This window comes from Solenopsis invicta, chromosome 14 (assembly GCF_016802725.1).
Source record: "Solenopsis invicta isolate M01_SB chromosome 14, UNIL_Sinv_3.0, whole genome shotgun sequence".
NCBI lineage: Eukaryota > Metazoa > Arthropoda > Insecta > Hymenoptera > Formicidae > Solenopsis > Solenopsis invicta.
This window is the reverse complement of record NC_052677.1, coordinates 8,312,164-8,375,680: the sequence shown is the minus strand read 5'-3', so window position 1 is coordinate 8,375,680 and position 63,517 is coordinate 8,312,164. Positions and strand designations below refer to the sequence as shown.

At 30.5% G+C, this 63,517-nt stretch overlaps 4 protein-coding genes across 8 annotated transcripts; 3 read left to right on the top strand and 1 right to left on the bottom strand.

Annotated features, from left to right (window-relative positions):
- The first annotated feature begins 8,776 nt into the window (after positions 1-8,776).
- On the top strand, positions 8,777-12,123 carry LOC105192847 (protein Abitram). 2 transcript variants are annotated; one of them, XM_039457240.1, is made up of 5 exons: positions 8,778-9,047; positions 9,122-9,193; positions 9,263-9,608; positions 10,531-10,958; positions 11,055-12,123. In XM_039457240.1, the coding sequence occupies exons 3-5, from the start codon at positions 9,505-9,507 to the stop codon at positions 11,237-11,239; spliced, it is 717 nt and encodes a 238-aa protein (XP_039313174.1). In that variant the 5' UTR covers positions 8,778-9,047; positions 9,122-9,193; positions 9,263-9,504; the 3' UTR covers positions 11,240-12,123. The 2 variants fall into 2 exon arrangements, with proteins under 2 accessions (XP_039313173.1, XP_039313174.1); XM_039457239.1 differs by having other exon boundaries at positions 8,777-9,047; positions 10,531-12,123.
- Positions 12,124-17,286: 5,163 nt separating this feature from the next.
- On the bottom strand, positions 17,287-26,829 carry LOC105192895 (4-hydroxybenzoate polyprenyltransferase, mitochondrial). Of its 3 annotated transcripts, none has more exons than XM_039457225.1 (7): positions 26,610-26,829; positions 25,225-25,594; positions 24,413-24,579; positions 24,194-24,341; positions 19,841-20,034; positions 18,727-18,915; positions 17,287-17,577 (listed from the first exon to the last, which is right to left on the bottom strand). In XM_039457225.1, exons 2-7 carry the CDS (start codon positions 25,580-25,582, stop codon positions 17,404-17,406), a joined length of 1,230 nt encoding a protein of 409 aa, XP_039313159.1. In that variant the 5' UTR covers positions 25,583-25,594; positions 26,610-26,829; the 3' UTR covers positions 17,287-17,403. The 3 variants fall into 3 exon arrangements, with proteins under 3 accessions (XP_039313159.1, XP_039313158.1, XP_039313160.1); XM_039457224.1 differs by having other exon boundaries at positions 17,404-17,577; positions 26,552-26,823; XM_039457226.1 differs by having other exon boundaries at positions 17,425-17,590.
- Positions 26,830-31,789: 4,960 nt separating this feature from the next.
- Positions 31,790-33,786, top strand: LOC105206550 (putative mediator of RNA polymerase II transcription subunit 26). 2 transcript variants are annotated; one of them, XM_026136629.2, is made up of 3 exons: positions 31,790-32,051; positions 32,125-33,058; positions 33,504-33,786. In XM_026136629.2, exon 2 carries the CDS (start codon positions 32,147-32,149, stop codon positions 32,984-32,986), a length of 840 nt encoding a protein of 279 aa, XP_025992414.1. In that variant the 5' UTR covers positions 31,790-32,051; positions 32,125-32,146; the 3' UTR covers positions 32,987-33,058; positions 33,504-33,786. The 2 variants fall into 2 exon arrangements, with proteins under 2 accessions (XP_025992414.1, XP_025992415.1); XM_026136630.2 differs by having other exon boundaries at positions 31,799-32,036.
- A 4,199-nt stretch (positions 33,787-37,985) lies between these two features.
- Positions 37,986-56,243, top strand: LOC105192860 (UMP-CMP kinase). Its single transcript, XM_011157140.3, has 3 exons — positions 37,986-38,462; positions 55,379-55,612; positions 55,857-56,243. The coding sequence occupies exons 1-3, from the start codon at positions 38,091-38,093 to the stop codon at positions 55,905-55,907; spliced, it is 657 nt and encodes a 218-aa protein (XP_011155442.1). The 5' UTR covers positions 37,986-38,090; the 3' UTR covers positions 55,908-56,243.
- The last annotated feature ends 7,274 nt before the right edge of the window (positions 56,244-63,517 follow it).

Below are 63,517 nucleotides of genomic sequence, written 5' to 3'. Positions count from 1 at the left end.
TAACTTTTACAGAAAGTGTTAAATGTAAAGGAAAAATTTTATTTATGTATGTCACTCAAGTCGCTCGTTTATCTATCTTCATGTGCCGGTATTGCAAAACTTTCTAACGTGACTGTACTGACAAAGAGAGGCGGCCCTTCGAAATGGCTCTCTCTCGTCACGTTTTCTGGCGGCTAGTGCCCATTCCAGTTAGAGTATAGTTCAATGACTGTGGCCAAAGCGAACGGCAGTGATGCTTAAGATGCTCATAAGCGCTTAATTAGCTTATAAGCGTAAGCGTCCATCGTAAATGCACCGACAATATTGCCGAATAATCGTAGTTTGCCGCCCACCAGGGGCGTTCCAACACGGGTGTGCAAAGAGTGCAGGGCACACGGGCGCCACGTTTAAGGGGGCGGCACACTCATGAAAATTTTTTCAAAAACAAGTCCTACCTCTTAGAAAATTGTTTATTTAAAAAACTTTTTTATTGAGTCCTTGTAAACATTTAACTAAAATTATTGTTGCCAATACTATCATCTTACGAGGAGAATCAACAGACAGATATCAACAGACAGATAAATATAGTCTGTCTTTACTGTATAATTTGATACAATTTAATATAATTTATATATAATTTCGATACAGACGTGTAGTTAGTAAATGTATTTCTCTCTCTTTCTTTCTCTATCTAAAAATAAGGTATTCAAAAAGAACAGACGAAGAATTAGCTTTCAATTGTTTAAGATACTTGGAGGGGCAAACAGTTGAAAGTTAGTCTCTCCGTGCATTCTTCTATTGTTTGTGGTCTCGTCTCGTCCAAAGAGCAAATTCTAAGAACGCATCTGTGCGTATACGTAAACAAAGTGAACTACTAATATTATATATATATATATCCAAATTTTGTGCAGTGAGTAAACTTTGAAAGTGAACGATATATTTATTTTCATATAGTTTTTCGCAGTAATTTTTCACTTGTCTAACAATCCAATCCAAGGTAAATTGTTTAAACTTTTTTTATTATTTAATTACTTATTATAGATTATTTTAAATTTTTTAAGCTTACAAAACTTCGCATTTTATTTTTATATGTAAATATTGTCAAAAAATTTTAATAATTACATTAGTCTACAGGGTGATTCAAAATAACCTATTGGTCCCGAAGCTGGCATATTCGTAATCGAATTCTGAAACGATTCTTCCTTTTGCAAAAATTTGTCCGGAGCTTAGTTTTCAAGTTACAATAAAAATTAGTTAGCGTATGACGGGTCAGGTACAAGTGGTAGACAGGGGCGGCGCGACTCACTGTTACACGTGGGTGTTTCCGTGGGGCACCTCCTGCGCTCAAATGACTGACAAAAGTACATGGACAGCACATACCTATTTAAACTTTCTCTCTCTCTCTCTCTCTCTCTCTGTCACTTTAATTATGCTACATTTAACTTGTCAAATTTCGATCTGTCATCCGGCCGTCAAATATCGGGATAACCGTGAAATCTTCAAGTAAGTTTACATTATTATAATAAATGTACGCCCGCGAATAATAAAATTTAATGCAAATTAGATTACTTAAATGTGCAATTGCAAGTTAAAAGTAGCACTTTTAAAACGCACAAAAAGGGATAGAAAGAAGAGAGAGAGAGAGAGAGAGAGAGAGAGAGAGAGAGAGAGAGAGACGGGGGGGGGGCTTTGAACAAGTTTAAGCACGTTTACTTACGCACACGGCGATCAGCTTATTGTTTCCACGATGCGACAGTTCAATTTAAATTTGTCCTTTATCCAGATCTATCCCTCGAAGTTGTTTCACCACATTTACACTACCCTGCCGCAAATTTACTTTAGAACACTATAGAAATGTCTATAGTTCTGAATGTGTTTTTTGAAACAGGTATTGCATATACGGAATGGAGTTCTCCTTATACAACTTTTATAATTTTTAATAAGGTAATACGTATGTTCATTACCTTATTAAAAATTATAAAAGTCATATAAGGAGAACCCAATTCCGTATATGCAATGCCTGTTTCAAAAAACACATTTAGAACTATAGATATTTTTTCTATAGAAAAACATACAGAATGGGGTTCTCCTTACATGACTTTTATAATTTTTAATAAGGTAATGAACATACGTATTACCTTATTAAAAATTATAAAAGTTGTATAAGGAGAATCCCATTCCGTATATGCAATACCTGTTTCAAAAAACACATTCAGAACTATAGACATTTCTATAGTGTTCTAAAGTAAATTTGCGGCAGGGTATTTACTCTGCATTTGATTGATAAACGCGGAACTACGCGACGAACCGATCGATCAACTTTATTAATTACTATTAATCACTACTGTAAACACTACAATCATTTGATGCGTTAAAATTACTCGAAGAAACACATATTTACAATCACACAACACGTGTTCACTCGACGATATGAAGCAGTCGACTGAATGTTATTGGTTATGTCGTTATAAGAGTGTCGAACGATTGGTTAAAGCCATAAGTCAAAACGCGGTAATTCAAAATGAAAATATTGATTAATACGATTTACATCGATACAATTTATTAGAAAAATGTGGCAAATGCATGTTTATTATTACTTGTTAAAAATTGTAAGTGACTTTATCAAGATAATTATTTAGAATATTTATTATAAAAAAACTTCAAGGATATAATTCTTGAAATCTTCTTGCAGCAACGGATAATCTGCCCTTTTCAGGGCAACCAAATATTTTATTTCGAGAAATATTTTCACAGTTTTCGCAAATATTCAAAAATAAGAAATAAAAAAAAATATTTAGAAAAAATTGATTTTGATAAAATTATTTTTTGAATATTTAGAATGAATAATAATTATCTTGATAAAGTCACTATCATACAATTTTTAACAAATATTGATAAACATGCATTTGCAACATTTTTCTAATAAATTGTATTGATGTAAATTGTATTAACCAATATTTTGATTTTAAATTGCCGCGTTTTGACTTATGGCTTTAACCAATCGTTCGACACTCTTATAACAACATAACCAATAACATCCAGTCGGCTGCTTCATATCGTCGAGTGAACACGTGTTGTGTGATTGTAACGTAAACACGTGTTTCTTCGAGTAATTTTAACGCATTGAATGATTGTAGTGATTAGAGTAGTAATTAATAAAGTTGATCGATCGGTTCGTCGCGTAGTTCCGCGTTTATCGATCAAGTGCAGAATAAATAGTGGGTGTTTACGATAACTAATCGGATCTCGGATTGGATTGAACAATGGTACTCAACGTAGGTATAGAAAATTTCCCTAGGCTAATCGGATTGACGATTGCTGTCTCAAATGTAATCCGATTGATGACGAAAGCGTGGAGACCGAGAAGCATGCTTGAAAAGTAAGTCTCTTTATTTTTTTAAATAATAACACAAAAAATCAAAGATAAAATTAAAAAGAATGATTTGAATTTAGATTTATTGTAATTTTTTTGGTCTAAACACTGGATTTTGTTTAAATTTCTGTTTGTAAAAATTAATTAATCTATTCTAAAGTTTGTAGTTATATCGGAAACAAATCAAAATTAATAAAACAATTATTTATTATTAGGTACCTATTAAAGCATATAATATTTCAAGCATATCATATAGAAATCCTGTTTATTATAAACTTAGTAAAAATAACTTTGAAATTATTCAACTACATTATACATTAATCAATATTAATTTATATGTTAAAAATCAATAATGTTTCTAAAAATGTTCTTTTTATTCTTTTTCAGATCGTAAATAAACTTCAACTCCAAGAATAAATAAAAATTATTGGAAAATGGATTGACATGAAAAGGGCATTATTGAACAATATCAATTTGTGCTAACTTAAAATTTGTAAAATCTGCTATTCTTTGTTAGGTGTTCATTAGAGAGTAATAATATAAGAACGGAATATACGCAATGTAATGTAGTTGAATGATTTCAAAGTTATTTTTGCTAAGTTTATAATAAACAAGAATTTTATATGATATACTTAAAATATTATATGCTTTAATTTGTACCTAACAATTAATAATTGTTTTATTAATTTTGATTTGTTTCCGATATAACCACAAACTTTAGAATAGATTAATTAATATTTATAAATAGAAATTTAAACGAAATTTAGTGTTTAGACAAAAAATATTACAATAAATCTAAATTCAAATCATTCTTTTTAACTTTATCTTTGATTTTTTGTGTGATTATTTAAAAAAATAAAGAGACTTTTCAAGCATGCTTCTGCGTCTCCACGCTTTCGTCATCAATCGGATTATATTTGAGACAGAGATCGTCAATCCGATTAGCCTAGGGAAATTTTCTATACTTACGTTGAGTACCATTGTTCAATCCAATCCGAGATCCGATTAGTTATCGTAAACACCCAGTGTAAATGTGGTAAAATATGAAACAACTTCGAGGGATAGATATGGATAAAGGACAAATTTAAATTGAACTGTCGCATCGTGGAAACAATAAGCTGATTGCCGTGTGCGTGAGTGAACGTGCTGCGGGGAGAAGGGGGCTTTAAACTTGTTTAAAGCCCCCTTCTCCCCCGTCTCTCTCTCTCTCTCTCTTTCTCTCTCTCTCTCTCTCTCTCTCTCTCTCCTTTCCTTTTTATGCGTTTTAAAAGTGCTACTTTTAACTTGCAATTTCACATTTAAGTAATCTAATTTGCATTAAATTTTATTATTCTCGGGCGTACATTTATTATAATAATGTAAACTTACTTGAAGATTTTACGGTCATCCCGATATTTGACGGTCGGATGACAGATCGAAATTTGACAAGTTGTAGCACAAAATGTAGCATAATTAAAGTGACAGAGAGAGAGAGAGAGAGAGAGAGAGAGAGAGAGAGAGAAAGAGAGAGAAAGAGAAAGAGAGAGAGAAAGAAAGTTTAAATAGAAATGTGCTGTCCATGTACTTTTGTCAGTCATTTGAGCACAGGAGGTGCCCCACGGAAACACCCGCGTGTAACAGTGAGTCGCGCCGCCTCTGTCTACCACTTGTACCTGACCCGTCATACGCTAACTAATTCTTATTGTAACTTGAAAACTAAACTCCGGACATTTTTGCAAAAGGAAAAATCGTCTCAGAATTCGATTACGAATATGCCAGCTTCGGGATCAATAGGTTATTTTGAATCACCCTGTATGTCTATATTATACGATTATGTTAAATATTGATTAAATACTGTAGATGTCTGATAGTCGGAAAAAATTATCTGGAGCCCAATATCGGAAAAGAAAATTAGAAAAAGGCGAAAATATAAGAAAAACAACAAGTTCTTTAAAACTTTTTTTTCAATCAACACCTTCGACATCAACCAATTTGATCCCTGACATGGAACCAGAAGAAAGAAAAGAAACTGATATTACTAGCAAACTAGGTTCATCGTCATCATTAGCTGAGAAAAAAAATTTTTTTTTAGAACTGCATGAAAAGGTGTCAAATGACCTTACTGTCGTTGTTGAATCTGGATTTGACCAAGAAGACAAATTGAAAGATCCCGGTCTTTAGCCTACAATATTAATAGACAAAATTAAAATGAGTCTAATTGAAATAGGACCAGTGCAACTTATAGATTTTAATTTTCCATTAGATAATAATAATAGATCTTTTTCCGCAAAATATTTTAGAAAAAAACTTAGTAATAATGAAATAATTCCTAGAACGTGGTTACTGTATTCAAAATCCAAGAATTCGGTATACTGTTATTGCTGTAAACTATTTAATAATAATATAAATGCTTTTAACGAAGCTAACGGTTACAACGACTGGAGACATTTGTCCCAGACTATAGAAAGACATGAAAAAAGTAAAAGTCACTTTAGCAGTTTAAAATCATTAGTTGATTTAAAAAAATCAATTGAAAGTGGAAGAACCATGGATGCCAAAAATGAAAAGTTAATTAAGTTAGAAAGAAAGCGTTGGACTTCTGTAATTGAAAGAATTATTTATGCGATTCAGTTTTTAGTAGGACAAAATTTAGCATTAAGAGGACACAATAATACATTGTTCCAAGAAGGTAACTTTCTTAAATTAATTGAAAATATCCCAATTTGATAGCATTATGGCCGAACACATTAATCGTATCGAAAATAACAATAAAATTATGCCTCATTATTTAGGAATCCACATTCAAAATAAAATAATTTTCTTATTAGGCGAAAAAATAAAAAAAACTATTATACACTCTTTAAAGTCTTGCAAATATTATGCTATTATTTTAGACTGTACACCTGACATAAGCCATGAAGAACAAATAACAATAGTTGTTCGATTTGTTTCTTTAAACGAAAAAACAAAATTAGTAGAAATAAGAGAACATTTTTTAGGATTTTGTCCAGTTACTGACACAACTGGCAAAGGATTAACGACGTTTATAATCAATTTTTTAAAGAATCACGATATTGAAATAAATGATATGCGAGGTCAAGGATACGATAACAGTGCCAATATGAAGGGGAAGCATAATGGCCTTCAAAAACAAATTTTAGACTTAAATCCTAGAGCTTTTTTTGTGCCTTGCGCAGCACATAGTCTGAATTTAGTTGTTAATGATGCTGCAAAAAGTTCTTTTGAAATTGTAAATTTTTTTTCTATTGTTCAAGAGATATATGTATTTTTCTCGGCTTCAACACATCGATGGCAAGTTTTAAAAAACGAACATCCAGTTTAACAGTAAAACCATTATTTGAAACAAGATGGGAGAGTAGAATAGATGCCATTAAAGTATTGAGATATAATTTGGAAAATATCTATGATGCATTATATAAGTTGTATATCGATTCTACAAGAGATAATGGTACAAGAAATGTTGCAAATACATTGTTAATGAAAATAAGCTCATATAAGTTCATATGTTCCATAGTAATTTGGTATAATGTTTTAACAAAAATTAATGTTGTAAGTAAAATGATGCAAAAGAAGGATGTGGCTTTACCTAATATCGTAAATATGTTAAAAAATGTTGACACTTATTTTAAAGAATGTAGGTCTGAAAATGGGTTTAAAATGATGTTACAGGAAGCTAAAAAAATAGCCGAGGAAATAGATAGCGAAACAACATTTCCCACTATTGCTAATGTTCGACCTCGAAAGAAAAAGAGAATGTTTGATTATGAAAGTAAAGATGAAAATATTGAATCACCGGAAAAGCATTTTAAAGCAAATTTTTATTTTAGTTTACTAGACATAACAATATCTAAGATATAAGAAAGATTTGAACAATTAAATTCTCTTAATGACACTTTTAACTTTTTAAACGATATTAATTCCTTTTTAAAATTAGAGAATGACACAAAATTAAAATATTGTATAGACTTACAAAATAAATTATCTGTTTCTAATGTAGAATCTGATATAAACGCTATTGATTTATATGAAGAAATTGAAAATTTGTCAGTTTATGTTGCATCTGATATGAATGCATTAGATATTTTACAATACTTATTATCAAATGATTTAATAAATATTTTTCCGAATTTATCCATTTCTTTGAGAATTTTATTAACAATGCCTGTTACTGTAGCTACCGGAGAAAGATCGTTCTCAAAATTAAAAATTATTAAGAATTATTTACGTTCTACAATGAAACAAGAACGTCTTACAAATTTATCTATTATAAGTATAGAGTGAGAAATTTTAAGAAATTTAGATATAACAGACATTGTTAATGAATTTTCAATTAAAAAGTCAAGGAAAGTGCAATTTAATTAAAATAGAATAAATAGAATCTATAAAAAATATATGTACATATATAATGTTAATATATATTATATAATGAATAAGTTTTATTCTGTTAGTATAATATATTTAGATTTTCTATTTGTTTTATAAAATTATTTTTAAAGTTTGTTCGAATTTTATTTTGTCACGTTTGTTCGATGCAATAAATTATAATAACCTAAATACGCTGTTTTCATTGTTCTCTAGAAACAACTACATATTATTTTTTAAATTGAAATATAAAAGAATATAAAAAGATATAAGTAAAGGCGGCAAATTTAGTGTGGCACCCCGGTGCCAAGTACCCTAGGAACGCCCCTGCCGCCCACCTCGCGATTTTATTTTGTTGCGTGCTATATTTGATGAAACAAAGTTTATCGTCTTGCCCCACATCTCGGGAAAAATTAGTCAAAATTAATTCTCCACGTGTTCAAGCCCACGCTTTTAAAAATTACGTGTTGTGTAGCATCTCCTTATAATTAGATCTCTCCACAAAGATTCACGCTTTTGAATGCTATAAACCCCATTTTTGTGGAATTTTTATTTCACGCCATGGATTCGAGCTTTGCAAAGTTCGTAAAGAAAATCCGACAATGTCAAAATCTTATAAAAATTTTGCCAAGTTGTAGAGCGTTAAATAAAAAGCGCACACAAATGCAGTTATTGAAAGCGTGAATCTTATTTATCTTTAATTTGCGTATTTGTTGAGCATTGTACGATTTTTCTTCACTGAGTTATTCAGCAATGGAGCAAAAATGGTTCCTTTTTTTAATGTTGAATAAATCGGTGAATAAAAATCGTACAATGCTCAACAAGTACGCAAATTAAAAATAACGATTCACCTTTTCGAACGCTGTATACTACATTTGTGTGCGATTTTTAATTCATGTTAAATAAACTTGCAAAATTTGTAATACATTTTGTCGCATCGTTATTTTTATATTTTTTATCCGTATAGCTCCGTAAAAAAATCAGTGTATGTTTTCAAAGTCGATATTAAAATTGTATGTAAAAACATTAAGCTATAAAATGCGTTTTGAAACATTTGATTTATTTCTGTCATCAGCCAATGAAAACGTCCAGGCGTGTGACGTTTATGTTACCCCCTGCTTGCACTAGTGCAAAAAGTTCAGCTAAAAAGAACAATCCTAATCAAGCAGATCAAGCCTAATTTCAGTAAATTTCCTGCACGATTGCGTAATGACAATACAAATAATTTTGCGAACGACCTCGTTAGAACAAAGATATGCATTATAGATCATTGGCCGCGCATAATGCCGCTTGTAATGAGATATTTCGTCGATTTCAGGATTGTGAAAACGAGGTAGTACCTTGGTAATAACCTCTTTGCCGCGTGCTTTTTAATACATTTTAATATGTGTTTCTTCGTATTTGCAGCATCCATACCGAAGATTTTTGGGTTATTGCGACCATATCCAGCGAGAGATGAATAAATGTATAAAGGAACAAGTAAGTCGGTTCCGACTTTCGTTTTGTGTGATAAAATTCCGTGATTTAATCTTACAGTGTTTGTTACAGAGAGAAATTCGCAGAACAGAAAGCGCGCAGCTCCAACGTAAGAGGTTAGGGACGAGAGAACCGGCACAGCAGGGAAACTAGCAATTTTGTCCATTAGTCGTACATCGAATAATTCAACTGATAATTCGATCATTCGAAGATTATTGGATTCTATTTTTGTGTTATGTGTTACTTATGATAATTGTAGGTTAAAGCTTACTAGTTTGTATATAAAAGTGCTACTCTAGAACTTTCAAATAAAGATGAATTTGATATCGGAAGCTGATGAGCCAGAAATCAAACGACTGAAATCTGAAAACGATCATGAAAAGAAATCGTGCGATCAAAAGGAAATAGGCATGGTTGGGTAAGTTAATATTTTTTTTTTTAATCCTTTGGGGTCATTTTTCTTGAAAGTTCTGTAATGGTCACACCAGAAGCAAATTGACTTTTAACTAGTTAACGCATTTAACTAGTTACTATTTTTACAGTTTTTTAAGTAAAAAAATTCCTGTACATATTTTAAACATTGTAGAACATATAAAACAGGCTTTGTAAAATTTTTAATTGTAACATTTTTAAAAAATTATAAAAATAAATATTTTTTGAAAAATGACTTACTCAAAAAATTATACCTTTTTAATTTTTTTGCAATAAATATTTATGGCTATAGTATATAGATATAGCATTCACAGAAAAAAAATAGTATGTACAATAGTTCTAAAAAAAAAAAAAAAAATTTCATACAAGAAAAAAAAGTGTAAAATTATTATAGAAATTTATTTAGTGTGGAAATATACTAATTCTTACTTGTATTATCATTAATTTTAAAATGATATGTAAATGATAGAAAAATTAAATTTAAACGTATTAGAGCCTCAAACTTTTTTTGGGATTCAATGGCCCCTGGATGACAAAGGGTTAACGACATCAAGTTAATGAGTTAATTATTTTAGTTATATAAATGAAGTTATATAAATAAAAAACTAAATTAAAAGTTGTTAAGATTAAATTAAGTTAAAATGAAAGTTAATTTTGAAAAGCATTATTTATATTAAATTTAATCTACTTGTAAACTAGATTTAATAAAATAATAAATTATTGTTTTTACATGGAAATTTATCTTTTTACAATTTTTTTTTACATAGATACATATTTGTAATTTAATAAAAAATAATAAGGTTTATATATTTTAAAAATAACTACTTGAAATTAAAAATAGCTTTATTATAATTAATTAGTTAAATTATAAGTTATTAATTTTTAATTTTTTATTTAATTTTAATTAGTTACTATCCACCCATGGAAGAAGACAATGTACAAGAAGATATTCCTGATGTGAGAGAAATTTCTCCTCAACGAGAGAGAGAAAAGCGCAAGAGATTAGCGGACAGTGATAACGAGGCGTCGGCGATTGTCGATAGCGACGACGAATTGTTTACATTTCCTCCTGACGAGGATATTTCCGACATGTTGGACGAGGTGCAATATAGTGGTTATTTTCCCACAGTTACCGATCGCTACTTTACTCCTTATTACAAGGTGGATGTGCAATCACTTGGTGACGATATGTGTATATGGATTCATAGTAATCGCATTTGTATGCTATCTTTGGCGCCCAGCCATGTCATCTTGCGAGATAACAAAGACATAAAAAAGGTCGACTTCAAGATTAGCGATAAATTAGATAGATCCCTAAACAAAGTTTCGGGAAAGGGTAAGCATGGTGCGCAACCATTGCAGACTAATTCGAATATCTGTACTATATCATGTTCGAATGAACATACGTATGTCATCAAGTGCTGTATTATAGGAAAATTAGTGGAAGTTAACGAGGCGTTGTTGGAAGATCCACAACTTCTCAAAGAATCGCCACATAAAGGTGGATACTTGGCTATAGTATTACCAAATCTAAAACTTTTGGAAAGTTTGAAACAATCTTTGTTGACTCATGATCAATACACCGAACTTATAAAGAAAAAAGAAGGGAAGCAGTGACACACGGAATAAAAAGAATTTTTATCTAGTTAAGAAACAATTGAATGAAGAATTTTATAATAGGGAGAATAATTTATAAGGATTAAATGATTAGATTTGAAATTAAGATGTTAGACAAATAAAAATTCTGCATTAATTTGATTTTCTTATGTATGATTTTCTTATTATAAATACAAGAAATTTTGTTATATAATAAATGATTTGAGGGGAGCAATGATTTAGATTTAGAATGCTACAAAAGAGTGACTTTTGCGAATTTTTTAATAAGTCTTTTTAAAACTTCAGGAATATTTGATACTATGTAATAAATTTTATTTAAAAGAATTCAAGGTAATGATGTCATAATAAATCAGTAATTGAAACGCCTTGCTACTAAAGTTATGAAAGGGAAAAATAACTTATAATTTCTGTTTGAAACAAAAAATTAAAAATTATTTTTAATTTTCATATAATTGTAGTCATAAGTATAGTTGATGAACTAGAAACTAAACTGTGAAATTGTAAAATTTTTATAACTTCAAAGAAAAAAATGACGATTTTGACGTTACAAGTTTCACTTTATGCAATAAAAAAAGTGTTTAAATTTATTTTTTTTACAAATATTTTTATTTCATTTAGGATAATTGACAATAATTTAAATAAAGAATTTTGAATGAAGTCGAATGGTGAAATACAGTTTTTTTTAAATCTTTCCCATCAATTTGGAAAAACTGCTCGTATACCTATGCGATTACAGACTTCTATATATAAAAGTCTGTATATGCGATGCTTAGCCATGCTTGGTTATATTTCGGGCTATAACTTCCAAATACTTTGAATTGTATTCTGAATTTTTAAGGAGTATATTTTCTAAAAGTTTTACTATCGATTAAAACAAAAAAAAATCGAAATTTTTGATTTATTAGACAGGTATATACCCCCCCCCCCCTCTTTTAAAGTTTATGGCTCCTGACTCAGCCGAGAACTCCGCGTTGACGGTAGCGACATTTCGTTGACAAAATTAGAATTAATACACGTGAAACGTGACAGATTGACGATGAAATGTTATCGTGCATGTCATTTTGTTATTATGTGTTTCATTGTGAAAATATGACTTGTCTCGTATTTACCAAATTCGTAAAAATGGACTGCGAGTAAAGTTTCTTTGAATTTTATACATAAAAGTACATTTTTCACTCCTTTTAATAGTTATCTGTGTGTTTTCCTGTCTGAATAGACGTCACTTTACGTGCTTTTTACGACTATTTACTGACTGCTAGGCGAAAAAAGGATAGTCGTAACCGATATTTAAAAGTGTTTTAAAACCATCTGATTAGTCTGTTTTATCCAAATTGGCATTATTTAGAAATGGCACGTCGGACAAAATTACGTGCCCATGTGTTTTCCTGTTTTAATTGCTTCACTTTACATGCTTTTTACAACTATTTACTGATTGTTAGGCGGAAAAAGGATAGTCGTGACCGATATTTAGAAGTGTTTTAAAGTCATCTGCTTAGTCTGTTTTATCCAAATTGGCTTTATTTACAAATGGCATGTCGGACAAAATTACGTGTCATTTTACGCAATTTCTCGCTTCTGACGTCACGACTTCAATATGGCCGCGGCGAGTACTCAGGGGGAAGGTACCGATAGCGCACAGTACTATTGCACACAGCCAATCACAGCGGCTGGTGCTTAGTGATATTCTTCTGTTCAAGCGCTATGAGTGGTTGTGAGTGGCTTGTGTGCAATAGTACTGTGCGCTATCGGTATCTTCCCAGTACTCAGGAGCCTTAAGGGCAAATTCACACCTTGACATAAAAGCAGAAGAGCAGAGAGCCAATCAGAACTCGCGCTGGTAATACTTTTACAAAAAAACAAAATGTACTATTTACAGCGCCAACTAGGCCTTTGCTCTTCTGCTTTTTTGTCAAGGTGAATTTTACCTAAAAATTTCTTAAATCCATTGTAATTTATGAAGTGAGACTGAAACTACAGAATATCTGTTCTCACAATTTAAAAAAAATTATAGGAGTTATATAATCCATTTTAATCGGGGCGATTAAAATAAAGTGATTCTTATTTTTTCAATCTAAAAGAAGTTTTCGCGAATTACGCAATTTATTTTAATCTATGACATAGGACTGAAATGACGTAATCGCTATTTTTTAATCCAAAATATATACGAATGAATTAAAATGGACTACAAATTTTCAATTCATTTAAATTCATTTCCGCGCGTTTGTTGGACTATTGTTTCTTACTTCATAAATGGAAAGATAAACGTGATTAGATCCAATAAATATGTATTGAAATTACATTTGTATAAAATGTTTAATTTATATCTCAAAAATATAAAACTTTCTATATATATTTCAAATTTATTGTATACATACATTTTGATAAAGACCTCGCACAAACCTTACAGAAAATGGTGTCTCAGTGGATTTTGGTTGAGACTTGGAAATTTCTGGTGATCCTGATGAAATGTTCTCAACAGAATTGGATTAACTTCCAAGTCTAATTTAGGCTATTGTCTCTAGGCGACATTTTTTAAAACAATTTTTTTAAAACTGATCTTGTCGGTGCTAGAGAACATCGTATAAGAAAAATGGCAACTGGCTCATCCAAGCAGCGCGTCATCGAACTTTTATGGGAATATTCTGTTTTCTTCTTACATTATTTTATGTAAAAGTTCGCAAGAATTAATTATAATTATAAATGTTAAAACATGTAGACCGCGTATAAAGAAAACTATGTAATTAAAATTTCAATTTGTTTATAGTTTTATTATAGTGATTTCGGCTGGGGCGCACCGGTGTGCCACCTTACCGGTGGCACACAAACTGGCTCTGATTATTTTCTCATGTCTACTTTGTGTACACTCAATATGCACTTATGAGGTGTATCCACGGGGGTGATACTGCTTATACTTCGCTATGCTTTTACGCGTCCCTCGAATGTCTCTTTACGATCAAAAAATCCGCAAGAGGCGCTAGTTCCTACCTGCATCCTTTGATTTGACCGATTTGGCTGACGCATAGACCTGCTAAACATTAAAACGATTAAAACTGTTAGGGCCAGTTTCACAACTTAGTTTAACCGGAGTTTAAACCTTTAAACTTGGTTTACGGTAAATATTGTGTCCCACAACTGTCTTAAACCTCGGTTAACGTTGTTAAACTGCGGTTAAAGTTGAACGGCGAAATTCGGGCGTTTAAGGTAGATAACCGAGGTTTAATACTGCAGCGCCACTGCTTTCAGTAATCTTTCGAGTATTGTACTTCATGGCTGATATCTCCACGGAATTGTAAAAAGGTTATGTTGCAAGATATGGCTCTGGAATATATGTTATCGTCATCTGACGATGAAGATTTTGTGCAAATAATAAATCGACGCCCGAGAATAATTAGAAGACGACCGTCATATTTTGAAGAATTTGATGACATTGATTTTTATGCTCGATTTCGCTTAACCAAGGAATCTGTTACTGCAGTCTAAGAGAAATCAAAGAAGAAATTTCTTATAAAACAGAACAGTAAAAATAGTTTTGTAATATTATTAAATTAGTACTTATAGATTACATACTATAATTACGATGACCATATGTGTTTTTCCAAAGAACAGTTTTTTTTTTATTTCGAGTGGCTGTCTTTTAGATTTATTTATTTTTTTCAAAACTCAATTTTGTCTTTCATTCTAATCTGTTGTTCTTTATTTTATGAGAAATTTTTTTCTAATTAGTGTTCCAATGTTTAATGTACTTAATAAAGTGTAAATTTTTACAGTAACAATTGAATTTAATTGTTTAGTTCAAACTGATTTGGAAACATGTAAGAAGAAAACTTTAAAACTTTTAAATTTGTTCATTACTTTTTGCCTTGGTGTATAGAACCTGTAATATCTCATTCCCTACTCTTCGGTAACAACCAATCACACTACTTGTTCTAGAAGAAAGATAAGTCTGTTGAAGTTTCTTCGCATAGATTATAGGTTTACGTAACCTAGAGTTAAAATTTGGTTGTGAAACGCGATAGAAGTTTAACCGTGGCGTTAAACTTGACGGTAGTTCAACTAAGCTCGGGTTAAACCCAAAGTTGTGAAACTGGGCCTTAGAAAGCTTTATTCGGCCTTATAAGATTAAATTGTGTTTTTTGAACCTGCATTTTCTAGTAAAACAATAACTTTCAAATCGGTTGTAAGCGTGTAAGGATGCAGGTCGACTTATGCGCCACCAAGCGGCTTAATATTCCCGTGAGACAAAATCTAGACGCGTAAATTTTAGCAGTGTCACCCCCGTGGCCCCGTGGGTGTATCGAGCCCGATCGAGCCCAGACGAACATGCGGCACCATTGAAGGACTGCATTATTTGACTAGCCAAACACAAAAGCTGCACCGACACCTGAAATGTGCAACCGGTGTGCCCCAACCGAAATCGCTATAAGTTACACTTAAGGTTTGAATAAGAGCGGTAAAGATTTAATAGAGATATCTAAGGATAGGGAATCTAATCAGATGGCTTTAATACATTTATAAAATGCGTCAAGACTATCCTTTTTTTTCGCCTAACAGTCAGTAAATAGTCGTAAAAAGCACGTAAAGTGACACCTATTTAGACAGGAAAACATACGGATAGTTATTGAAAAATGTGTTTTTATGTATAAAATTCAAAGAAATTTTACTTGTGGTCGATTTTTACGAATTTGGTCAATACGAGACAAGTCATATTTTTACAATGAAACACGTAATAACAAAATGATATGCACGACAACATCTCATCGTCAATCTGTCACGTTTCACGCCTATTAGTTCTAATTTTTTTTGCGACGGACTGTCGCTACCGTCAACGCGGAATTCTCGGTTGAGGTGCAAGGAGCCTTAAAAAAATAAGCAGCTTCAGCGATTGACGCTCACTATTTTTTTGCAGCTGATTGGAGTTAACTTGTGAACGTAAACTAAAACTGGTATTTATAAACAATTTTTATATTTAAGATCGTTTTAAGATGTTAACCAATCACAGGCTGGCATTCATAATTTAACTCTTAAACACGCAAGTCGGTTTGAGAGACCCCATATGAAGTTTTGAACGCTTGCTGTGTGAAGACGGAATGAGATAGGAGGTTTGGACCAAGACGTAAAAAAAGTTTAAAATCTCCTCTTTCGATTGATATGGTTAATCAACTTTTTTAGTTAACTAGAATTCAAACGGCACGGCAGCAAAATTTTTTTAGGGTCAATGCAACCCATATAGCGTGTAAGTGAAACCTTTTTTGTGAATATTTTATATAAAAAAGTTAGATAAAATACGTTCAAATAGGTCGGTTCGCGGATGTTACTCGCATATACTCTGTCTAAAGTTGGAATACTATAAAATGCTGTAGAAAAGGGAGTTTTTCCGAAATATATCATAAAACACATCAATTTTCAATTTTAGACACGATTTAATCAAAAATACCTCGTATTCGCCTTGTTACATAAGAACATTTTTTAATAGAAATGACAATGATATAATTTTTTTTAAAGTACGAATCTTTAGCTTTAAAACGCCGTATTGTAAAGTACTTAAAAGTTTTTTGTTGCGAAGATATGATTTTTTAAAGGAAAAGTAGATATTTGTCTAATTTCTCATTTTTGCTTAATCGTTTTTCCTTTATAACTTCACAATAAATTATTTTTCGGCAATGCCAATTGTGCAGTCACACTCCTGAGATTCTAAATTTTCATAAAAAAAAATTATAAAAAAATATTGATTGAAACCAAAGTTATAGCTTTTCAAAGTTGAAAAAGTCTCCCAGACCCGAAAATGTGTTTCCGTATTTTACAGGATTGGTGTGTTTAAGGATTAATTTTATTTTAAAAAACTTAAGTAATGTCTTAAGATGTTAATACAGCTTTGTGATTAGTTGATAATATCTTTAAACAGTATTTGAGACGGTCTGAAATAAAAGAATTGACTATGAATACCGATCACAGAGTATCATTTTAAAACATTACTCGAGATGGTCTCAAAATAAGTTTCATTTATGAATACCGACCTAAGTTTATCACTTCATAAATTTTAAAATATGTGAATTATGTATAAATATTTATTAATGTTTTTTGTTTCATCTAATTTTATTTATAAGTTAAAAATGGCACATTGAAATTTTTATTCAATTATAAATCATGCCTATTTTTTATTTTGTCTAATACTCTAACACATTTTGTTTTGCTTCTTTGTCTTCATTTTCTTTTTTTATGTCTGATTTTTTTATCAAGTTGGCCAACACAATACCAATAAACAGTAACATGCCTACTTTGTGATTAGATATAAATTTTTTGGCACAATCCGTAGGATTGTTAATGTTTAAAGTATATATCTGGAAAAAAAAACTATTTATATGCAATTATATACAGTGTACAATAAAGACCAGGTCATCTCTCGTGGACTGATAGAGCAAGTTAAACTAATAAGGGAACTGTCATGGATGTCCGGCGCCGATTTGATTCTCCTTGAAATATGTTGTTAAACACGAAAATCTAAGAAATCTGTATTTTTTTTATATCGATGGAATCTCATGTTTAGGGGGTGAAACACCCTTTGAAAAAAAACGGTATTTCTCTTTCGGGGCGAATATTGTTGAAAGTAGAAGAGACAAAAAAAACTTTGTTAACAAAAGTTTTACAGTTTAAAGAGTACTTTAAAGTTGTAGAGAAAAATTTTTTTTTGTTTTATTTAACAAAATACCCTTACCACCCAAAATTTATTCAAATTTTTCAAATTTTCTTATATGTATATGGTTGGATTTGAAAAAAATACCCTTTAATGTAGCTAAAAAAAATTTTAAAAACTTGAGAAAACTTTGGGTGGTAGGGGTATTTTGTTAAACAAAAAAAAATTTTTTTCTGTCTCCTACTTTCGACCCATATTCGCCCCGAAAGAAAAATCCGTTTTCCTTCAAAAGGTGTTTCACCCTCTAAACATGAAATTCCGCCGATATAAAAGAATACGAATCTCTTATTGTTAGATTTTCGTGTTTAACAACATATTTCAAGAAGAATCAAATCGGCGTCGGACACCCGTAACAGTTCCTTTGTAAGTAGAAAAGTCCTTTATCATTTTGCAAACTTTGCAATAATTAATGAGATATTAATGACTAAAGATAGCCGAATGTGCTCGGCCTATTGGCAAATGTAAGCGTGTGATGAGATACGTTTGTTCAGTGATCATCGTTGCTAGGTGCGCAGGAAGTTTTCTTCAAGAGGTACCAAGCCACTCGCGTGTCTATTGTCATTTGTAATAAACAATTCTTTGCACGTCTCGCAACACCATGCGATCCTATCTCGCCGCGTGTTTGCATTTGTAGGTAAGCCAGGCTAAATTGCTGATTTTTATTAATTAATATCTTATTAATTTTTGCGAAGTTTGCAAAATGATAGAGGACTTTTCCGCTTAGTTTGACTTGCTCTATTAGCCCATGAGAGGTGATCTGGTCAAACACCATTTTAAATCAATTTATAATTTTTACCTGGTTGCTAATATGTGTTGCAATAAATCCAACAGTAGTATAATAAGGCCAAGTTTGAGTAGTTAATATACCAGAAGTGATTAAACTCGCAATCATTATTATTGCAAAACCAGACAAATAAAATTTCGTGTCCTCCCCGAATTTAATAGCGGTCGACTTCATACCCAGCAGAATATCATCCATTCTATCCTAACACATAAGAAAAGATTTGTAAGGGATACAAGAAACATGGAATTAAAACATTGTTCATAAAATGTTAAAAATCTTAAAAAAAAAGATAGGTAAAATAAGCTGATTTTGGCTTTTGGAGCGAGTAAAAACGGTCAGTTTTTTTTGTAGTTTTTGAGTATCAGAGTCTGATTTTTACAAAATTTCAATTGTTAGGAAAGTATTAAAATCAGCATATGAAACTATTACAACTATTACTGTAAATGATTATATTATTGTTGAATTTTTGGAACACATTTATTTTTACGAATGTAATAATTGTTGTTTTCTTGCAAAATATGATAATTTTTCTTTTTAACAGTTCATGTTCTGCTTGATAAAGAAATTAAAAAATTATCTAAAAACAAAAATTTGTTTACGGACATCGATCTATGGAAATTATGTTTTAAAGAAATCTTGACTATGAAATTTAAGATTGTTATTCATTATGACTCTTAAGGACTTGCTCTCAGAATATTTTGTATTCTATTGTGGTTTTAATAATAGAAATTGTAACAATCGCGCAAAAAAATATTTTTAAGCATTAGGATTTGCTTTGATTAAGGCCCCTTCTTCATTTATTAATTTGTATTATTTACATATTGAATCGATTTTTACTTGACTGTTTATTTTATATAATTTTACACTTTTATATTGTTCTCATAATGTGTGTCCTTCTCTTTTTAATAGCTTCACTGACATTTTATGTTTTCTTGAAAAATTAAAAATTTTGAACAGTCAGAATCGGATTCGACAGCTTAAAAATTATAAAAAAAAATAAACATACCGATTTTAATTGTCGTTCCAAGGGCAAAATTGGTCCATTTTACCAATCGTTTTTTAAACAATTTTCTATAATTTAAGAAAATAATAACAAAAGTTTCTCTCTCTTTTTTTGTGCACTTACTTGATGAGCATATATTGTATCGTATAGAATAGTCCAACAAATACCAGCTACATAGAGTGGTAAGCAGACGGACCAATTGCACGATCCATGTACAGCTGACCATCCTAATAAGGTACCCCAATTAAAAGTCATTCCCAGAATTAATTGCGGCCAATACGTTACTCTTTTCATGAGAGGATAAATTATTACTAGACCTAAAAAGAGAGAAAAAAGACATGGATCAAATTTTATATCCATTTTAAAGGGATGTTGATTTTATCGACATGTTAGTTTTACCGACTGAATTGATTTATACGTGTGATATTGATGTAATGGTTAACGTCAACATATCTTTACAAACTATTACATCAATAACGCATACATATGCATAAACTTTTAAAAACAAAATTTTATATTAAAGCTTCTAGCTCATTTCTAAAAATAGTATTGTTCTTTCGTTGTTATTCTGACAATGAGTTAAAACTACGCTTGTTTTACAGACAAAAAAATATAATGCTTTTATATAAAACAAATATTGTCACAAGTCAACGTCAGACGTTGATAAAAAAACTAATGTTTTATTTTTTTATTGTTTTTAATATTTTCTATTTAAATTGTTGCTTTTCAACAGTATTATTGTTAAATTTAATTGTAAAAAAGGATTTATAATTAAACAAAAAAAATTGTTTAAAAAAATATTTAATCAGTAAACAGACTTGTCACCAGCATCCCATCAAGATGCTAAAGTTGTTCTGTTTTATTGGTTAAATGTATTTTTTCTAGCATTCCAGCAAATAAAAATAAAATTAAATGAATTGAAAATTATAATTTATTTTTATTTATCCAAGTTCGCGTTTTAGTCCCGGAGTATTTTTAGATTTAAATGAATTCAAATAAATTGTTATATGAAATGTGCTATTCATCATGTTGAATTTAAATGTATTCATGTTTACATTATATTATTTTTGGATCCATACAAAATAATTTTTGGATTAGAAAAATTTGAAGCATGAATTTGAAAATGTCGAAATGAATCCATTTCAATTCATTTTTATTTGCTAGGAAATGGCAAATTATTTCGGAAATATTGGTTTAATGGAAAAATGTTTCAAACAAAAATTGTAGATTTAAAAAGCTTATCATCTGGTGATATTTATTTGAACCTTTGGATAAATTTGGAAAATCCAGTCAAAGTTAATATAAAAATTTTTAATAGAAATATACATTTTTAATTACATATTCTTGTAACTGTTTTCGAAACTTTTTCAAAAAACGATAATACGTTATAACGAACTGATAAAATTAAAACATAAAAATAAAAGGCCTCTATCAGTCATAGTGATTCTTGGTACCAAATAATAATTTTTTGTTTAAATTTTTACAATTTCCAACCCAAACTGCGCGTTGCATATTTGTTGGACTTAAAACATAGTCATGAAATCGGAATAGTAATATTAATGCTTCGGTTGAAGTAGTAAGACGTCCGCATTTGGAAGATCCAAGTTTGATCCTTGGCTGAGGTGTTATTTTTTCGCAATAAAATACAATTTTTTCCGGGAAGGGAGGATATTATATATTATGCTTCTAAAAGACCAAATATTACTGTTCCGATTTCATGACTGTGTTTCAAGTCCGACAAATATGCGGTGTACAGTTTGAGTTGAAAATTGTAAAAATTAAAAAAAAAAAAAAAAATTATTCAGTACCAAGAACCGCTGACTGACATAGACCTTCTATTTTCGTGCTTTTCACAAAAAAGTTAAGTTTCAGTTATAAGTACACAATATTCTTAGAATATTATATAAATATTATTAAAAGTTAAAATATTAAGGCTCCTGAGTACTCGCCGCGGCCATATTGAAGTCGTGACGTCAGAAGCGAGAAATTGCGTGAAATGACACGTAATTTTGTCCGACATGCCATTTGTAAATAAAGCCAATTTGGATAAAACAAACTAAGCAGATGACTTTAAAACACTTCTAAATATCGGTCACGACTATCCTTTTTCCGCCTAACAATCAGTAAATAGTTGTAAAAAGCATGTAAAGTGAAGCAATTGAAACAGGAAAACAATGGGCACATAATTTTGTCCGACGTGCCATTTCTAAATAATGCCAATTTGGATAAAACAGACTAATCAGATGGCTTTAAAACACTTCTAAATATCGGTCACGACTATCCTTTTTTCGCCTAGCAGTCAGTAAATAGTCGTAAAAAGCACGTAAAGTGACGTCTATTCAGACAGGAAAACACACGGATAGCTATTAAAAGGAGTGAAAAATGTACTTTTATGTATAAAATTCAAAGAAACTTTACTCGCGGTCCATTTTTACAAATTTGGTAAATACGAGACAAGTCATGTTTTTACAATGAAACACATAATAACAAAATGACATGTACGATAACATTTCATCGTCAATCTGTCACGTTTCACGTGTATTAGTTCTAATTTTGTCCGCGACGAAATGTCGCTACCGTCAACGCGGAGTTCTCGGCTGAGGAGTCAGGAGCCTTAAAATAATATTCTGAGAATTTTATTCATTACTTTTAATATTATGGCAATATTGTATTAATGTTATATTTCTGTTTTTACACAATATTTATGGTATATTACTCCAATATCCACGTAATATTATGAAAATGTTCTACGAATATTATTATGGTCAAAAGTTATCAAAAATTAATGTTATTAGTGTTCGTTGTTTTTATAAAAGCTGAATTTCAGTTTTGAGGTATCAGGAGTTTTTACAGATATACCCTCTCTATGTAATTTTCAGAAGTATGTTACATATTAATTTTTTAACTTTAGAATTTATTCGAATTCAAAATAATGAATAGCTCAATTCGAATTTTAATTCATTTGAATCTAAAATGATATAATGGGGACATGAATCCATCCGAATTCAACATGATGAATAACTTATTTCATATTTCAATCCATTTAAGTCTATTTGAATAAAAAAATACTCCAGAACTCTATAGTGTAAATTTGGATAAATTATAATAAATTGTAATTTTTAATTCATTTGAATTTATCTTTGTTTACTGGATAATTATTCCTATTAATCTAAATTTTAAAGTTAATCTATAATTGTAAATTTTTATAATATAATTTTTATAAATAATGGAAATAAAATCAATATATAAATTATTAAATAATATGAAATATTTAAACATTTTGCATTCTTCCTTCAAGAAATAATTTAAAAAAAGCAGAAATTAACTTAATTTTAAATAATTAATAAAACATTGTTAAATTCAAAATCGTGATTCTTTTGAATTCATTTCAATCCAATTAAAGTTTAAGAATTCCTTGAATCCATTTTAATGCATGAAGTGGGATTGAATCTATGGGATTCCTTTTTTAATACAAAAGAAGTTATGAAAATGAATTAAAATGGATAACAATTTTTAATCCATTTTAATCAATTTCCATTTGCTGGATACAGTAAATGGAAATAGATTTAAATGAATTAAAAATTTGTAATCTATTTTAATTAATTTGAATACATTAAAGAATAGTAATTACGTCATTTCAATCCTATGTCATAAAGACATAAATTAAAATGCATTGACTCGCGAGAACTTCTTTTTTATTGAAAAAATAGGAATCACTTCATTTCAATTCCATTTTAATTGATTAAAATGGATTACATAGCCTACATAACTTTTTTTGAATTGAAAGAATTGAATCCCGTAGTTTCAATCCTACTTCATGAATTCAAGAAATTTTTGAATTTTAATTCAATTAAAATGAACTCAGAAAATCAAGAATTTAAATTTGGCAATGATCATATGAGTGCATTTCTACCCATTGTAATTTATTTCTGTTTGCTGGTAACGTTTCCTAAATCTATTACAGAAATACTGTACGTATGACTACTATGACTTACGAATTTTCGGACTAACGGCATATTAACTAAATTATTGATTAAAAATAGATCAGTAAATTATAATTAAGCTAATAGGCACTAAAAATTAAACATTAGTTTTATAATAGTAAATACTATATTAAGAATTATATTAAAAAAAAATAGCATTATTTTTGAATATCTGTTGAAGTTTTCATTTAAGCTAAATACTAATGTCTTAATAGCCAATATTATTATACATAAAGAATTATATTCACAAAAAGAATAATTTTTTTGTCATGATTTTATTAAATAGAGATCTATAATCGTTTTTCATGATAAAATAATTATTTACTTCACTTATATAAAATAATAAATAAAATTAAAACAATGTACTTATATAATACAGTTTCGTGTAGGCTATTGTTATCGGTCAATTCAATTTATGACTGAAGTCTCAAAACGTAATCCCGTCGCAAATAGAGATATTTGTAAATCATTATAAATCTTTGATATACAGTACCTAGTGAGCTGGCACCGAGAAATATACTATACCAATTCAATTGCAACAATACAAGCAAACCCAGACTCAACTGTCCAGCTAAAAATATTAATGATTGCTTTGGTGTTATTTGACCAGTTACCAAAGGTCTGTCTTTCGTCCTGGCTACCTAGAGTAATAAATTGTATTAGTCACAATATCTAAAATATAAAGTTAGAATATGGTTACAAAAAATTTTACCATTTTGTCGATATCCTGATCCCACATGTCATTTATAGTGCATCCTGCACCACGCATTATAAATGCACCCATACCAAACAGTGCTAACATATGGAGATCTGGTAAGGCACCAGCAGGAGCTGCTAAGGCAATGCTCCATCCACAAGGCCAAAATAATAGCCAACTGCCTAACAAAAAATTAAAAAAAGATCAGAGATTGAAACATATGCAACAAATTTATTAAATAAATTTCCTACAAAAATTAAACAAGCCCAAAAAGTTAATTTTCAGAAAACAAAAATTTCTCATTTTTAAATTCTATATAAATATGGTAATTTGTTTCCCATCGTATAATAGATATCAAAATAAAGTTTTAGGTTTTGATTAATATTCTGAGAATTCATAAAAAAAAGAGTTTGTGGACTTGTTTTTTCTCAAGAATTATATATTTATCTATTTATGTATTTCATTTTCATCCCTACCGGAACAAAATATTGGCACTATAATTCATATTATTTAAGCAAATAAACTTATTTGATTTTCTACAAAGATTAAATAAGTCTATTGTTTAAAAAATCTGGGTTGTTATTAATGCATTATCTATCAGTAATATCATATCATAAACAATTTTGTTCCAGTAAGAAACAAATTGGAACGATATGTGTTTGTGTGTGTGTGTATATGAGTGAGTGTGTGAGAGAATTTTTTAAAATAAAATTTATCAAAAATTGAAATCTATGAAACATATTTATTAATTGAAGAGTTTCCTACAAAAACCAACTATAATACAGCTTCAATTATAATAGATAATTACTTGAATAAACAGGTCTTACCTATTGGTTTATCTATCCTCATTAGCTTCATATAGGGTTGTACATTGGGCGAAGCATTATTGACTAGCTTTGCGGCGATGCTCAAGCATCTTTTTTGTGGTACATCAGCTAACTTAACACAAATTGGTATATTTTTTATCCTTAATAAAGAATAGGTAATTCTTTGGAGTGGTAGTACATTAGGACTCGGATTATGCTTGTATTTATTGCATTGTACTGTAGAAAATGTCTGAATCTTTGTACATGGTCTAAAATTTACAGCCGTGCGGTTCAATAGCTTGAAACTGGAATATGTGTTACGTGACAGAAAACTGAAAACTCCAGTGACCCAGAGGCATCTTTTTACAATTATCATCATTTAATATTTCACCTATAATAATAATATTGCAAATTTAAGTAATAAATTCTTATATATTACAATATGTATGTATGTGTGTGTGTGTGTGTGTGTGTGTGTGTGTGCGTGCGTGCGTGCGTGCGTGTGTATACATATATGCAAGAAGTTATATATTATAATAAAATATGTTTATAATTATATATACATATATATTTTATAATTATATATACATAATATATTTATGAATACTATCAAGTTATTTTGAATATATTTAAAGAACAAGAATGTATATACTGTCAAAAGCAGATCTTAGTGCATAATAATAATTTTTTAGGTGAATTTACAAATGTTTTTAAGATTTTCCAACTTATGTGTCTCATATTTCCTGGACATAAAATACAGCTTTTAAGAACTCAGAAATGTAATATCATGAAAATTTGTTTTTGTGGAAACAAATTTGTTAAAAATGTATTGATACACTTCCTGGTTATATTAGGATTTTGTTCAATTGTTTTATATTTTTACCATACAATTTGATAAGAAATATTTCAGTTTGATAATACAAATAAAAATTTGTGTATACATGTATTGAAAAATATAGAATAATTTCAATAAAAAATAATTTTTTTTGTCTTTGCATTTTATAGTAGAGTGCAGACGTTTTCAACCTCTTTAGTGTATTATAGTTGGGAGAGAAAGGAAGCAAAGATTCTAAGTGTAAAAAGTGCAAGCAATGCAAAGAGGCCTATTATTTGATGCAAAAATAAATCTATCAAATAAGGTTAAAGTATAACCTCTACATAGTACGCAATTTATTTTTGAATTAGTGGGATTTAACAATTAATTTAAAAGTCATCAACGAGATTATTATAATATAGAAAAAACACTTATAAGGCATACACATTACTCTTTTCATTACTTGAAACAAAATATTGAAAATATTGAGAAAGAACAGCATTTAACCTTAACTTATATTTCGCGAAGTCTTACTTTGCAAAGAGCCGATAAATTCAAAGTTATGATTTATAGAGCAATTTTATAGGCAAACCTGTATCTTTGATATCACATAATTATTAAGTCATTATCACTGTATCTTATCACTTCGATGGTTAATATTATATCATTATATTCTGAACTTCGATCAACGCGCCAGAAAGAAACTGAGAGTGGCCATTTCGAACTTATTCAGCTTATTCATGAGAAGGTCAAGGTGTGTAAAGGCAGAAGCACACACTTTTGCATAGCTGCATAACCATGTGCATAAGAAAGTGGATTGGTCTATTAGCACTTGCATAAGAAAATCAGGGGTTAAGGGCCTCGCACATGAAATGCATAACATAACATAAGCACAACATAAAACCGACGGACCAATGAAAATGTTATGTAAATCAATATGGCGACTTTATGCTGAATGCTCATTGGCCCATCGGTCTTATGTTGTGCTTATGTTATGTTATGCATTTTATGTGCGAGGCCCTTTACAAACTCCTATGCTTTCCTCGGTACCATAGAGTCCCTAGAAGTAGAGCGACTGGACATCTTGGGGTTCCACGTGATTGGATGCACGTGATTGTGCACCTAAAATGGCAGCACCAATACGGATCTCTGTTTAATCCTCTTTAGCCAATGCGATAACAGCATACACACGTTAAGTGCACACAATGATAAATACACACACATAAAGCTCACATATGTACATACATTGACATAGGCTTTGTTTACACCGAATACTTGATTCGCGTAATATTTAGTAACTTTCTATTCAATTATCTTAATTTTGGTAATAAATTTAATGAATAGTATATTAAGCTGGTACAATATGAATCAAGATAATAAATAAAATATAGATATCACGTATACATTTACACGTATTGTCGAAATTAAGACAATTTAATAGAAAGTTACTTGTTAGTATACGTGTCAAGTGTTTGGTGTAAACTAAGTCATATTCATCACCCACATTTTAGGGGCAGGGGGTCAATCATGTAATTTCACGTGGAACTTTTCACGTTTCACTTTTCACGTTTCACTTTTCACTTTTCATTTTTCATTTTTCACTCATAGAGAGTTCACGTGAATCTTTTCACGCACAGCGATTATAGGCTTGTTTTCTGTTCCTGCACTAGACTGCACTGGAACGTTCCTTCTTGTTTTCGCTAACTTTGAAACATCTATCTATTTCATTTTAAGTGTACACTTATTTAGAGAGTTCAGGAACAGAAAACAAACGGTATGTATGAATAGGTTTGTTCGAGTTGCGTGAAATCCCCAAAAATTTTTGCACTCGAGATGAGATAAAAAGCCTGTTCGTGTTGCTGCTTTTTGAATTAATTTCTTTGTTGTCTCTCTCTTTCTTACGATCGAATATATATTTATCTCATCTCGAGTGCAAAAATTTTTGGGGATTTCAAGCAACTCGAACAAACCTAAATATATATTCGATCATAAGAAAGAGAAAGATGACAAAGCCTGGTATTCATAGTCGATTCTTATTTCAAGATCGTCTTAAGTAACGTCTTAAAATGCTAATACAGCTCTCTGATTGGTTGATGGAATCTTAAGGTAATATTTAAGATGATCTTAAATATAAGAATCGATTATGAATACCGGCCAAAGAAATTAATTCAAAAAGGGCAGCAACACAAACAGGCCTAATAATGCGCGGAAATTTAGTTTGCGTTCCGAAATTCACCATTAGAGGCTCTGTCACTGCAACTATCAAGCGATCGTGAAAAAGGTTTCTATCTGCTTTTACAGTATAACTTTTACTGTAAAAATTTTGTTATATAGAAAAAAATTGTAAAAAAAATATTCATAAATAAATAACAATATTTCTTATATTGCATAAACTTAATTTACAAATATAATATATATTACATTTATTTTTAATGATCCGTATATTGTAACAACTATTTTATTATGTAGTAATCTAATACTCAAAATTACATTGTAATTTAATTCAAACATTGTTTTTCAAAATTAATTTTAATTAGTTTTTTATGTGTGCAAATTTTAAAGTAAATTAATTTCATTAGTCATTAAATTTAACTTTGTTTAATTAAAAAATATTGAATAATTTAGAATATGGACCTTGATCAAAACTGAATTCTCCGCTCACACATGTATTTTCCAAATTTATAAGTTATAAACACTTACATGATTGATTAATATTCTATTTCACAAGACGCACCTTTCTTATATCATTGAGTATCAACACGCGTTTAAAGTATATTTTTATCTAAATTTGCATTTGATGAAACCTCATTCTATATAATTATCAAAATATCAATTTGTCAAATATAAATATCAAACCTAATTACATCACAAAAGCATTATTTTTATTTATGTATGTATTACTTTATCCTATCAACGCAATGCAATACCAAAAAGGTTAACCTCTTCAATAATACCTCTTCAAACTGTTACCACACTTTCATTCTTATTTCAAAATAGATACAATGATATTGAACAATATCAATTTGTGCTAACTTAAAATTTGTAAAATCTACTTTTCTTTATTAGTTGTTTATTAGAGAGTAATAATATAAAAATGTAATATACGCATCATATATGCATACAATTATTTTAATTTTATTTATGTATATTCCGTTCTTATATTATTACTCTCTAATGAACAACTAACAAAGAATAGCAGATTTTACAAATTTTAAGTTAGCACAAATTGATAATGTTCAATAATGCCCTTTTCATGTCAATCCATTTTCCAGTAATTTTTATTTATTCTTGGAGTTGAAGTTTATTTACGTTCTGGAAAAGAATAAAAAAAACATTTTCAAAGACATTATTGATTTTTAACATATAAATTAATATTGATTAATGTATAATGTAGTTGAATAATTTCAAAGTTATTTTTACTGAGCTTATAATAAACAGGAATTCTATATGATATGCTTGAAATATTATATGCTTTAATATGTACCAAATAATTAATAATTGTTTTATTAATTTTGATTTGTTTCCGATATAACCACAAACTTTAGAATAGATTAATTAATTTTTACAAACAGAAATTTAAACGAAATCCAGTGTTTAGACAAAAAAATTACAATAAATCTAAATTCAAATCATTCTTTTTAACTTTATCTTTGATTTTTTGTGTTATTATTTAAAAAAATAAAGAGACTTTTCAAGCATGCTTCTCGGTCTCCACGCTTTCGTCATCAATCGAATTACATTTGAGACAGCAATCGTCAATCCGATTAGCCCAGGGAAATTTTCTATACCTACGTTGAGTACCATTGTTCAATCCAATCCGAGATCCGATTAGTTATCGTAAATACCCTCTACTTCTAGGGACTCTAGGTACCAGTGTTTGCAGCGCCATCACTTTTTGACACCCTCACAGCAAGAACTAAATTTTATTGTGTGAGTGTTTCGCCATATTGGCAGCCATATTGAAAATAAACTACGTCACGTCTTTCTGGCTGTGGCTGCCTACATACCATGGTGGAAGTAACATGGTTTGTGCAGTTTGCAAGCATCTCTCTCTAATTCTTTGCCCTCTCGCTTGTTTTCTGACCGTTCAGACCCCAGGTGTACCAATCTTATTTAACTCCACAAAGTTGTTACAACTGAATGTAGTTGTCTTCGTTGCACGCACATCATGTTGTATTCTCTCGGTCTTTTTTTATCGCATACGTGAATATCGTACGAGAGCCTTGAACAGAAGGAAGAGTGTGATTTGCATGTAAGTAATATTTTTTGATATTTTACAATAATTGAAGAAGTTTGTTCATATATTAACATAAATTAAATTGGAAAGGCTTCAAATAAAATTACATAAAATGCAATAAAATGACTCTTTGAAGGTCTCTTTCAATATATAAAAAGAAAAAACAAATACAAAAATTTAATTTTAAAGAATTCTCAGTTAATTATCTCCCAAATTAGTTCGATCCGCCATAAGGCCGCGAACTGCACTATATATAGTGCTTTTCCTAGATCGCTCCGTTTGAAAAGTCGCGATTTTTTTACTCAATCCGCATAAAATGCCGCGAGTAATGTATAAAATTCTTAAGATCGTTCCGCTTGAAAAGCCGCGATCGTTTTACTCGATCTGCACAAAATGCCGCGAGTAAATGTAAAATTGATATTTTACAAACTTTGATTAATTTTTGTGGAAGTTTGACTTGTATAGGTTGCTCATCTACCACGAAAGTCGATGCAGTCTTGTTGAGATAATAACACTCTAAAGGAAGCAGGATCAGTCTTTCTTTAAAAATTTTCGCAAATCGTTGACTAAGTCACCAAAAGTTGGTCTATGTTTATTTTTTGTTGCAAAAATTATGTTTTTGTTGCGGAAATAATTTTTTCATTTTTTTATTTTTTCTCCTTTCATCATTTTTTAAGTATTGCTTCTTATTTATTTTACAATGCACCGACGCACCATCTTCACTAAATTTCACATAAAATCTCTCGAATTACGTACGTCTTTCGAAATCACGCGTACTATAAACGGTACAAACTGCAATTCTTTCAGAGAAAAGGACACAACGAACATATAGCAGAGTGGGACAAAGATGCAATCATAACAGTTGTACTAACCTGATATTATCAAACATTTAATTTTTCGAAGTTGGTACACCTGGGGTCTGAACGGTATCCGAAGCGAAAAAGGGGCGTGGTTTGCGGATTTTGCACACACCATGATGTAAAAAACAAGGTGAAACAACGCGCATCGTCGGCGGCTCGATGCGCGGTAAGAGGCGTGGCTCAATTTGATGCGCCAATGAAATTTGGGTCCAAATATATCCGCGCAATTTAAATACGAAACAATCGTATGTAGTCACACGTACTTAAAATGTAGAAGTTGTTAAAAAAAAAATATATAAAAATGTAAAAATACTTGAAATTTATTATCTTTAACACAAATCACTGTTGCAATAAACACTGTTGTTAAAAACATGAAATATAACAATTTAGCCATACACATAAGCTCATTCTTATAACTTTCCAAATTTCTTCTAATCCAAGTTTAAAAAATTTGAAATCACAATTTTCATTAATGTACAAAGTCTCAACCTTACCTTCACGTTCTTCTTTTTTTAAATAGCTTTGAATTTCTTTGATTCACCAATTATTTCAAATTCACGTATAAATACAAGTATACATACGTCCCAGTACCGGAGCCGTAGCCATGTTGAATCTCAAAATTTGGACCCAGTTCTGATTGGTCTAGAGTATGGTCTACTGCGCATCTGGTTACTTGTTTCACCTTTCTTCTTACATCATGGCACACACCATGTAATACTTCCACCATGCTACATACAGCTGACTAGGAGTTCGAACGCTTTTGTCCGTTTACATTTTTGTGTTTGTTGTGTGCATCACAATCGGATTTCGGTGTTTTATTATTCCAGTTATTATTTCTGTATTGGTCAAATCCTGTTGAATTATTGGGGACGGATACCAATAAAAAGAAAGAAGAAGAAGATCACGTATTTCTCGTTATTAGGTTAGGTTTGCGTCTGTAAGTATCAATTGCATTTACTTTGGATAAATTAAATTTAATGTTCATATTCGATGTTTTTTTCTGTTTATAGATTAAAGAATAAGTGTACCAGAATGGTTAGAGCATGTTGTGTACTCAATTGTACATCAAAGAAAAATATGCCATCGCATATATTTCCAACAAATGTACACATGCGTGAAAAATGGTTAAAAAGTTTAATTTTGAAACCCTACAAAGAAAATGAAATTAGTAAGCTTAGAATTTGTTATGAACACTTTAAAGAAAGTGATTATACTGGGACTTCTAAATATCGAAGACTAAATCGGAGTGCTGTTCCTTTCATGACAACAGAGGCATGTACAACACAATTTAAGAATATTATACAGCATCAAGAACAAAGCATACTACAAGAGACAATTACAATTGCATCAGAGAATGTCGCGCAATTACAAAAAGACGTAGAAGTAATACCTAGACAGCAAGAGATTATCGTGCACATGCAAAAAGACGTAGAAAGAGTATCACAAGCTGATCTCATGCAATTGCAAATAAATATGGATATAAAATTGTCCCAAATGCAAGCACAGCATAACAATCAGCTACAAGAACTAGTGTCACAACAACAACAGAACCAAGATGATCACAAGCGGTTGGAAACAGATATGGCTATAAGATTGTCCGAAATGCAAGCACAGCATAACAATCAGCTACAAGAAATAGTACAAGAAATCGGATCTTTGAAAATGCAATTGTATAAAAATTTACAAACAAAAAGACCTAATTTGGGAGAAATAACGCGGAAGAAGACTTTATCTCCAATAGCAAGAAAATTTTATAACAATAATATAAAACTGCAAGCACAGCAAAGGCGCATGAAGAGAATAATCAACAAAATGAAACAACAAAAGAAATGCAAGAATTTGATATTAAATAGAAGAAAATGTAAAGGCTAAGAGGATAAAACTACAAAAATACAAGAGGACTTTATCAATATGATGTTGAGAAATAATGATGTTCCACCACAGGTAATTCTTAATCCTAACATATGAATAACAGTTGGTTTATAATAGCCATAACAGTAAAAATTGGTTAATAATAATCGAGTATTTTTTTATAAATCTATTATGATTGGCCAATTTCTTACGCTAACAACTATTATAAACCAATGTTAATTGTTCCCTAATAATTGTGAAAAACCCGTAAAAAAATTATATACATATATATATAAATTTTCTTGGATAATGCCCTGATAAGTGCTTTGATGCCTGTTTAAATTATATTATTGTATTTAAATTTTACGTATATTGGCATAATTTATATAAATATAATGTTTAAATAGTAATTGTGAGAAATACTTATATGCCCACTATGCATTTATCATAAAACAATACAGTATATATATTTTGCAAATTTTTTATTTTCCCAATATTTAGAATATACTTAGTTTTTTGTTTCTTATTTTTGTTACAGGCAAGACGACATACAATTCAGGATGTTCTGCTTAGGCATTTACCGGAGATTCCGTTCCTCTTATAATTTTATATTTAAATTTTTATTATGTCCATCACATACAATTTTGAACACCGAATTAATTTGTTAATCAAAAATTTTATACTACAATAGAAAATGGGAAAACAATACGAAAAAGAACATAAAATATTTGACAAATATAAAATATAAATTGTATATTGTATATTATATTATAATTGTGTATTGTATCTATTATACGTTATAATAAATATTCTTATTCTTATTTTCAATGTATTCTAATTTGTAAATAAATATTGATAGCAAATATTTTTAGAAAAGAAAAAAATGCCTCAATTTATTCACCATCCTTACCTACTTTCAGTTTGTATGTGCATATCAATATGGCGGAACACTCATACAATAAAATTTAGTTCTCGTCTGTGAGGGTGTCAAAAAGTGATGGCGCTGCAAACACTGGTACCGAGTAGAGTCCTATATAAAGAAAGAAGCGACATTGATGTCCGAAGCTCTGATTGGTAATCTGATTGATACTTGATTGGCTAAGCGAGCAGCCATATTGTGACCACAGCTGTTTGCAGAATGATACGAATGGTGTTTGATGACGTTGAGCGGTCTCAAAATGGCGGTGGAGGACTCAATTGGATACTGAAGGTTGTAGTGGGGGTTCGATGTCGCTTCTCTCTTTATATAGGACTCTAGTACCGAGGAAAGCATAGGAGTTTGTAAATCAATTTCTTTATGCACATTGTTATGTAGCTATGCAAAAGTTTGTGCTTCCGCCTTAAAGGGCCTCGCACATAAAATGCATAACATAACATAAGTACAACTTAAGACCGACGGACCAGTAAAAATGTTATGTAAATCAATATGACAACTTTATGCTGGATGCTCATTGGCCCATTGGTTCTATGTTGTGCTTATGTTATGTTATGCATTTCATGTGCAAGGCCCTTAAGAGAAAGAAAATGAGATGATTCCCACTGTTCTTGTCTAATGTGCGCGCGCATCGAGCTGAGTAGGGAGGTATGAGGCTTGTTTTTTATTCCTGCACTAGACTGCACTGGAACGTTCCTTCTTGCTTTCGATAACTTTAAAATATCTATCTATTTCATTTTAAGTGTACACTTATTTAGAGAGTTCAGGGGGTTAATCATGTAATTTCACGTGGAACTTTTCACGTTTCACTTTTCACGTTTCACTTTTCACTTTTCATTTTTCATTTTTCACTCATAGAGAGTTCACGTGAATTTTTTCACGCACAGCGATTATGTATGAATAATGCGCGGAAGTTTAGTTTGCGTTCCGAAATTCACCATTAGAGGCTCTGTCATTGCAACTATTAAGCGATCGTGAGAAAGGTTTTTACCTGCTTTTACAGTATAACTTTTACTGTAAAAATTTTATTATATAAAAAAAAAAATTGTAAAAAAAATATTCATAAATAAATAGCAATATTTCTTAATTATATTGCATAAACTTAATTTACAAATATAATATATATTACATTTATTTTTAATGATCCATATATTGTAACAACTATTTTATTATGTAGTAATCTAATATTCAAAATTATATTGTAATTTAATTCAAGCATTGTTTTTCAAAATTAATTTTAATTAGTTTTTTATGTGTGCAAATTTTAAAGTAAAGTAATTTCATTAGTCATTAAATTTAACTTTGTTTAATTAAAAAATATTGAATAATTTAGAATACGGACCTTGATCAAAACTGAATTCACGGCTCACACATGTATTTTCCAAATTTATAAGTTATAAACACTTACATGATTGATTAATATTCTATTTCACAAGGCGCACCTTTCTTATATCATTATGTATCAAAACGCGTTTAAAGTATATTTTTATCTAAATTTGCATTTGATGAAACCTCATTCTATATAATTATCAAAATATCAATTTGTCAAATATAAATATCAAACCTAATTACATCACAAAAGCATTATTTTTATTTATGTATGTATTACTTTATCCTATCAACGCAATGCAATACCAAAAAGGTTAACCTCTTCAATAATACCTCTTCAAACTGTTACCACACTGTTACCACACTTTCATTCTTATTTCAAAATACATACAATTTATTAATTCCCTAAATTTTCACCTTTTCGCCATCATGGCTGATGGCGAAAAAGTTCACGTGAAAAAGTTCATATTTCCGCTCATGAGTGAGTTACATGCCGTTTGTTTTCTGTTCCTGAACTCTCTAAATAAGTGTACACTTAAAATGGAATAGATAGATGTTTCAAAGTTAGCGAAAGCAAGAAGGAACGTTCCAGTGCAGTCTAGTGCAGGAACAGAAAACAAGCCTATGATTCCGTGGAATCGTACACCCAAGGACTTTGATTCTGTCCATGGGGAAATTTTCCAAACTGAGAAGTCACCACTTTCTACATACTCGCAGTTCATGATTAACGTAACAACCAATAAGCTCTAGTTGTTTCATTAACCATGAACTGCGAGTATATAGAAAGTGGTGACTTCTCAGTTTGGAAAATTTCCCCATGGACAGAATCAAAGTCCTTGGGTGTACAGTCGTGTTCATTATAGTTGCGAAACTTTTTCTTTGATGGTTTTTGGAATGTAGCCTTGCTCATCGAGTGGCGAACGTAATTGGCTGGATCCACAAGTAAGAACCAATCATGTCCTCAGCTCTCGTTATAGTTGCGCGTTCAGAAACGCATCTAAGAAAAAGTGTCGCAACTATAATGAACACGACTGTACACGATCGTGCAGTTCACGTGAAACTTTTCACTTTTCACGTTTCCGCCCTAGGGGAAATGTTACATGATAGACCCCCTGTAACAGAAAACAAACAGATGGTGTATGCCGTTTGTTTTCTGTTCCTGAATTCCCTGAATTAGTGTACACCCAAGGACTTTGATTCTGTCCATGGGGAAATTTTCCAAACTGAGAAGTCACCACTTTCTACATACTCGCGTTTCATGATTAATGAAACAACTAGAGCTTATTGGTTGTTACATTAATCATGAACATTAAGTATGTAGAAAGATAGCGACTTTTCAGTTTGAAAAATTTCCCCATGGACAGAATCAAAGTCCTTGGGTGTACATACAGTGCGTTGCATTGATGCCTGGGGTACCGATTTTAAGGACCACGTTTCTTTCTTAGTTATTTTTACGTTTATGACCAAATGCTGCCGTCAACGATCACCGCAGCATTCAGTCATGAACATAAAAATAATCAAGAAAGAAACGTGGTCCCTAAAATTGGTACCTCAGGCATCAATGCAACGCACTGTACTTTACCACACATCCTCCCCACTTGACCGCGAAAATCAACAGCACTTGCGCGATTGAACAAGGATGGTGGGGATCATCTCGTTTCCTGTCTCTTTCTATTAGCTTATGCATTCGTGACGGGCTCTTTTCCTCTATAGTATAATCTTTTTAGAGAAGGTTGGTTTATAGTCGATTATTCTTCTGCAAATTGACTTGGTTGGCCAATTTCTTACAATAACGGTCATTATAAACTAACCTTAAAGTTGCTTTATATTAGCTGTAATTGTAAGAAATTAGCCAATCATAGTCAATTTATAGAAGAAAAATCGACTATGATTGGTGAATTTCTTACTGTAACGGCTATTATAAACCAATCCTTAAGTCCCGGTCTACAGTAGGTGTAGTAAGTCTTAAGTCGTAAGAAATTGACCAACCATAGTCGATTATTCTTTTTATATTCAACTATGATTGGTCAATTTTTTACGACTTAAGGCTTAGTACACTTATTGTTGACCGGGATTAAAAGCTATAAAGGCTATAACACACACCTTCCATAATCATAAGACGTACCGTAAGAATTAGCCAATCACAGTCGAGAATTCAGATTCTTATTTCTTAATTCTTGACTGTGATTGGCTAATTCTTAAGGTTCGTCTTATGGTTACGGTTATGGAAGGTGTGTGTTTTCGATTTATAGAAGAATAATCGACTATAGGCTTGTTTTCTATTCCTGCACTAGACTGCACTGGAACGTTCCTTCTTGCTTTCACTAACTTTCAAATATATATCTATTTCATTTTAAGTGCACTAATTCAGGGAGTTCAGGAACAGAAAACAAACGGTATGAATATCGATTATAAACGTTTTTTAGATTTCAAATCTGTTTTGTCTCTTATATGGTAACGTATACTAAGCAACACAAAGACAGATTTGAGATCTGAGATTTGAGGAACGTCATATTAACTATAATTTGATAATTTTTAATAAACAAAAATTTTTTAGTTTACTTACAAATAAAACAAATAAACTATAAAAATTTGTAAAATAAAAATATTATAGACACAGTTTATATAAGTTTATTTAAAGTATAAATACATTTCTAATTTTAATTTATTTTACAGGGATTGAATAGATAATACTTCCTTAAAAACTTGAACTTCGATCATCATTGATTTGAAAGATCACGGTTTTCCGCGTTTTCGACGATGTGTCTTTTAAAAATGGCGCTAGTATAACTGCCGCGTGCATGCGAGGTAGGGTTGGACTGATTAACGTGTGCATATGGACATTGCGACGAATTTCTGTACATGTTACGGGCTCTCGCGGCCGGTGCGCGACGTTGTATTCACGCGATGTCTGCCGTCACGACGCAAAAGCCGGAGGTGATGTTTATCCTGGGCGGCCCGGGTGCCGGCAAGGGTACTCTTTGTCGCTACATTGTCGAGCATTACGGTTACGCTCATCTATCGGCCGGCGACTTGCTGCGCGAGGAACGCGTCAAGCCCGGTTCGGAGTATGGCGAGCTCATCGAGACGCATATTAGGAACGGCACAATTGTCCCCGTGGAGATCACTTGCAGCCTCATCGACCGCGCCATGCAAATTTCCGATAACCCACACCGCCGCTTCCTCATTGATGGCTTTCCCAGGAATCAGGATAATCTTGACGGTTGGACTAAGGTATTGCCTCATCTCAGGTATTGCTCTCGAATTTATGTTGTGTTAGATAAACTCGAGATTTCAAATTAATTATCAGAAATTTTTTTGTCTCTTGATACTAGGACTATGTTCGCTACTAGTGTTGCCACTATTATCTGTATAAAATTATCTAGATAATTATTTAAATAAAAAAATAACTTTATCTTATTTTTATATTAAAATATGTTATTTGTATTATCTTTATTATTATCTTTATCGTAAATGAATGTTATCTTTTTCAATTATCTATAATAAAAATTAGAAAAGTATTGTTAACGTAGCATCAACTTCTAAATTATTATTTATCTAGAATTTTTCAAATTAATAATAATAGGATTGCATTCTGAAATTCACTGCTAATACTGAAAATCTAGTATGTAATAATATGTACTATATTCTAATATACAATATAGTATATATTTATAAGCGCTACAATGTTTCTAGAATATTATACGAATATTATTAAAAATTAAAATAATATTAAAATAATATTCTGAGAGTATTATTAAATATTTTTAATATTATTTTAATATTGTAGGAATATTGTATTAATGTTATATGTCTGCTTTATATAATATTTATGGTATATTATTTCAATATCTATGGAATATTATGAAAATGTTCTACGAATGTTATTTTAGTTAAAAAATTAATGTGAATTATGTGTAAAATATTTATAAACTTTTTTGTAATTGTTACATTAAAAATATTTCCAATAATTTAAAATGTTGAAATAAATAATATTATTTACTTTTCATATAATATTTATATAATATTCATATAATATTATCAAAAGAGTATACATATAATCAATTTCTATTAATATTAAATAATATTGTAGCGCTTATAGGGATAGTATACCTATACTATAGTGTACATACATATGTAATAATACATATAATGGTAATATGAATTATAAATTTTTAGCACAGGCAATATATCAGAACATAGCTTAAATTATACACATCAGTAGTAGTGCAATATAAAAATTGGTCCACAATAGGATGTAACGTAAGGGTCAGGGCATTGCATTATTTTGAAAAGATTTTTGGAAATTTTTTATACAAAAGTTGTAGAGTACCTAGTTACCTCCCATAATATGATGATATTGTTTTGCCCTTGAATGATTTGGAGAATGTCACTGGGCGTTCTTTGCATGGTGCATCTTGGATAATGCTAATATTAAACTTTGGTTGGGCATATCTCAAATAGTTTTGCTTAATGAAACTTAATTATACTGTTTTAAAAGAGTCTTGTTATTGGTTATAAGAATTTACAATAAAAAATAGGGGTTTCTGTTTAAAAAAACTCAAGGTGATCTTGATGTGACAAGATCATTCAAGGTCAATATATTATCATATGATAGCTAGCTCGACAACATTTTGTATAAAATTTTTTTTTACGTTATCTTTCCATGATAATCTAGTGTCTTGACCTATTTGTTCTATATATTCTATTTTTCACTTTGATTTTTATTTGTGTATTGATTTAAAGATGAATATTTTTTGTCAGATTAAATTATTTAAAGAATTATTGTTTGTAAAAACTAAATATTTAGAAAATTCCATATACCATACAATTTGAAAACAGAAAAAATTACTAATGCAAAAAATTTATTAGAATATAATTTTATTGGTTAACATTTAGTGAATGTGTTTATTTTTGTAATTTTCATCTAAGTTATGTGATACAATCGACCTTCAACAGATAAAGTAGCTTTCTAAGTGATCAGTGTGATTCTTTATTATGATTAGTTTCTCCATTTATCTTACGGAGAACCAAAGGCAAGAAACAATTATTAAAAAATCACTGAGTGATTATTGATGATCTCTTTTAGGTCTGTCATCATTTTCAGTTAGCTTGATTAGCTGATTAAATTTAGCAATAGACAACTACAAAATTTCAAATTGATTATTTCTAACAAAATTTTTAAATTATTTTATTTAATAAAATTATCCAATTTTTACTCAGTTTTAATTAAAATTACTAAATTATTAATTTAAAGTATTGTTTTATCTAAAATAATAATTTTTGCAGAAATAAACAAGAAAAACAAAGTAATACGATGAATTTTAAGTTTTACAGTTGATTATTCTTAAATTTAATTGGTCGATTAATCTAATTAGAGATAGTGTGATTGGCCTTTTGCTGAAAATTATGATGGATTAAATTCCAAAGCTGTACTACAGTAATTAAAAAACTATAGTTTACGTCATACATGGTACAGGTTTTTAGATTCTCAATATGGTTTTGGAATACAGTCCTAAATGTAGGCAATGATATACAGGGTGGTCATTAATGGTTGTCCCCACGTTTTACCATAGGAGCATGCATATGTTATTTCTAATATAATAATATGTTAGAAATACGGTAAATCATGCTTCTATGGTAAAAAGTGGGTGCAATCATTAATGAACACCCTGTATACAGACTAGAGCAATTGTGAATTGATCTTCTAAAGAATCGATTCTTTTGTTTATAAAGGGTATAGCGTAATAAGGAGAATGATTTTGGAACCTCTATTAAGCTGGATCCCCCATCAGCGAAAATCGAGTTTGCACTAGGTAAAAAATTTAGTGTTATTTATGTGCTAATTTGTTACCCTAATCTGGATTTTTTTTCTTCAAGTCGTTTAGCAACAATTAAAAAAAAATAGGGAGTGCAGCTTAATGACAAGCTGGACCCCCCTAAAAAAAAAATACATACATATATATATATATATATATATATATACACATACACATATATATATATATATATATATATATATATATATATAAATAACTACGCTAGAATTTGTTGCTAATTTGTTGCTCTTATACAAGGCCAAAATAAATATAAAATTGTTTCACAAATATTATTATGCGTAGAGCTCGCGCGCCGCGCTCTATCATTCGTCACCTGATCTCCAAATAATTTGGTGCTTGCACTGTATTATACTAAATGATAGTCAGAAATCCTATTACTAAAATAAATGCAATTTTGGAATTTGTTGCTAATTATAACTTGTAAAGAAAATATTTTGTTATGCGAGGCATGTGCTTTTCACACACAAAGTAATTATTTTCAACAAGTTACAGCTAGCAATAAAATCTAAAATGACTAAAATGATTGTTAGATATCATACTACTAAAAGAAATAGGTTTTAGAATTAGTTGCTAATTATAACTTGTAAAAAAATATTTGTTTATGCAAGGCGCGTGCTATCCATGTACAAAGTAATTATTTTCAATGAATTGAAGCGAGCAACAAAATCTTAATCATATACTAAGTGATCGTTAGACATCCTACTACTAAAAGAAATACGTTTTGGATTTTGTTGCTTGCTTCAATTCATTGAAAATAATTACTTTGTACGTGGAAAGCACGCGCCTTGCGTAACGAATATTTTTTTTACAAGTTATAATTAGTAATAATTATATTGTTAATTGCATTTATTTTAATAGTAGGATTTCTGACTATCATTTAGTATAATACAGTGCAAGCACCAAATTATTTGGAGATCAGGTGACGAATGATAGAGCGCGGCGCGCGAGCTCTACGCATATTGATATTTGTGAAACAATTTTATATTTATTTTGGCGTTATATAAGAGCAACAAATTAGCAACAAATTCTAGCGTAGTTGTTTTTGCTTAGGGCCTACTGTATATATTTTTTTGTATTCCAGCTTGCCATTAAGCTGCACCCTCCCATTTTTTTTAATTGTTGCTAAACGGCTTGAGCAAAAAAATCCGGACTAGGGTAACAAATTAGCACTAAATAGCATTAAATTTTTGACCTAGTGCGAACTCTATTTTTGCTGGTGGAGGGTCCAGCTTAATAGAGGTGATTTTGGATTTTATGCGTAATCAATCATTATATAGAAGCAAAATATCCACCTAGATAAAAGACAATTTTATGCCAAGTTTTATTTCAAAAGATTCCCACAATTTTGAAATATCGAGCAAGAAATGTGACTTTTTATTAATATTTTTTTTTCGTTGAATCTAAATTAACCTTTACACAAAAATTCATGATTATAAAAGGTATCCATATACATAAGCTCTAATTTTTTGTCGTTTTTTTTACTGAAAATTCTGTTTTTAAAAAAATCTAGAATTTTACAAATCGCATTTTTTCTTGATCTAAAAAGTTGGCCATTTCTAAAAAAAATCCAGTAGATAAGTCATATGATATATTCGATATTTTTTTTAATTTGATGGAACGTGTAAAAAAAAATAAAATTTGAATATCCGGTTGACATGTATTAAGTTGCTTTTAAATAAAATTACCTCCGATTATACAAAAGCAAACAGTAGTATAAAATTGTCATATTATAGAGTCCACGTAATTTAAATTATGAGATTTCAAATTTTTCAGTCAGCTGGTGTCAAGAACTTTTTAAAATACTATAATAAAATTATTTTTCATTTAGTACTTTCCGAGTTATGAGGTTTGAAAGTTATATTATACTACAATTTTTAAGCTTAATAACTTGGAAAGTACTTAATGAAAAATAGTGTTTATTAGAGTGCTTTGAAAAGCTCTTGATACCAGTTATTAGATTCTGAATTAAAAAGTGGTCATTTAAAAAAAATTAATACGATCTTGATTTTATCTTAGTGATGTTACATAAGGTCAACATGATAGGATCAGTACTTGTTTAATTTTAACGTCATCTTGTATAAATATTTTGAATCTTGCAAATAAATTAACCAGATAGTCTGTTTTCTTTAAGCTAACTTGGAGTCTCCAATGCTTATATTCTTTGTACAGCTGTTTAATCATAGATTCTAGATTGTATGATTCTTGAACAAGTACAACTTGGTTATCCACGAAACAATCATCTTCCACCGGGATTCTCATCTCCGTATAGTACGTATTCCATCTTCTAAAGGCTGCTTCTACGTATAGATTAAATAAAATGGGTGACGTATTGCATTCCTGTCTTATTGTTAGTCTCTTAATTACTGCAACAGGTAATATTGGTAACTTTCTGAAAGGTGATTACCGATTTTAATCCTCGTAATAGCTCAGGCTTATAGACTTCATAGCTTTCCTTTATTATTGCTAGCAAATACTGGTCGATACCTAAAGATTGTCGTGTTCGTGTTTCTTATAAGTTAACCCTTGATAGTGTATCATATTTTTTCTAAGTCTATAAATGCAAGATGTACTTCTACTCTCATTGCTATATGTTTTTCCATTATTTGTAGAAATATAAATAGGTTATCCATGCACGATTGGCCCGGAGTAAATCCACTTTGATCTTTTTCGATCTCATGTTTCAAGTCTCTTTGCCACCTTCTCTTGAATTATTCTTTTTAATCTCCGAAAACGTGCTTAAGATATTGAGGTTTCTGTAGTAATTGGGATCTTTTTGTCTCTTTTTTTTTATAGAAGGTCAGTAGATGGACATTTTTTTATTGGTATTTTTATTAGCTGGCAGCAGTTATTCATCAAGAATGTAAATCGTTCAACGAGTATAGGCCTGCTTTTAACAATTCCCGTGGAATGTTTTCAGGATTAGGAGATTGCCCATTTTTTATTTTAAATAACGCAACCTGAATTTCTTTTTTTGTGATATTAATGAGTACTATAAGATGGTGCTATATCGTGATTTCATATTTTATTCTCTACTAACAGACTTTTATAATGGTTCTTCCATTTTTCTATTGGCATCGAACTATTAATTGCTCCATTCTGTCGTTTTTTTTTTTAATGTGCGTAACAATTCTTCATGCTTTTATTGAACGCTTTCTGGTAAATTCTCAATCTGAATGAATGCATTTTTGCTCCCAAAACCCATTTTTTCCTCTCCTTAATCTTCCTTGTTAGTGACTTATTTTTTCTTTAGTATACTATTTGTTTTTGAGAGGATTTATTTGTTAGCCACTTTTTGTATGTAATATTTTTCTAACATAGTTAGAATCTTTTATCATCCTCTATGCCTAACTTTGTGCGCTGTGTGCTTAATCAACTTCTTGGGATTTTCGTATTACGATTACAACGTAATATCTTCTTTCCTTTCTTGACTTGTTTCCTATCCTAGCCTACGTTGGAATAGGCCTTTGGTATTTAATTGATTAAAAAGGTACATTTTATTTGATTAAGAAGGTACGTTTTAGCGAACCATTTTATTTTCTGCTGAACTTTCATTTATTTGTTGTTGCCGTTTAATCCTTTCTTCAAAGAGACATACTTTGTTAGCTATCATCATCTGACAATTAGGTCCACGCTTCACTCAACAATCAGTGTCCTTCAATTCAGACTTCTGTTTCATAATCACATAATTAATAATTTATTTCTGGCGTAGTAATGGTCATTCTCACGTGAATTTGTGAATATCTTTATGTGGAAAATAAGTATTTATTATTTTCAAATTAAATTGTTACATAGTTCTATTAGTGAATCTCCGAAGTTGTTCTTTAAAGTTTTTCTATATTTTCCAACTACGTCGTCTTTGTACTTATTCTCGCATTTAGGTCTCTTGTCAAAATAATCGGAAGATTATATTGCCTAAATACATATGTCAAATCTTCGTAGAATAAATTTTTAATTAGGATAGGTTGCGAGAAGTCATTTGTTGGTACGCTCTAATTGCAACCGTTTCCGAATCATACAAGTTAATCGTATCCGTAATAATTCTTTCAGCGATATGCTTATACTTTGTCAAATATCTTATATATTTTTTTTTATCCGCAGAGAGATTTGAGTACTGGTTCGTTGATACTTATTCACTGTCGACCACAGATGGAAGTATTTTTTTTGTATTTTGACCGAGGGGGAATTCACAACCCAAAATTTTGTACACCAATGCCGATTTTTGGCATTGCTGTAAAACACTGCCGACATTTTTGTACACTGCCGACAATGCTTATTGTTAGTCAATGCCTACAATGCCGTCAATCCTATATTAAAATTAAGGCAATGCCATGCAATTATGAACACTACCGCGTGCCCATTATCATACGCCAATGCCTGCACAAGAATTCTAAAGCTTTTCCGAAGTATTCTACACAATTATACAAAAAACTTCCAAAAATTTTATTTACGAACTGTATCTATACATTTTAATGTAATTGCACATTATTATGTGCTGTCTTATGCATATAACTTCAAACAATGGAACACTAAAAATAATAATAAAAATAATCAAAATAATGACCTTGATATTGTATTTGTTTGTAATCAAAATAAATTTTAAACATTCTTTAAAAATTCTATACATTTTAATGTAATTGCACATTATTATGTGATGTCTTATGCATAGGTATACCTAACTTCAAACAATAGAATACTAAAAATAACAATGTCTGTTAAGTTAGCACCCCCACCACAAAAAATCGAAACGCCACTTATGCCAAAATTAAGTGCTTTTTATGTGCTAATTATGTACCCTATTTGAAATTTTTGTGCTCGAGCGGTTTAGCAGGAAAATGAGATTGAAGGTGGGGGTGCCAGCTTAACGTTAAGCCAGCACCAACTCATATAAATAATTAATAAAATAAAAAAATAAATACACTAGAATTAAGTGCTTTTTATGTGCTTTCCAACGATATATAAATAAATGTTCGTACTCAATCTCTTCGATCAGAAAATCGTCCCGAAAGTACGAATACACATTAACGGTACAAGAGTAAAGTACCAGAAAGAAAGCAATTCTGAAACTGATTATAGGCTTAAAATATTCTCCTATTTATGTGCTTTCGAAATATGCAAGACCAAATTTTTGTGCTCAACCACGTGATCGAAAAACCGACCCTGAAGTGAGCACCCCACCGTTCAGGTACAAGAGTAAACTACCAGAATGAAAGCAATTATGAAATTGATTATAGGCTTAAAATATTCTTGTGTGTGTGAAGCTGGCACATCATTTGGTGGAAAATCACTAAACATTGACAGTTCTGAGTTTATTTTCAATAGTTCTACAGTTCCTGATAGATAAAACAAATAGTTCTGGCCTTTAAAGCGAAAAAAACGCATAGGACAAAGTGAGGTGCCAGGTTCACGCAGCACCTCAGTTTGTCCTACGACATTTTCCAGACCGAATTCTTGTAGGATTTTAAAAGATCTATAGTTCTAGATGAGTTCTAGAAAGAGTTCCAGCGTTTAACATAGTTTTTTTATTTTTTTTCATTTTTTTTTATAAAACATTTATGTTATAATATTATATAATAGAGTTCCGTGTACAAAAAAATATTTTTCCTACAGTTCTCAACATATTAAAGCGCGTGCCGAAGAGTTCCGGGCGATTCCGATATTAGTTAATTAACAAAAAATTAATAACTCGAAAAAGCTGATTTTCCGCACATATAGGTGAGGTGCTGGACTTTTTCGAAGAGTTCTGTGTACGAAAAAATATTTTTTCTACAGTTCTCAACATATTGAAGCGCGTGCCGAAGAGTTCCGGGCGATTCCGATATTAGTTAATTAACAAAAAATTAATAACTCCCGAAAAAGCCGATTTTTCGCACATATAGGTGAGGTGCTGGACTTTTTCGAAGAGTTCTGTGTACGAAAAAATATTTTTTCTACAGTTCTCAACATATTGAAGCGCGTGCCGAAGAGTTCCGGGCGATTCCGATATTAGTTAATTAACAAAAAATTAATAACTCTCGAAAAAGTCGATTTTCCGCACATATAGGTGAGGTGCTGGACTTTTTCGAAGAGTTCTGTGTACGAAAAAATATTTTTCCTACAGTTCTCAACATATTAAAGCGCGTGGCGAAGAGTTCCGGGCGATTCCGATATTAGTTAATTAACAAAAAATTAATAACTCTCGAAAAAGCTGATTTTCCGCACATATAGGTGAGGTGCTGGACTTTTTCGAAGAGTTCTGTGTACGAAAAAATATTTTTTCTACAGTTCTCAACATATTGAAGCGCGTGCCGAAGAGTTCCGGGCGATTCCGATATTAGTTAATTAATAAAAAATTAATAACTCCCGAAAAAGCCGATTTTTCGCACATATAGGTGAGGTGCTGGACTTTTTCGAAGAGTTCTGTGTACGAAAAAATATTTTTTCTACAGTTCTCAACATATTGAAGCGCGTGCCGAAGAGTTCCGGGCGATTCCGATATTAGTTAATTAACAAAAAATTAATAACTCTCGAAAAAGTCGATTTTCCGCACATATAGGTGAGGTGCTGGACTTTTTCGAAGAGTTCTGTGTACGAAAAAATATTTTTCCTACAGTTCTCAACATATTAAAGCGCGTGCCGAAGAGTTCCGGGCGATTCCGATATTAGTTAATTAACAAAAAATTAATAACTCCCGAAAAAACCGATTTTTCGCACATATAGGTGAGGTGCTGGACTTTTTCGAAGAGTTCTGTGTACGAAAAAATATTTTTTCTACAGTTCTCAACATATTGAAGCGCGTGCCGAAGAGTTCCGGGCGATTCCGATATTAGTTAATTAACAAAAAATTAATAACTCTCGAAAAAGTCGATTTTCCGCACATATAGGTGAGGTGCTGGACTTTTTCGAAGAGTTCTGTGTACGAAAAAATATTTTTCCTACAGTTCTCAACATATTAAAGCGCGTGCCGAAGAGTTCCGGGCGATTCCGATATTAGTTAATTAACAAAAAATTAATAACTCGAAAAAGCTGATTTTCCGCACATATAGGTGAGGTGCTGGACTTTTTCGAAGAGTTCTGTGTACGAAAAAATATTTTTTCTACAGTTCTCAACATATTGAAGCGCGTGCCGAAGAGTTCCGGGCGATTCCGATATTAGTTAATTAATAAAAAATTAATAACTCCCGAAAAAGCCGATTTTTCGCACATATAGGTGAGGTGCTGGACTTTTTCGAAGAGTTCTGTGTACGAAAAAATATTTTTTCTACAGTTCTCAACATATTGAAGCGCGTGCCGAAGAGTTCCGGGCGATTCCGATATTAGTTAATTAACAAAAAATTAATAACTCTCGAAAAAGTCGATTTTCCGCACATATAGGTGAGGTGCTGGACTTTTTCGAAGAGTTCTGTGTACGAAAAAATATTTTTCCTACAGTTCTCAACATATTAAAGCGCGTGCCGAAGAGTTCCGGGCGATTCCGATATTAGTTAATTAACAAAAAATTAATAACTCTCGAAAAAGCTGATTTTCCGCACATATAGGTGAGGTGCTGGACTTTTTCGAAGAGTTCTGTGTACGAAAAAATATTTTTTCTACAGTTCTCAACATATTGAAGCGCATGCCGAAGAGTTCCGGGCGATTCCGGTATTAGTTAATTAACAAAAAATTAATAACTCTCGAAAAAGCTGATTTTCCGCACATATAGGTGAGGTGCTGGACTTTTTCGAAGAGTTCTGTGTACGAAAAAATATTTTTTCTACAGTTCTCAACATATTAAAGCGCGTGCCGAAGAGTTCCGGGCGATTCCAATATTAGTTAATTAACAAAAAATTAATAACTCCCGAAAAAGCCGATTTTTCGCACATATAGGTGAGGTGCTGGACTTTTTCGAAGAGTTCTGTGTACGAAAAAATATTTTTTCTACAGTTCTCAACATATTGAAGCGCGTGCCGAAGAGTTCCGGGCGATTCCGATATTAGTTAATTAACAAAAAATTAATAACTCTCGAAAAAGTCGATTTTCCGCACATATAGGTGAGGTGCTGGACTTTTTCCAAGAGTTCTGTGTACGAAAAAATATTTTTCCTACAGTTCTCAACATATTAAAGCGCGTGCCGAAGAGTTCCGGGCGATTCCGATATTAGTTAATTAACAAAAAATTAATAACTCCCGAAAAAGCCGATTTTCCGCACATATAGGTGAGGTGCTGGACTTTTTCGAAGAGTTCTGTGTACGAAAAAATATTTTTTCTACAGTTCTCAACATATTGAAGCGCGTGCCGAAGAGTTCCGGGCGATTCCGATATTAGTTAATTAACAAAAAATTAATAACTCCCGAAAAAGCCGATTTTTCGCACATATAGGTGAGGTGCTGGACTTTTTCGAAGAGTTCTGTGTACGAAAAAATATTTTTTCTACAGTTCTCAACATATTGAAGCGCGTGCCGAAGAGTTCCGGGCGATTCCGATATTAGTTAATTAACAAAAAATTAATAACTCTCGAAAAAGTCGATTTTCCGCACATATAGGTGAGGTGCTGGACTTTTTCGAAGAGTTCTGTGTACGAAAAAATATTTTTCCTACAGTTCTCAACATATTAAAGCGCGTGCCGAAGAGTTCCGGGCGATTCCGATATTAGTTAATTAACAAAAAATTAATAACTCTCGAAAAAGCTGATTTTCCGCACATATAGGTGAGGTGCTGGACTTTTTCGAAGAGTTCTGTGTACGAAAAAATATTTTTCCTACAGTACTCAACATATTAAAGCGCGTGCCGAAGAGTTCCGGGCGATTCCGATATTAGTTAATTAACAAAAAATTAATAACTCCCGAAAAAGTCGATTTTCCGCACATATAGGTGAGGTGCTGGACTTTTTCGAAGAGTTCTGTGCACGAAAAAATATTTTTTCTACAGTTCTCAACATATTAAAGCGCGTTCCGAAGAGTTCCGGGCGATTCCGATATTAGTTAATTAACAAAAAATTAATAACTCCCGAAAAAGCCGATTTTTCGCACACATATAGGTGAGGTGCTGGTCTTTTTCGAAGAGTTCACCTCTATTAAGCTGGACCCCCCACCAGCGAAAATCGAGTTCGCACTAGGTCAAAAATTTAGTGCTTTTTAGGTGCTAATTTAGTACTCTAGTCCGAATTTTGGTGCTCAAACCGTTTAGCAGTAATTAAAAAAAAAAAGGGATGGGGGTGCAGCTTAATGGCAAGCTGGACCACCCCATAATAAAAAAAATGTATACAGTGATCACAAACACAAAACAAGTACACTAGAATTTAGTGCTAATTTAGTGCTCAAAGAAACCCCTAAAAAAAAATTAAAAATTAATAATTGTTTAGAAAAACATCACTATAAACCCAGCGCAGCATTGCGATCTTGGAGAACAATACGTACAGACCACTAAATTTGTATGTTTTCGGTATTAAAATAACATGGTAAACGAAAATAATCATAATACAACAGGATTCAAAGTTATTAATAAAATAATAATTATTAATTCCTGTCCGATAGTGCAAAAAATCAGTCCTCTAATCGTCGAATTTGACGCTTGTAAAAATTATATACTAAAATGTTATTTTGACATCGAAGTATCAAAATATATGAATTTTAAATTAAGTGCTCACTGCAAATTGCTGAAAAATAAATTGTTTATGCGCGGAGAGCACGCGCCGCGCACTAACCTTAATCTCCAGATCGTCAGAAAATTTGGTGCTCGCAAAAATCTTATATCAAAATGTTCCTTAGACATCGTAGTATTATAATAAATTAATTGCGAATTTGGTGCTCGATGACTTGCTCAAAAATAAATTGTTTATGCTCGGCGCGTACCCTCCGCACGTGAAAAATTCATTTACAACATGCAACAGGTACTAAATTCGAAATTGATTTATTTCTAAAGTAGGATGTCTAACAACATTTTGATATATAAGATTTTTACAAGCACCAAAGTCTCTGAGAGTAAAGTCTGGAGAGTAAAGTTATTGCGCGGCGCGTGCTCTCCGCGCATAAACAATTTATTTTTCAGCAAGTGACATCGAGCACCAAAGTCGCAATTAATTTATTATAATACTACGATGTCTAAGGAACATTTTGATATAAGATTTTTGCGAGCACCAAATTTTCTGACGATCTGGAGAGTAAAGTTAGTACGCGGCACGTGCTCTCCGCGCAAAAACAATTTATTTTTCAGCAAGTGACATCGAGCACCAAAGTCGTAATTAATTTATTATAATACTACGATGTCTAAGGAACATTTTGATATAAGATTTTTGCGAGCACCAAATTTTCTGACAATCTGGAGAGTAAGGTTAGTGCGCGGCGCGTGCTCTCCGCGCATAAACAATTTATTTTTCAGCAATTTGCAGTGAGCACTTAATTTAAAATTGATATATTTTGATACTTCGATGTTTAAATAACATTTTAGTATATAATTTACAAGCGTCAAATTCGACGATCAGCGGACTGATTTTTTGCACTATCGGACAGGAATTAATAATTATTATTTTATTAATAACTTTAAATCCTATTGTATTATGATTATTTTCGTTTTCCACGTTATTTTACTACCGAAAACATACAAATTTAGTGGTCTGTAAGTATTGTTCTCCAAGATCGCAATGCTGCGCTGGGTTTATAGTGCTGTTTTTTTAAACAATTATTAATTTTTAATTTTTTTTTAGGGGTTTCTTTGAGCACTAAATTAGCACTAAATTCTAGTGTACTTGTTTTGTGTTTGTGACCACTGTATATATTTTTTTTATTATGGGGGGTTCAGTTTGCCATTAAGCTGCACCCCCATTTTTTTTTTTTAATTACTGCTAAACGGTTTGAGCACCAAAATTCGGACTAGAGTACTAAAAAGTACTAAATTTTTGACCTAGTGCGAACTCGATTTTCGCTGGTGGGTGGTCCAGCTTAATAGAGATGAACTCTTCGAAAAAGACCTCACCTATATGTGCGAAAAATCGGCTTTTTCGAGAGTTATTAATTTTTTGTTAATTAACTAATATCGGAATCGCCCGGAACTCTTCGGCACGCGCTTTAATATGTTGAGAACTGTAGGAAAAATATTTTTTTGTACACGGAACTCTATTATATAATATTATAACATAAATGTTTTATAAAAAAAAAAAATAAAAAAACTATGTTAAACGCTGGAACTCTTTCTAGAACTCATCTAGAACTATAGATCTTTTAAAATCCTACAAGAATTCGGTCTGGAAAATGTCGTAGGACAAACTGAGGTGCTGCGTGAACCTGGCACCTCACTTTGTCCTATGCGTTTTTTTCGCTTTAAAGGCCAGAACTATTTGTTTTATCTATCAGGAACTGTAGAACTATTGAAAATAAACTCAGAACTGTCAATGTTTAGTGATTTTCCACCAAATGATGTGCCAGCTTCACACACACAATATTCTTTTATTTATGTACTTTCGGAATATGCAAGAAAAAATTTTTGTGCTCAACCCCATGATCGAAAAACCGACTCTGAAGTGAGCTCACCACTCCCCAACCACTGACGACAATGCCGTCAATATTATAGGTCACTGCTTACTTTTTTCGGCAGTCCACTGCCGAAATTTTGTACACCAATGCCGGCTGTGAATTTCCCCTCGATTTTGACAGTTTTGCCTTTTTTTCTTCGTCTCAGACAATATTGTTATATCCGATTTTGACGTTGCCATTTCTACTAGAATTTCAGTGATTTTATTAGATAGGGAAGACCGAGGCTATTTAGAACACTTTTTTTTCTTTTGTGTCTCTTGAGTCTTATATTCATTAAAAAAAAGTTGGACGGTTTGAAAGGTTGAACCTTCCTCTTCACAATGCCTTTATAGATAGAAGACAAAAATATATTTCATAAATTAATTCGTGCTCTTTTGTGTAAAAACAATCATTAATCATCAAAAGGTCCAATAAGAGCGAGAATAAATAAGATGTCAATAAAATTCTATAATTAGACATTTACATAAATGAAAAACGCTGGACGTTTCGGGCTAACTTGCCTCTTATCAACATAAAATTATTTACATAATTAAAACGTTCGCAGTGCGAATGGGAACGCAATAGTTGGAACGTTGATGTGATGTCGTCCGTATAATGTCATCTCTAATAGTTGGATGAAAACGAGAGCTTCGTAAAGACGGTTACATGTATCGTTATTATGAGATATGTGTGTATATAATAAGATATCTTATCTATGGTCAAAGTTTTTCAAATTCACGGAGCACATGACAAACGAACCGTCTCCGAGGAGAGATATAGCAGAAAAATATATTTGTTTTGAACTACATATAAAAATGTCGACCAGTGCCAAGTGTTTTGAATAGCCCCGAGCCTGGGGTAATTCGAAGCTAGTCCGGGTATATTCTGAAATTTATGTTTTAAGATCAAAAAATGTAAAAAAGTTATTGTTAAGACTTTGTTTTATTCAGATAAGGATATATATATATATATATATATATATATATATATATATAGTATTATGAGAAAATGTTACATACAATAAAAGAATACAAACGTATAATAGAGAATTTTATTGCTTTAGCGTTTTTGGAACAAGTCAGAGACTATTCGTATTTTATATAATTACATTTGTTGAGTATTAAATTGTGTATTTTGGTACATAGAACCCGAATATGAAAGAAAAAATTGTCCAAACGACGATTCGATGTTTGGTGTTTCGAATAGCCCCAAAGTCAACTTTGCGTATTATTGCGTATGATCTACAAAAATAAACACCACACAGCAAAAAGTAAACACGAAATGTTTCAAATACATTCAACTGGATTCAACGCGATACATTTAAAGTTTTCAAAAAAAATCTTATATTTTACTTAAATTTCGAGAAATGCTGAACTGTCAGAAATTACTTTGACTGTTGCAAAACACATTTTTCACTGCTACTACTTCAATATGACGCTGTTGTCAACGAAATTTTGGTAGCAGCGTTGTTATATTAGGACACGTTTACAGTATTTACAATAAATTTTTAACATATATCGATAAAAAGATATTTCCATTTTTTGAATTGCCCCGTTTTTTGAATAGCCCGGCTCTCCTCTATGCTCTATACATTCCAAATCTCAGTTCTCAAAGTTCTTTTTGTTTCTTTGTTGTCCGTATTTTGAGGCTTTGGTGTCATAAATCTGGAAGAGCTTTAATGAATGAGGGACTGGCCTATCGCTTCAACCCCCAAGCTTGGAAGACCAAAATTTTTTGTTAGGGTTTATTCCTTTAGCCAAGGTGTTTAGTTATTAGTCGGAAACCTGTTTTTTACCCTCTCTCGTTTGCTATACAGTGCATAAATTGCGCCATGTCTGGAGATCACGCAACAATGCGTCTTCGAGGACGTGGGACTCAGTTTTACTGACAGAGCTGATTCAATTCCGTGAATTATCGACAAAATAGTCAGATATCAGTAGCGGGATTTTGTAATTCCTTGACGACAATTTGGTATCGTTACAGCGTTGTTGCGCAGATATTATACATGGTAGAAAAGCTGCGCAACGATACGTAACGATATCCCTAGTTGTCGTTAAGAGTTATAGAATATGGCCCCAGTAGTGCGATTCTCTAACTCGTTATGTTGTCGTTATGTGTCTATAACGATAAAAAGCTGCGTTGCGCAGCTTTTCTATCATGTATAATATCTGCGCAACGACACTGTAACGATACCGAATTGTCATAACGAGTTAGAGAATCCCAGCACAGTGGGCGTTTCACAGAGTTTTGCTGAAACATATATTTCGGCCATATACATTTCTTCCAAGACTCTTAGCAATTTTCGACCTTCTTGGTGAAAAAAAATAGTAGTTTTTAAAAATGCAAAGAGAAAAAAAAGGCTTTGAATTTGTATTTTTATTTCGTCTTTATGATATTTACTTCCTAAATGATAAAATTCAAAATTGGTAGTTTGTAAATATTTTTTTGTTACTTTGAAATAATATAGGCATTTGATGAAACATCATCGAATAAAAATTAACAAAAAAATTATTATAAGCTTTCTAAACTTTAAATACTTTTCTAATGTAAAAAAAATTGGGCGGCGATTTCTTGCAATGATTTTGAACGTCTATAAAAATTCATTTTTTATAAAATATTTTTTAATCTTGAAACTAAAGAGTTTACGAAAAAAAATATTATAATGTGTTTAATTCATATAAATTTTTTTAAAATTTCTCAAAGACTTTTCTTATACTTATTTTTTCGTGAGATATGTGAAAATCTCAAGCATGTTAAAGTTTTTGAGCCGTAATATAAACTGATAATTATTATTATTGTTGGCACTTACGTATTATAATTATATTCATGTTTTATATGTTACTGACAGGTGATGTCTGACAAAGTTATCTTGAAAGGCGTGATATTCTGTGAATGCAGTCAAGAAGTTTGTACTCGGCGTTGCCTGAATCGTGGTGCTAGTGGAAGTGGGCGCAGTGATGACAATGAACAGTCCTTGGTTTTACGTCATCAGACCTACCTGAAAAACACTTTACCGATAATAGAAATGTATGAGCGGCAGGGCTTAGTTTATAAAGTTGATTCTATGAAAACACCGGAAGAGGTATTTCAAGATGTTGCAAAATTCTTTCCTAAAATAGGATGGTAATAATAATGATTCTAACTTTCTTTTCTTTCTTTTTAACAAGTTTAATTTTGGTATAATTTTTTAATTTTTATTTTTGTAGTGTAGACATTTTTACATGGGATAGCACTTTATAGATTTTTTATTTTATGGAATAGAACAGGTTTATCTAATTTCATCACTGGTATTAATATTTTATTTCGATTTTTGTAACACGTTGCAGCTTATGTACTGGCTAAACATTCCTTCGCAGATGTATAATGATACAATGTAAATGGATAATGGGTAATATCAGCAATTGCGGAATCTGAAATATGTAAATATCCTGCGGGACTGTTAATAACGATCGATAATGTAAATTCTTTGATATAATGTTATATATAGTATGCGTGTTAAAATGCATAGTTTCTATATTTATAGAATAAATATTTAAGCAGTGCATTATCATTATTAGATTGTATTGTGATTGGACATTTAATAATCGTTAGAAAAAAATTGTATTAATGCGAGAAATGACAAAAGAGAAAATATGGAAGAGATACGTACATCATGCGTTTTTAATTTATATGTAAAATACATTCGTAAAATTATAAATGTATCGAATGTTTTATTTCAAACTTCCAGTTTATTTTCCTTTCAAATCAATTTTCCAAAATAAAATAACTTCAAATAATAATATAATCACTGTCGTAATGTTTCGGAAGAGATAATTAAAGATTTTTTTTTATAAAATCAAGTTCATAAAATTAAATTTTAGGAAATAAAAATAATTTTAAATATTATAAGTATAGTATAATTATATAGTATTAATATAGTAAATTTTAAATGGACATGCATAACGTGAAATTATTATGTTCCTGTATAATCACTTGGCACGAGACACTATCGTATCTTTTGATTTTCACCGGATAATAGATGTAAGAAAAAAACAATAATCAAAACTTTGATTATTATATTAATGACCCATGTTTGAAAGAAAAAGATTTGTATTAAAATCGAATTATTACTAATTGATTTAAAAATCGGTTTTAAACATAAAATCGATTTTCTAAAAAATGAGATCACTTATGACGTCACGATTTCCATATGGCCGCGACGAATATTTAGGTATAAACATAATAGATAAAAACATGATTTTATGTAAATAAAGTCAAGCTCGTGTAAATGAATAACAATAAAGATAAATAATTAGGCCTTTAACGAGCGGATTTATTCCGAAAAATAATACACTTTGAGAAACTTCTACACTATCACAAATTATAAAACCGGAGTAAATTAGTTACGAGTACATTTGTCAAATGCGTTTCTTGCTACATAGAGTTTTTATCAGTGAACTTAAAAACTAGTACATTTCAATAAATTATTCGTTAACTATATTAATATGTCTAACAATTTCTTGTGTTGGTAACCCGGTTATTATCGCGAATCACAGAAATCCTATATGAGCCTTCAATCCTAATTTAAGACAAATGTGAATTATCTTGCAATTAAATGTGAATAAATAATTAAATAAATAAACAAATAAATAAATAATAAAAAATAATAAATATAATGTGCGATTCATGTGTGTTTGTTAAAAACAATTGAAATAATAGGTAAATTAAGTTAAAAAATACTGTAACTGTGATTGAAAAGTTGTCCAATAGATCCTCTATATCCAACTGTTTTTTGTTTTCAGGCGAAAATGTATGGAAGTTCAATATGTTATAAATTCCATGTCACCGGTTATTTTAGAATGGTAAAAAAAAAAAAATGATTTTTAGTCACAAATAGTAAGAAAACTATAACGAGAATCTGAAAAAATCCAAATTGAGACTTTAAAATCTTTTCCATATTAATTTGTGAAACTTTAAGTTAAAAACTTATAGTAATATGTTAAACCAAATGTGAGTTGCATATTCACCTTGGATCAATTCTTCAATGCTGTTTCTGTGGCTTACTGCAAGAAACTGACAAATTTGAAACAAGTAGAACAAGAGAGTGAGACGAATATAAATATAAGTATCTATGTGTCTATATATAAGAAATTGTCTATTTTGCTAAATCCTCAAGTAAATAAAAATATGTACTATTCAGTAGTTCTGTATCTTTATTGAGATTATTATTATTTTTTTGCATACCACTGATAGTTTAATACATATAGAGGTTGTACCAAACTGATGATAAATATATTAATGAAAGATTCTTTGGAAGATTTTAAGAAAATTCTAATACTTATATGTCGAGGATATAATAATTTTTAAATGGGAAGAGTTTAAAGATTACGAATGACAGGGCTAGGATTTCGCGCGATCAAGGATGGTAATATGTTTTCCTAATTGAATGCCTTTAATAATAATGAAATTATTGTAAAAATGCGCAATGACAGTTTTATTAAGGAAATAATTTTGTTTCTCTATAATAAATTTAATATAAAATCAGAGAAATAGGGGAAAGTAGGCTAAATTGGATTGTGTTCCAAATAGGACCTTTTTAATTTAAATGAATACGGTTAAGCAGATTTGCATGCCATTTATAATGTAAAGTTCTTACAAGACACCGCACATGTGACAGTAGTTTGATAGTTCACTGTTATAACATTCATAGACATGAATATATATTTTCAGCCACTGTGCAAAAATTAAAAAAATATCCTTGTAAATCATTATTTAAAAGATATCAAAATTTTGAAAGGTAATTGATTTAAGATTAAGGAGTGTAGAATTCAAAAATATTAATCGTTTTGTGATCACTTTTGTGGTTTATTGTAAAATTTGTTCCAAAGTTCGGAAGGGCTCGTGTCCAAATCGGACTTTTACATCAGAATTACAACATAATCATAGAACTGGTTATCGGCCGACTAAATCTGGTCCTAGAAATGTTAAATTAGTAAAATATTATAAGTTATCAGACTCGGAATAATTAAATTTTATTGATTTCAACTCTAATTATTTAGTAACGACATTGTAACATCATCGGGAAACGCCTAATTATATAAATTAATTATTTGTCTTTTTTTAATAAAATTTTCATTTTTTACTATTAAATTGGTCGCTTTTACTCAATACTAAAAAAAGTATGTTAATCCTTAAATACACTGATCACATAAAATATGAAAATTTTTGGATCTGGGAGACTTTTAACTTTGAGAAGTTATAACTTTGGTTTCAATCAATATTTTTTTATAATTTTTTTTTATGAAAATTTAGAATCTCAGGAGTGTGACTGCATAATCGGCATTGCCGAAAAATGATTTATTGTTAAGTTATAAAAGAAAAACCATTAAGCAAAAATTAGAAATTGTTAACAAATCCACTTTTCCTTTAAAAAATCATATTTCAGCAACAAAAAACTTTTCAACAAAGGACTTTCAAATACGACGTTTTAAAGCTGAAGAGTATACTTTTAAAAAAATTATGGTATTGTCATTTTTTTTAAAAAGTATAATTATATAACAAAGAGATTATGAGGTATTTTTGGGTGTCTAAAAATCCACATTAAAAAAAATCATATCTTTGCAACAAAAAATTTTGAAAGACTTTACAATACGGAGTTTTAAAGCTAAAGAGTCATACTGTCAAAGAAAAATTATGTCACTGCTATTTCTATTAAAAAATATACTTACGTAACAAGGCGAATATGAAGTATTTTTGATAAACTTAAGGTGTCTAAAATTGAAAATTGATGTGTTAATTGATGTGGGCGACGCCCCCACAATAATTTTGATATCTTAGATCATTTTGGTTTGGTTGTTGATTGCGAACGACTAATTTTGCATCGTAATATGTTGCGTGACATTTATACGAGAGAGAAAACCAAGTTTAAACGTTGAATCAGTGACGAGTTTTGTTGATGTAGTTCGTTTGCTATAGCAGGAACGACATATAGCAGATTTGCTGCCAGAGTTAGTCAAGTTTATAAAATAAATTTTAACAATTCTTATAACTGCGTGTAGAGCCGAACGTTCGACTTCTTTTTTAAAAAGTTACTTATTTACGAAGTACTATGACATAATACCGGTTAAATTCATTAAGCATTTTACATGTGCATATGAAAGAAGCGATGAAATTAGATTTAAATGCTACTGCTGACAAATTTATTAATCAAAACAAAGTTCGATGTGCAAACTTTTTACAATAAATTATTTTACGGTAATAATATAAATTATTAAACTTTCTTTTTCTTTTGTGCAATAAATATTATGTTTGTACATTTTGTATTCTTTGCGCAGCAAAAATATTTCGCATTTGCGTTAAAATCGTCTCTTGATAGAATTTTTGTGTTGAACTTTTAACATTCTCAAATAACATAAATAAATTATGTTAAATTAACATTAATTACATTATGTTAATTTAACATTATGTTATTTAAATATTTTGTGTTCAATTTTTATTTAACATTTTTTAGAGTAAAAATAATATAATTTTTATGTAAATGACCAAATAATAGAGAAGAAGAAGGTAATATGGCACCCAGTTTTATTTTATTGAATAACTTTGTTTATAATTAATTTCTATTGAAACTTTAATGATTACAGTGTTGTTAGTGTTGTTTGACAGATTCTCTAGATTCAAAGTAATGAAATATTTAATATTTAGGATTTATAAAAATCTAATGCACTGCATAATTGGTGAAAGAAAAAAAGTGATTGTAATATGGCTATCCATAAAAATAATTAAAAAATATTAATTTAGTTTAAAAGAAACACAGTACCTTGTTACAAAATTATATATTTTTAATTTTACATTGTTTAGAATTTTCCTGATTTAGAATTTTCCTGCGTTCAGGAAGCTTTCGAAATACCTTTAGAAATTTCATTAAAAATATCATTATATCCCTGTTTAACAGTAAACAACAAACGTAAATGATGTCTCTAATGTTTCTAAACACCACTCTTTAGAATGACAATTGATTTATCGAAGAAATATTTTGATATAAAAATTCGTTTAAAAAACCATGTTAACAAAATTCCATGCTATTGTTTTAACTTTGTATAACTCGAAATGTATACGGCCGAATAAAAAGTTAAATAACAAAAAGAACATTCTAGTATATGTACCTTCGTGTGATAATATACTTAAGTTTAAGAATAATGAGAAAGTGTATGTAATTAAAGTTTAAAAGTTACCTTGAAAAAGTTTAGAAGTGCTCAAAAGTAAAAATGCGTTATAACAATTGTCAGTCATTATGTATTGGCATATTGGCATCACTAAAAAAAAACGGCGAGGGCTACTAAACAAATAACTCCATAAGCAATTGTTAGAAAACGTCACCTAATAACGGAAATAATAGGGGTAGCCATATTGTCGACAGTAGCTATAATATCCTCTTCTTCTCTATAAAATTAACGTGGTTTTGAAATGTAAGTACAGTCTAAAATAAATAAATAATATGTACGTGTCTCCGTTTTATAAATGTTAATTTTACTAAAAAAGTATGCTTTCACAATTTGTTTCCACATTATGTCAGTATTATATTTTCCTTGTGTTAATTTGTTACATAATATTTGTGTTATTTTTTAACATATTCATCTTGAGTTCAATTAACAGAAAAATTTGGTTAGACCGTTTAGGACATGTGAAATGTGTTAAATTTAACAAATTTTTTTACTGTGTGATGCCTTCAGTACATGATTTGCATACTTCTATGCACTTCTACCGGTCTCGTCTCCCAGTAATGTAAAAATTAACAAAAAGATCATTACTTGAAATGCTTTCGCTTTGCTCCCACAACATTTTTTACAAGTCAGCGCCGTTGTGTGTATATATATATATATACATATATACACACACACACAATCATTTTAAATCTCTTATGTAACAATTTCTTTTATACTAAAATTTGTTTAATTACCAAAATACTCGTATTTTTCCCTGTTTTCAAATACTTGAGGTAAATAAACTTGAACTTGTTTAGGAAACTTTATTATTTTTGTTTTCATAAAAAAAAGATTTGAAATTGTTCAAACAATCACGAAATGTACTTGAATCGATTTCGGTGCGCGAAGGTGACGGAAAGCTAGACGTACAATGTCTTATCGCTGATTAAAGATGTGATATAACTCTCTTAATATAACTTGATAAAGAAGATAATAGGTGAATCAATTATAATAATCGAACAAATATCCATGATTGAGATTACATTGAATCTTGTTAACGTTCAATAAACATAACGTAACGTTTACGCTACGTACGGTGATTGAATCATCATATCTTCTTATAGTTACTGCTAGTTTACAGTCATTATAATGTCGGCCGAGGCTGTCTCCTCCGATGTGGGCCTCACGAAAGTTCGTTCACGTTACATTTTTCGACTACAACGTCGAGAAAGTTGAATACTGGTCAATGTCCCGACAAGTAATCGCATTACGTAGAGGGGACTACATTTACAGCAGCCGGGGGCAAATTTTTTCATGAAACGATGCTGGTAGAAATTCGTACAGCGGTTGCACGAAAAATTCCACTTCTGATAGCGTTTAAAGACTTTGTGCTTTTCGAAGCAGATAAGATATGCAAAATTTTAGAAATCGAAGTTTGTGAGGCTTACTTTAACCGCATTTATTTAATGGTAATATTAAAAACATCAGTAAACGCTATTTTAACGTGGTTTTTTATTATTACTAGTAATTTCAAATTCTCATAAAATTAAAGTTTATTATACGGTACAAAGATTGTAATATGATATAATGAAATTATAATAACAATAAATTATTTTCCATTTTTTGAATTGAGCCTCGTATTCGTTTGGATTGGATTCACGGATTGAGAAGGATTGGAAAAATTAGGATAAGTTTTGGGTTCATTTGTATTGGACTCCTGGATTAAAAAAAGATTGAATGACTGTTTCGGATTCATTCAGATAGAACTTGGAATTGATGCACGGATTGAAAAGGGTTACAAATTTGATTCTGTTTAGGACAAGCACGGATTTCGGAACTGTTCGTAAAAGTTCGAAAAAGTTCGTATTAAAACCCTATCCGAAACTTTTATCAGGGAAATTATTATTAATCAAGAAATTAAAATAAAATTTTAATCAAGTATATATTACGTCACAATAATCGCTCTTGAAAAATTCTTGTAACAATATTTCATATTTTTAAGAATTTTTCATATTTTAAATTTATGAAGATTTATGATGATTTATGAACAAATATCTTAAATGTATGTTTTATAAATTTTTTTTGTGAAAATTACAAAATGAGAAATCTTAGAAATTTTTAAATATTTTAGTATTTACATATACATATAAGGAATTTTGGAAAAGATGGCACATTCTTAGCACTTTTAAAAAATTTCAATAGGTAAATAAAAAAACTAATAAAATTTTAAAGTGATTTAATAAAATTAATGTTTTAATTAAATAATTAACTTATAACTTATTTTTTAAATTTAATTTTTTTTTGTATCATATATTGATGAATACGTAAATTCTTATTATATATAAGTACGAATTTAAAACAAAATTTTGATTAATTATATTACGACAAAATAATGCTCTACTAAAACAATTTTTACAATCTTATTTAAAAAAATTTTTATATTTTAGAATTTATAGAGATTTCTGAAAATATATCTTAAATATCTTTAAATTTGTAAATTTTTTTTGGAAATTATAAAATAAAAAGTCTTGGAATATTTTAAAATTTACATATATAAAATATTCTTTTAAAAATAAAATTTTCTCAGCTCTTTTTAAAAGCATTTCAAGTAGTGTCTCTAATAGCACAAGACGTCCTTGGGATGATCCTGAATTTGTTCTGAATGTCTCGGGACAATAATGGGACGGACTTTGGATATTATACTAGGATGAAAATTTCAGGACTTTTCGAGGAATGTTAAATAAACTAAAGGAATTTTATATACAGCCTACATTGTACCCACTGGATGTAATTTTAAGTCGCCCACA

Bases quoted from the DNA above. Each gene is read 5' to 3' on its own strand.
- LOC105192847 (XM_039457239.1), top strand. From the start codon at position 9,505: ATGAATTTGATATCGGAAGCTGATGAGCCAGAAATCAAACGACTGAAA. The intron at 9,609-10,530 runs GTAAGTTAATAT...AATTTTAATTAG, and splicing joins AAGGAAATAGGCATGGTTGG to TTACTATCCACCCATGGAAG.
- LOC105192895 (XM_039457225.1), bottom strand. From the start codon at position 25,582: ATGATGATAATTGTAAAAAGATGCCTCTGGGTCACTGGAGTTTTCAGT. The intron at 20,035-24,193 runs GTACTGTATATC...CTCTCTTTTTAG, and splicing joins TCTCGGTGCCAGCTCACTAG to GTCTAGTAATAATTTATCCT. The intron at 18,916-19,840 runs GTAAGTGCACAA...CTTATGTGTTAG, and splicing joins ATACAATATATGCTCATCAA to GATAGAATGGATGATATTCT.
- LOC105206550 (XM_026136629.2), top strand. From the start codon at position 32,147: ATGGTTAGAGCATGTTGTGTACTCAATTGTACATCAAAGAAAAATATG.
- LOC105192860 (XM_011157140.3), top strand. From the start codon at position 38,091: ATGTTACGGGCTCTCGCGGCCGGTGCGCGACGTTGTATTCACGCGATG. The intron at 38,463-55,378 runs GTATTGCCTCAT...TGTTACTGACAG, and splicing joins ATCTTGACGGTTGGACTAAG to GTGATGTCTGACAAAGTTAT. The intron at 55,613-55,856 runs GTATTTCAAGAT...AACACGTTGCAG, and splicing joins CTATGAAAACACCGGAAGAG to CTTATGTACTGGCTAAACAT.